At 33.7% G+C, this 72,089-nt stretch overlaps 4 protein-coding genes and 1 long non-coding RNA gene across 11 annotated transcripts; 1 reads left to right on the top strand and 4 right to left on the bottom strand.

Moving 5' to 3' along the window:
* Window positions 1–2,216: 2,216 nt before the first annotated feature.
* Window positions 2,217–6,341, bottom strand: LOC139861499 (uncharacterized). Of its 7 annotated transcripts, none has more exons than XR_011763781.1 (9): window positions 6,197–6,268; window positions 5,572–5,757; window positions 4,878–5,165; window positions 4,667–4,724; window positions 4,357–4,433; window positions 4,210–4,265; window positions 2,939–3,570; window positions 2,550–2,816; window positions 2,217–2,438 (listed from the first exon to the last, which is right to left on the bottom strand). It is a non-coding gene; the product is annotated as an uncharacterized lncRNA (long non-coding RNA). The 7 variants fall into 7 exon arrangements; XR_011763786.1 differs by lacking the exon at window positions 2,217–2,438 and adding an exon at window positions 3,836–3,912 and having other exon boundaries at window positions 2,445–2,816; XR_011763783.1 differs by lacking the exon at window positions 2,217–2,438 and having other exon boundaries at window positions 2,445–2,816; window positions 2,939–3,029; window positions 3,507–3,570.
* A 2,762-nt stretch (window positions 6,342–9,103) lies between these two features.
* Window positions 9,104–10,368, bottom strand: LOC139864722 (uncharacterized). Its single transcript, XM_071853294.1, has 3 exons — window positions 10,200–10,368; window positions 9,528–9,860; window positions 9,104–9,435 (listed from the first exon to the last, which is right to left on the bottom strand). The coding sequence occupies exons 1-3, from the start codon at window positions 10,366–10,368 to the stop codon at window positions 9,104–9,106; spliced, it is 834 nt and encodes a 277-aa protein (XP_071709395.1).
* An 8,776-nt stretch (window positions 10,369–19,144) lies between these two features.
* LOC139864721 (uncharacterized) lies at window positions 19,145–22,732 on the bottom strand. Its single transcript, XM_071853293.1, has 2 exons — window positions 19,801–22,732; window positions 19,145–19,600 (listed from the first exon to the last, which is right to left on the bottom strand). Exons 1-2 carry the CDS (start codon window positions 22,730–22,732, stop codon window positions 19,197–19,199), a joined length of 3,336 nt encoding a protein of 1,111 aa, XP_071709394.1. The 3' UTR covers window positions 19,145–19,196.
* A 10,838-nt stretch (window positions 22,733–33,570) lies between these two features.
* Window positions 33,571–42,024, top strand: LOC139864720 (uncharacterized). The gene is made up of 11 exons (XM_071853292.1): window positions 33,571–33,704; window positions 33,816–33,922; window positions 34,043–34,382; window positions 34,716–34,978; window positions 35,123–35,223; window positions 35,369–35,426; window positions 35,640–35,650; window positions 41,293–41,352; window positions 41,461–41,545; window positions 41,687–41,725; window positions 41,842–42,024. Exons 3-11 carry the CDS (start codon window positions 34,215–34,217, stop codon window positions 41,921–41,923), a joined length of 867 nt encoding a protein of 288 aa, XP_071709393.1. The 5' UTR covers window positions 33,571–33,704; window positions 33,816–33,922; window positions 34,043–34,214; the 3' UTR covers window positions 41,924–42,024.
* Window positions 42,025–54,490: 12,466 nt separating this feature from the next.
* Window positions 54,491–58,582, bottom strand: LOC139861525 (probable pectate lyase 8). Its single transcript, XM_071849948.1, has 7 exons — window positions 58,444–58,582; window positions 58,301–58,354; window positions 58,108–58,179; window positions 56,144–56,786; window positions 55,946–56,049; window positions 55,705–55,843; window positions 54,491–55,113 (listed from the first exon to the last, which is right to left on the bottom strand). Exons 1-7 carry the CDS (start codon window positions 58,545–58,547, stop codon window positions 54,892–54,894), a joined length of 1,338 nt encoding a protein of 445 aa, XP_071706049.1. The 5' UTR covers window positions 58,548–58,582; the 3' UTR covers window positions 54,491–54,891.
* Window positions 58,583–72,089: the final 13,507 nt, after the last annotated feature.

Here is a 72,089-nt window from a genome sequence, read left to right as displayed (position 1 = left end):
TGATGGTTTTCCAACTTGTAGCACATAGCAAGACAAAGTTCATACATATAAATTAAGTAACTACTTAGCAAATTAGCATTTAGCACATAGTCAAATAATACTCATGTATTAATAGCAAGTACTCAAGTAATAATCATGTAATGCCTAGTACGATATCACTAATTAATCTAGGATTAAACATATAGTGATAGCATTGAACCAAGGCTATGTAAGTTTTACTTGCAAAGTGACATTTGCAAAATTAATGTATAAGTATACATTAATGTCCAACACATGTACAATGAAGGAGCAACTCTTGATTGGGACTTGATGACCATCCTAAGTATGTCTAAATATATTTTAAGAGTACATGTTTTCCTGAAACAATTATGTGTTATCCTTAATCAATGTTAAATCGTCATTAATGTGTCATTAGGTGTGATTAACCATGATTAGCGTTCTAGTGACCAAAACTCTTTTGGATATGAATTAGGTAACTATTCTAAGCATGTTTAAACAAGTTTCATAAATTATAGAAGCCCCGAAGTGGTCAAACTAAATTTGTAGAAAATTCGGATAGAACCTTGTGCGGTCGACCCACGGTTGACCGTGGAGTCGACCGTGCACTCCTAGTTTCATAAACCAGGGTGCAGGGTTCCACGGTCTGACATGCGGTGGACCGTGGCCGTGAAGCTTATCTTTTCATTTTAAGTTTTATTTGGTTTTGCTCTTTTGCTAGAGTAAGTGTGGATTAGTGAACTTGTATATTTATGTCAAGATGTCTACCATCACCTCTAGTTATGATTAGTATGATCATTAAGCATAAACCCACATTCTCCTCCAACAATATATATATATATATATATATATATATATATATATATATATATATATATATATATATATATATATATATATATATATATATATATATAATACGCATACCTACGCGCATGGCGCTCGTGCGTATCACGTGCAACGCGCACGTCTTAAATAACTAAAATGTGTCTGATTATGAGGCGCGCGTATAGTCTTTGCTTGGCGCGCACGAAAGCAATATGATGCAATATTACGCTTAATTAAATATAATACTTTTCTAACTATAACTCCACTATTTATAGATGTTATTCGGAAGGATCTAGAAACGAATCAAGGGATAATCTAGGGTTATGGTTTCACTATAAATACAACCCTAACCTCCTTCACTCGACAACAACGTTTTTCTGTATTACTCGATTATTGATTGCATCCAGAAAACGGTCTTATGGTAATAGGTATGTTCTTTGAACAAAAACTCTATACAACCACTTTCAGCTAATAGGATGCCACAAAAGTTCATTATATTATGTTTGTAGGCCACTCGTATTTGAAAATGATTTTCGTATTTGTAGGCCATCCATATTTTAAAGTGATTCGTAGGCCATTCAAATTCGTATATTGTTACATATATACCAAATCCGACTAAAAACTCTTTGCACAGAAATACAAAAAATGCAAATACACGTGTATTTTTCATGAACTAATCGTCATTAAACAGTGTTAATTAAGAGACGCTTCATTATTTGTGTTATTTTATACTTATTTCTAATGAAATATTAGTCAGATTTAGTACGTATGAAAGAACACACGAACTTGAATTGTCTACAAAATCATTTTAAAATAAGAGCGGTCTGTAAACATGAAAAGATAAACTTAGGTGGCTTACAAAATCATTTTCAAATATGAGTGGCCTAAAACATAAAACAATAAATTTGAGTGACCTCCTGATATATAATCCCTTTTTCATACGTTAATAATAAGTATATTATATATATTAGTTGGATTTAATCAAAAAAAAAAAAATTTGCAAGTGAACATAGGTATTTTAGTGTTACCAGTATACCTTAATTTGTAATTTAATTAATAATGCAATATTTTGTGATTGGTGTTGTATCTTTCCTTTCATTTCCTTAACAAATCCCTTTAAATTTTAGAAATAATGTTAGGAATGCCTGTATATATGAAATACGTATAAAGGAACTAATATTTGTGGATTTACAATCTATCTATCTATCTATATCTATCTATACATCTATATAAATTAAAAAGATTTTTGTTTAGGTGTCATTTTCTTATTAAATTGAATTAATTGTTAATTATAATTTATTATATGCCTATAGATATTTACATATATAGATTATAGAAGATTAATTAAATAAATTATAATATTACTCTGTATATACAACTTACATACTACATACAATATTACTCCGTAAATTATTATATAACTAGGTTTGTGGTCCGCGCTTCGCAGCGGATTAGTATTATTTTAACGCTACTATATGGTTACACATTTTTCGGCCTGAAAGTCATCGAAATCACAATATAAACCTTCGATACAAAAGATTTGGCAACATTGTTTGTTGTGAGCATAATATGGTTCTACAAAATGTCGGTTATTGCTGCGCTAGTCTTTCATACTGAAAGCATTAGATAAATAAAAATTATAAGTTAAATAATCACTTTTAACCATAACAAACTGTATATAAAGTTAGTTATTAACATAAAAACACAAAGCGTACCACACTTACCATTCTCTTGGGGTCTCACAGACTGGTTAACAGGTGAATAAACCGATTTTCATCCATGTACTGTTGTTTGAAACAAAAGCAATCGTTGCACTCTTAAGCCTATTCCTGTTCCATCTTTCTCTCTTTAAAAAGACGGACCCTTTCATATATTGCATTGTTGTTGGTACATAATTGCTAATACATGTGTTAGTACAAATGTCACACGTATAAATTCGGTTATGATGTGCATCAAATTGGAATGACAGTCTACAATTTTCCTTCAATCAACTACAAAAAACCGTCAAAAGTATAAGTTAGTTCACAAAAGTTAGTTGGATAAGGTGTGCGTTAATAAAATTCAATTATTATGTACAAAAAACGAACACACAGTTTTCAATTAGTCAACATACCTTCAAGTGCCAAATTTTCTGCATAATTAGATGATGTAGACGCACAAAGCCTCCATGTTAAAATTCACGGCTTGTTCATTTCACACGGTAACTTGTACAACCGTGTCAGTTTATAAGATACAAAGTAAGAAGTAACATAAGGAAGAAAGACTTTGCACAATATGAAATGTAAAGAAAAAATAAACACATAGAGCAAGTACGAAAGCAAATAATATTTATATAACATATGAAGCAATCATTATAATCTATAACTGTTATTAATCAAGTTGCAATATTAGTGTTTGATGTTGACACGAATTACATAAAATTCATGATATATAGAGTTGTTTACTGCATATGTCCTTAAACGGGTTGTATGTGCTATAAAGTTTGAAATGTTTCAAGGAGTGTAAATGTCAAACATCTATCAAAAGAGAGGAAACCTTCAAATCCAGCTATTATATTTTCTAAGAAGTTGTTGACCATGAGATTCTTCATTATTTTAGGTGGGTCTACCGCTCTATAAGACCATACTCAACCATGTTTACAACATCCATGATAACGAATATAACGATCGTTTGAATAATACCGTAAAGAAGTGATTGCGGCTTTATCAATGTGTTTGTTTCTGTACACGGGTCAAAACTTAACACCTACACACAAAAAGCAAACCATTAAAGAAAACATTATGTAACAATACATTAAGCTAAAACGATAGTAATAACAGAAGGTTATGTTATTGGAATTTATTACTATTGTTTGTTTTTTTTAAAGTTTTTAGATGTTTCAATGTAAGCTTTAACACTTTGTTTAAATGTCTGAACTTTATGCTTGGACAAACTGTAAGAGTGTAAGACACTGCCTATAAATGTAGTGTTTAGAAAATAGTTAAATCAAGGTTATCTGGAAAAAACTTACGGTCTGTCATTAAAAAAAAATCCTATAATTCCATAAACTCGGTCTTCATATTGGTTAAAGCTTCATGGTCTGTAGTTCTGCGTTGACAAAGAAAACATCGACCAGATAGATAAATAGTATGTGTTCGTTGTACATATTTGCCAGTTTTGTTCCTCTAATGTATGTACTTGTATACGTAAAATGTTTATATCGAACTTCAGATGTCAAAAACATGTACATTATCACTTGTATTACACAAATTATCTGGAGAAACAACTGCTAGACCTATAAGTTGCGACTCAAAACTCTATGTGTATATCGATACATACATCACCATAATAAATTTAAATTATTAAGATAAATAAGAAAAATTATTTAGAAAATGATTATCTAACCTGCATCAACACTCGTTGGTTGTGAGCCATTGTAAGAGTATTCTTCATGTACTTATCTGAAAATTGGAGACACCAATTTATTGGCATACATTTGGACAATAAATAGTACATTAAAACTTTGTCAATAATTTATTTTTGAACACACACCAGATAACCGAAGCACATCCGCCAAATGAGTCGGAAGTCCCAAAGATATGTCTTTGGTCCCATGGGTATACGTAAACCTATAAGAAAAATATTAAGCCATAAATTGATTTCATGCCATCCTATTTTATAAGACCATAGCTTCGACATTTACATGTTTCATACTTTGAGATATATAAACGAAAAGTATCATGTATGTAATCATTAGCTACTATAGAGTATTATTCATTATTCTTTCATTGCTTATTTTAAACCCACAATCAACACATAAACCAAAAGAAAACCTTAATCAATAACAACAACAAATACTTACTCTTAGTAGAAGAATCCAGGACCGGATAAAATAGACAACATTTATCAAAAATATATACCTTCAATGTTCAAACTTCAAACTGTTAAAAAAACTCACAAAACGTACTACAATTACCACTTGTGCTCAAAGTGGATAAATAAATGTTATAAAGTCCAAATAAACAAACAAATTGATGTTACACAATCGAATTGAAACAAATAGGAAAACTCACCAGTTGCAATCACGCCTTGTTGGTGCACATATCCATTATAATTCTCATTGAAACTAACAACAATCATCAAAAGATCAGCTACAAAAACAACAAAATCATATGATGCACAAACCACACCATACTAAGATCATCACAAAAGCAAATCAATTTATATTGTAGTAATAAAATAAAACAACTTAACATATGCAAATATCCCTTCAAATGCATTCACCATCATCCACTTTCTTTAACAGTAGCATCATAAAATGAGTAAGTAATGGTTCTGTATGTCCATGAGTTTCCTTATGACTGAGATTAATCAAACATCATGAATTAGCAATGCAATCATTCTTTTGACCAAAGTGCACAATTATTAATTACGTCACATTTGTAGTTCTCATTCCACTACCTCTAAACTCCTTATTGCCTCACAATTTATAACTTTTGACCTCTTACAGGTCAAATGGGTAAACATTGAAAACTTGTTTATAAAAATAGAATGGGCCAAAATGGTTTAACACAGTTCGAGTAATCTTTGACTCACTTTTGTTTTGTGCTAAAGGTGACTTAAAAAGGATCTCACAAAAGATAGCATTTAGTGACTTCAGTTCCAAGACTATTGTATTCCAATGACTTAACAATTACATCAAGTTAGCTAAAAACTATACCATTATAACAACTATTAATAAATTTTAAGTGATTATAAAATACTCACCATCATTATCAGCATCAGTAAAGGAATAATGCAAATCTTTATCCAAAGTTTTGTTTGTAGATCCTGCACTTGCCCTGCTCTTTGTAAATTCAGTACCTGCATCTGCAAATAACTCTTCTTATGATCTACTATTACTTATCGTGATCCCACCACTACCAATACTTGTCTTCTTCTCAATAACAGGACCTTTATAAAACACAAAAAAAAACTTAATAAAGATAACAGATTTGTCTCATTTAAAAAAACAACATTAACAAACTATTTATGAAAATTGGGCCCTTTCTTTATTATCATCTGGATTATATTCATCATTCGAAATAACAAAAGAAGCTACAACCGCCAGCAATTATAATGCATTATAAACAGTCTAAGAGAATAACAACAACTAAATATGCTACCATAAAGAATACAGAATAACAGTCTCGAATTTGAATTGAAAATGTAAATTTGCACAACATGAAAAGTTACTAAAAAAAATTAATTAGTCAATATACTCTAATAATCAGCCATGAACTAAAAAAACGCAAAACTCTAAATTCACATTTTGACAAACCCTAAATTGACACTCAGAACGGAGGACCAGAAGCGGAAAAGAAAACATTAATACATCAATGAAAACCCTAACCTTTCAACCATACCGTTAAATCAAAGAATGCATATGTTATTCAATCAATAAATAGGGGAAAGAGACGACAGCTGTAACGACCCGTCAAAATCGCTATTGACGCGGCACGTTAATCATTGATTCCACAGTGAGGTTTTGACCTCTATATGATACGTTTTGATAAAATATTGCATTCATTAAAATAAGTGACTTTCTACATAGAAAGTTATAAACATGTGGGCGAGTGCTTAGGTATAAGCAAAACCCCGAAATACATAAGTCTTTAATTTACAGGTTGACATCACAGTCCAATTATTTATTACACAACGCAGTTTTATTTTGAATGCAATAAACTTTGTACAAAGCATGAGAGACTCCATGCAGGCAACAAGCACATCACAGCGGAAGCATTCTAAGGACCTGAGAATAAAACATGCTAAAAAGTCAACACGGGTGTTGGTGAGTTATAGGTTTAATTGCTCGAGTCATAAACATATATAAAGATAGACCACAAGATTTCATCAAAAGTTTATCAATAGATTCTACGTAACAGAGCACCCTGGTAACTAAACTTAACGCTATAGTGATAATTACCCCATTCGTTTTTAATACGCGCAAACCAACGTGTCTTAAACTCAAATAACATACGTCCGTTAAAAGGCTAGCGCTCTAGCTCGGACGGGGATGTCAAGCCATATGGATCCATATACAATTATTCGCGCCCACCAGTCCATATCCTATGTACTGGCAGCTACTAGTTACCAAAGCTAAGGGATTTTCGGTTTAACTCAGTGTAGAATTTTGTATGTACTTGTGTCTTATTGCGTTTAAAATAAATTGCATGTATTCTCAGCCCAAAAATATTTAAAGTATTTAAAAAGGGAGACTATAACTCACAGTTCAATATTGCGATTCAATATTGTAGGCAAATTGCGTAGACGTAATGATGGTAGACGACTGTATGGTTGGTCTTGGATTCAAGAACAATACCCCGAACAATACCCAATATTTCCTTATTTTAAAACGGTTTGAAACCCGAATTAAAAATACCCTCGAATATACTTTATTATTATTAAACTTAAAATTAAAATTATAATTATAATTATAAATATAAAATTTACGTACATAAATTATTATGAAAAATTCGTCGAGCAAAACTGACCTTTTATAGTACCTTTCGATTTACTGTAGCTCATGCGATCGCATGAGTTTTCAGTGTTTTAGCCATGCGATCGCATGGCCGCCTTTTCTGTTTTTGTTTGCTAGTTCGTCGACATCAAATAGTGTACTGTAGCAAATAGTGTTTACTGTAGCAAATAGTGTGTACTGTAGCAAATAGTGTTACTGTAGCAAATAGTGTTTCACTGTAGCACTGTAGCAAAATACGATTTCACTGTAGCAAATAGTGTTTTACTGTAGCAAATTGTGTTTTACTGTAGCAAAGTAATTTTTACTGTAGCAAATAGGGTTTTACTGTAGGAAAATCGTTTTTACTTGTACATATATATATATATATACATACATATAATTGTTCATGAATCGTCGAGAGTAGTCAAAGGTAATTGTATATATGAAACAGTTCTAAAATTTTGAGACTCAATCTAACAGACTTTGTTTAACGTGTTAAAATAATAAATCGTATAGAGAATTGGTTTAAATAAGTCAAAAATTTTCGGGTCATCACAACAGCGAAGACGATGACATTGATTGCGACTCTGATAGTTACAGGCGGGGAAGATGTTGTAGAGGATGTTGTTGTGGGAGAGTAGGGAGTCCTTTGATGGGACAACTGAGTTTGAAGAAAAGGGTAGGGAGTGAGGAAGAAGAAGAAGAAGGGTGTGGAATGTGAGAATTCGGTGGACAGAGACGACCAAATAAGGAAAATTAGGGTTTGTAAGAAAATGGGTCGGGTAGGAAATGAATTTGGGCACTAATAGAAGTTACTGTTAACGTGAGGTAAGGGCCAATCAGGCGTTGACACCCTTTACGGTAATTTATGTATATATAAATTACTCCCTATATACACTAAACTTACATACAGTACTATATATCAAAATTAAATCAAAAATTAGGTGTCAGATAAAAATTAAATATTAAGAATTCTTGCTGTACAACGGGAACAAAAAAAACGGGAACAAAAATATAATGATGATATGATTATAAGTTTCCGATTTAAACCCTGGACAATAATCATGTTTACAAACTTCAACTAGAATTAAAAATATATGTATATACTATTTCCTATGTACTTTAAAACAAAGAAACTAACATTTAATACATATATTAAATATTAAATTAAATATTAAGAATTCTTTTGTCAATATTGGATGATAAAATTTGTCAAACATCAAGGACACTCAAAAGAACCTTTAAAATTTCTCAACACCGCGGGCTCTTAACTCAAAAGAATAATTGTTTAAGACCACTCCCAACCATGACGTACTTCCTCCCCAAGACACACGGCCACATCAGCTTTCTCTCTCCATTTATTTTTCACTTCCTCTCCATCACACACCACTACCAACCATGACATCCTTCATCCCCATCACATGGCCACACATTATTATTATTATTATTATTATTATTATTATTATTATTATTATTATTATTATTATTATTATTTCGAATATAATTATTAAAATCTATTCTTTCGAATATATTTTTTTGAACAACACTTTTATTAAATAACATTAATACGGTTACATTTATTTTAAAAAAAGAAATAATCAAAAGTTACATTAACTAAAAACTATGAAACTATGCGTCATCTTCGTCCAAGTCCACGTCTTCATTTTCATTTTCATCCTCGCTTTCATCCTCGCTTTCGTCCTCGTTTTCTTCGACATCTTCGGCGGTGTTGGAAGTTCCAGCTTCTGGAGCGGCTCGGGCATGTGGAACGTGCCGAACACGGAAATTAGCCGAAAGATTTCAAATGTGTTCGATGAGCTTTTGTCGTAGTAGATGATGAATGGACGAATCTCGCAATTCTTTATTAATGCGCATGTGCGCTTGAACCCTTTCCTCGATTGAGCGATTTGGATGACGAGCTGGCTTGTAATTCTCTTCAAGTGAACACATTGCACGTCCATTGTCTTCGGTGATCATATTATGCAATATAACACTAGCGTGCATAATTCTTCGGATTCTTTCGACATAAAATTGTCGGCACGGGTTTTTTATTATTTGCCATCGACCTTGAAGCACACCGAATGCCCGTTCAATATCTTTCTGAGCAGCTTCTTGATACTTTTTAAATTTTGCTGATTTAGGGTCAGGCGGACTTTTGAAAGACTTAATGTCGCCCAATCCGGATATATCCCATCAGTTATGTAGTAACCTTTATTGAAGTTACATCCACTAACCGAAAAATTACACGGTGGAGCCGTGTCTTGAAGTAACTCGTTAAATAAATCAAATTGATTAAGGACATTGATGTCGTTGTTTGAACCATCAGGTCCAAAATAAGCGTGCCAAATCCATAAATCATAAGATGCCACAGCTTCTAACATGATTGTTGGATAACCATGATCGCCTCTAGTATAATGACCTTTATATTTATATGGGCAATTTTTCCATGCCCAATGCATACAATCTAGACTACCCAACATTCCCGGAAAACCATGTAATTCCGCATGTGCGGATACAAGGCGTGCTACGTCTTGTGGAGTCGGTTTTCTCATATACTCTGAACCGTACAAGTGAATCACGCTTTTAAAAAAATTATTCAAACAGTCGTATGATGTTTGTTGGCCCATATGTAAGTACTCATCAAAAGCATCAGGTGCAGTACCGTATGCTAATTGGCGTATCACGGATGTACATTTTTGGAAAATATTAAAACCCAACAACCCGGTAGCATCCCACTTTTGATGAAAATATAAAAAATAATCGGGAATAGGTTCTTGAGAGTAATTCATTATACCTTGGCATATGCGTATAAACAATGGTCGACTCATCCTATAATGGCGATGAAAATAATCTCCGGGGAAAGTGGGATTCTCGAAAAAATAATCATTCTATAAACGCATCGCGGTTCCCTCTCGGTCTCTATGAATAAATCTTCTAGGCGCCTTTGGAATTGGTTGAACGATTTCTTCCTCTTCATCTTTATCTATCTTATCAAGTAGATCGAGTGCGACGATATTGAAATTAGAACTTGCAATATCCAACGCATCTTTCGTAAGACTAACCATTTTTTTAGGCATTTTTAATGGAATAGAATAAATATTGTGATATAAAAGTAGATATTTATGAAGTGATAGTATAATGGTATAGAGGTATATATAGTGGGGGTTGGAAAAAAAAAGGTACCAACGGCTATAATGCCATTTGAAAAATAAATATAAATCATTAAATTGCATTTATTCCCGTCCTCAAAATCTCATACATACGACATACACAAGCACGGACCGAGGTGAGAGAATTGAGGGCGGCCGAGGGCGGAGGTGAATGCCATCGGCGCCCTCTAGGGCGGAGGTGTTGACAGGGTGAGGGCGAGGCCCGTTGGGAGTGGGCTGAAAAAAATCAATTAATTTGCACCACATGCTCTTAAACTCAAAATTTTTTAAAATTTGTTAACACCACGGGCTCTTAAACTCAAAATGAATTTTTAAAATTTGTCAATATCACGGGCTCTAAATAATTCTTATATCTTTTCTATTTAGTATCGCTATTTACATACCAATATGAATTGCAAATTACATTTTTTTGCACGGTTTTTTAGACACTCGTGCAACGCACGGGCTCAAGTGGTACTTGGTGGGATAAGGGGATAAGTGATTTTGTGATTTTTATATCTTTTTTTTCTACAGCTCCGATTTAAAAAAAAAATTCGTAATCTACTAACATTGTGTAGATTCAGAAAAAAATATTTTTTTTTCAACTGGAGCGTTAAGATGCATCTGATGCATGTTATTCACTGTTTGATGCATGTTAACTGTCTTTCATGCATCAGATGCATCTTAACGAAAAACAAAGAAAAATAACTTTTGATTAAAAAAAAACAGTGTTTAGGGTTTAGTAATTATGGTTTAGAAATTAGGGTTTAGAAACTAGGGTGTAGGGTTTATAAATTAGGGTTTTAGAACGAGTTTTAATACGAACGGTTTAGAGTTTAGGGTTTAGGGGTTAGGGTTTAGGGTTTACGGAGTAAACCCGAAAACCCTAAACCCTAAACTCTAAATCGGACTAAATCCTAAAAAAACTCAAAAGAAACCTCAAAACACGTTAACATGCATCACATGCATTTTAAGCTCATGTTGAAAAAAAAAAAAATTATGAATCTACACAATGTCAGTAGATTAAGGATTTTTTTTTTAAATTGGAGCTCTAATATAAAAGATATAAAAATCTCATTTTACTTATCTCTTTATCCCAAAAATACCACTTATCCCTTGATCTCCCCTATATATATATATATATATATATATATATATATATATATATATATATATATATATATATATATATATATATATAGGGGCAGGATCAATGGTGAAGTAACCAATCGGGGGGAAGCGGGGGGAAGCAAAAAAAAATTTTTCGTTTTTTTTGAATTTTTTTTTCCGGCATCAAGATCACACGAAAATATGAACATTTAGAAGAGACACTTCGTGATGAATGTTATTATTTAGGCGGAAAAACGATCGACAAAAATAACATTCAAGATAATATTGTTCGTGAAGAATATGAACGTTTTTTTTCCATGTTTTGTGAAGTAAAATTTAGCTCGATTTAAAGTTTAGGGTTTAGGGTTTAAGGTTTGGTGTTTTGGGTTTATTCCATAAACCCAAAACACCAAACCCTAAACCCTAAACTCTAAACCGTTCGTGTTAAAAACTCAATCTAAAACCTAAATCTAAACCCTAAATCTAAACCCTAAACCCTAAACCCTAAATTTCTAAACCCTAATATCTAAACCCTATAAACCCTAATATCTAAACCCTAATATCTAAACCCCAATAGCTAAAATCTTAAAATACGCTCGAAAAACACGATAATTGTTATATATTACTTCTTCGAGCGTTTTTCCGCTAAAATAAAAACATTTATCACAAAGTGTCTCTACTAAATGTTCATATTTTCATCTCATCTATAATGTTCGTGAACAAAGTTTTTTTCAAAAAACGAAAAAAAAAAATTTGCTTCCCCCGCTTCCCCCAATTGGTTACTTCCCTCTTGATCCTACCCCTATATATATATATATATATATGGGCAGGATCAATGGGGAAGTAACCAATCGGGGGGAAGCAAAATTTTTTATTTTTCGTTTTTTTTGAATTATTTTTTTCCCGGCATCAAGATCACATGAAAATATGAACATTTAGAATAGACACTTTGTGATGAATGTTATTATTTAGACGGGAAAACGATCGACAAAAATAACATTCAAGATAATATTGTTCGTGAAGAATATGAACGTTTTTTTTTTCATGTTTTGTGAAGTAAAATTTAGCCCGATTTAGAGTTTAGGGTTTAGAGTTTGGTGTTTTGGGTTTATTCCATAAACCCAAAACACCAAACCCTAAACCCTAAACTCTAAACTGTTCGTGTTAAAAACTCAATCTAAATCCTAAATCTAAACCCTAAACCCTAAATTTCTAAACCCTAATATCTAAACCTTATAAACCCTAATAGCTAAAACCTCAAAATACGCTCGAAAAACACGATAATTGTTATATATTACTTCTTCGAGCGTTTTCTCGTCAAAATAAAAACATTTATCACAAAGTGTCTCTACTAAATATTCATATTTTCATCTCATCTATAATGTTCGTGAACAAAGTTTTTTCAAAAAATGAAAAAAAAAGTTTTTGCTTCCCCCCCGAATGGTTACTTCCCTCTTGATCCTACCACTATATATATATATATATATATATATATATATATATATATATATATATATATATATATATATATATATAAAACTGTTTCTGTATTTTGAATAAAGATGAAAGTATTTTGATGAATTAGTATTAACAAACATAATAGCATGATATATTAAGATTATGGTGGAAAAGCAGTAACCTTTTTCGGATTTTAGTTTTCTTGGCAGACTATGCAATTTTAGCCCTTTTAATTATTAACTACATTGAAGTAAAAAATAATAATATAAAGTTAATTTATAATTTACACAATAACGTTTGAATAAAAAAACTCACATTAAGTTTAGTTAAATTTCCTTTTTCAGTTTCATCAATTCTCTCTTGTACTATATCTTCCAAATGAGATTCTTGACCGTTTAAAATACAATTAATGCTTTATTTTTGTTTACTCATGTTATCTGTTACCATTGTGTATACTTTTAACTATTTTTGTTTGATCTAATCTCCAATGCCTATTGTTTAAAGCTATGGAATAATTGAAAGTACAAAGAATAGTAAATACAAACATGATAGGATTTCGTATTTATGTAATCAATACAAACATCATAGAATTCATTATGAACATATACAATCGATTCCTTTAATTCTGAATTTCCATTAACAAATATTTTTCTAAAATAAAATTTGTAGTAAGTGAAATATTTGGTACAATGTTAGTGTCAATAAACTCAATATGAAAGTAATTGTATACATATTTTTTAATTTAGTAAAAAAAAATTTGACCAATATAACTACTTAATCAATTAAGACAACTTGAATGTTACACAGAGTTATGAATTACAGATTTTTCTATTATCATAAACATAATCAATATAGTGCTTCTATAGTTGCCTACGATTCTATCTTCTGCAACATATTAAAGTCAGATACACGATAAAGTAATATAGCAATTTTTTGATATTAGTATAGTGTTTACCTTGTAAGTGATGACGAATGTCGATCTTGATAACACAAACATATGAACTCGTCGAATATGATTGTTGATGTTTATATAACGTGATATTTAACAAAATACATCAAATGTATTATATGGTGCTGATATTAAATATGAAATATGATTAATACTTCAAACAAACTTTTAACTAATTTAGAGTAGATTATTCTATATATGGATACCTAGCAAATTGTTATCCGATTTATTAGCATGTAATCATAATTTTATTTGACTTTTCAAAATAGGTAACAATTACACATTTATTGGTTTTTTAATTTAATGTTAATAGCGGTTTTTATGGATTTAAAAATGGAATACATCTGAGTATATGTATTTTAAGCATATTAATTAGCGTATTTTAAACAAATTTGAAGTGTATTGAGTACATGACTTTATCTTTTGCAGTTTATTATTGGATTGCTTTTGAATTTCAATTATACTAACTCTATCCCAATTTTTTTCATTCTTATCTTATTAATTCATAATATCATCAATTATATATATGTACATTTTGGTCAAACATCTATTTAAGGAAATGCGATCATTTCATAATTATATCATTTATGGTTAGTTGATTTTCATACAATATGTAAATAAGGGTCATTCGGTTATCAAATAAATCATGTACTTGATTATGAGGTTATAATGAAGATTAGTGAAAATGGATGATATAGATTAGTGATCACTAATTTATTGGACGACTAGGATTGGTTGATGCTACTTAAGATGACCTTTAATCTTTGTTAAAAGGGAGTATATTATTATATTTCTTGTAAGTAGTAATCTAAGTCTTTTAACTTTATGTATCAATGAACCCTTGTACTTGTTATATTCTCGCGTGCACGAATCAGCTCGTTCTTCGAGCCCTGTTTCCCCTTTCCCTCTATTCTAGTTCTATCATTCAACACTAGTCATAAGGAGTATAGCCAGGTAAGGAATTAGTTTTTTGGTATCGGCATGTAAAGGTTCGAAACCTTTTACTCAAGATTGTGAACACTCGACTGGATATGTCAAAAACGAGTTAATGACTATACGGGAATTGTCAGAATATATATCGTTAATTCTTAACCCAAGGTTTTGTTTCCAAGTTTAGTTATAAATGAAATAAAGAGGACTGAACGAGATGGAAGGCGAGTTCTTCCAATTCGGGAGGAAAAATTGAAAAGAAAATACAGTATAATAATCTATCCACTCCATTTCCATTCCCCTCGATCAAAACTTGGAAACACAATTTATTTAATATCCTTTCACTTCACTTTCTTTCCGTTTATAATAAAACTCTGGAACAAAGTGTAATAGTTATTGTATTTCCGTAAAAATAATAGCATAACATATGCATACATAAGTAAATTAGAACTTTAAACACAATTTAAATTTACTATATTATATTTAAAACTTAAAATTTTAGAATTTTAATTTTAATTTTAATTTAAGCATCGCTACATTCAGTCTAAAACTTTACTTTTTGACCATGATTTCTTTTTTACCCAACCTTTTGGAAATGTACCATTTGATTTAGAAACATAGAATCCATCGGTCATTACCAACCAATAACAATCGTCATTACCAGCCAAGTGTTTTCTGCATTTGTTAATAAGCTCTCGATCAATCAAAGCTAAACTTTGTGTTTTTGATCCCCACCAAAAGTAGCCATGAAAATGTGAACAGAATATGTTTTGACAAAAACTCCAACTATAAATTGTATTAGACGGTATCGTAAGATTTCCTAGATCATCATCATTCGACTTAATCTGAACCACGATATCATCAACTGGGATCTCATTTGTAATGTAAATAGTCCATAGGTTGGAGTAACAAAATAACAAAATAAAATGAAGAAAATAAAGAAATAGAAATAGTTTTCTCTTTGATTCATGAGCTAATAGATGCGAATTCTTAAGATATGTCTACAATTGTGCCATATTTGGATGCAATATATAGGTAAGACAATTGTGATTATTTAATGCATAGCAACTACATTATTAAATTTACATACATCATGTTTACATATCGTAGGTGCCTAGATGGAATAAGATATTCATATTTGTTTAAATGCAATGACATATTCTTGTCTTGAATTTGGGTTTGGTTTAGTTAGCCTATAAATTGATACGGCCCAAGGTGGGTAATTTTGGTGATCACCTAAAATCCATAGAAAAAATAGCTTGTGATCACTTATAAAAACAGACTTGAGGTGATTATAATTGTTCTTAGTTTATTCATACTCACTTGTAGTTATAATAACAACTCGTTTAATAGATAAAAATAAAATTAAAGGTTAAGAAATATTAGGATGACAAAACTTTTATTAAAATATCGGTGCATAAATGAGTTGTATCAATTAAATGAATGAAGAGAAATATAAGAAATGTTTTGAAACTAATGTATTGTATAATAATCAACATTATTCATTTCAAGTTACTATTTTTAGTAGTGTATAACTATGAATCCAGTAAACTCAACCACACATTTTACACAAGTTTTAGGCTTGTTTAACTCGTTTTATAACAAGTGTGTTCGTTTCTCTCTATTCTGACTTTTAGTAATTTTCGGTTAAACATTCAAGTAATATGGTCTAAAAGTACTCATCTTCGTAAGGTAAGAACAGGGTTAACTTGATTAATCATGGCAAGGATTAATTTAACTAGTAAGGTACTGATTAAGGTTTGCGAGGGGGCTATCAATGAGGCTCCAACACCATTGTTCGTGCAAAGCGCTAGAGCGTTTGTCACGCCATCAAGATCCTTAAAGAAAGTAAGTATTTATTGCATCACTGCGATTAAAATCCCTTCGACATGCCTCTAAAAAATCTCTACATAAAAAATTGTTAAGAATTACATTGTTACAATGTCAAACATTGTAAGACTAATAAAAATTATTAAAAAAGAGGTTGAGTGTAATAAATAAAAGTAAATTTTAGAATCTAAAAATCTCTATGGTAATATTTTTATAAGTAGACAATCTTTTTTTGGAACGTATAAGATAGTAACCTAGACAATTAAATTGAAATAGAGAAAATATAAAAATGTGTAACTTGTCTCGCATATACGCCGTAACAAATGTGCCGATACCTCAACATATAGGTTTTATTTTTTCATATTTTGAAGATCAACAACATGATCTATCGTGTATTTTTCGACATCAAGTTATCTCAATTTGGTACGTTGAGAAAGAGTTTGTGACATTTAGGAGATTATTACTTAATTAATTACTGCATTTCTATGTTTATGGATATTTGAATTAAATAAGAAAGTTGGATATAGGCATTAGTGCCATTAAATCCAAATTGCACAATTGTTTATTTTGTTTATTTTTTATTTTTTGAAACAGCAAAGAAATTTTATAAATCAAAACTCTCTAGCAAGAAACTAGAGAGCAAAAAAACAACCATTACATGGGGATTACAAAGGCTTTACAAGAATTCCAATAAATATTAATTTTGTTAAACAACAATACTGGATATTTTGTGATCAAAAATTTATCCCTTCGAATAGTAGAGAATGACAATCTCTAACATTACAAACTACACACTTGTCTATTCGCTAATTAGTATATGTGGTAATGAAAGAATATTTTTGTTTCAACTTGCTAATGTTATGTTGTTATGGAGGATAATAAATCAGATGAAAAGGTTGAAGAAACATGTGATCAGGTATCGGAAGCAGCTGAAGCAGTTAAAAAAGGGGCAACACAGGTAAGTTTGAATTACCTTATTATAAATATAAATAATAAACTATTAATTAATATATTGTAATAAATAGTTTTTTTATATAGTTTTAATGAACTGAATATTGATATTAGGTTACAAACATGACGAAAGATGTTAGAGGAAAAGTGAACGAAGCTACGGATACCATAACAAAGAAAGCGAAAGATGATGTCGTTGATGTGGCAGGCAAAAAACTTAAACAAACAGTTGTCGATGATGATAAGTGATGAACAGTTATTCCATGTATATGAACACATTTATAGTTTGATTAATTTTGTTAGAGTTTATTTTAATTAACTAAGCTTTATCATTGATGATTGTCTATAATTGTTGCAATAAAAACGACTCCTATGTCATTTGTTGATATTTTAAATAGCATATGCTTATACATTATTTGTACCTCTGCCTTTGTATGTGTTCTATGTGAATTTGGTTTATAAGATCGTGCAATGGTCTAACTATAGTTTGCGATCATGCAATCGTCTAACTGTATACAACTCGCGTATAAGAAACTCAAGCTACTGCAATGAATCGATGAAACCGTTCCAAAAAAATTTGTCGATGAAAATATTAACTACTTCGGAATAAACATTATGGTATAGTAATATTCGAATAAAATGCGTTGGTGGTGACTTGACTTCCCATAAAGGAGGTTAGGAGTTGGATTCCTATGTGGTGCAAACAAATTTCTCATGTGATTACCCGTCCATTTCATGAATCTCGGAAGTTTCAGACGTCTATGAGTTTTACCACACGCGATGCCTGTTCGTCGTGAGGTATTCTCCTGAGAGGCGGTAGCACTGTTATGTTCGTTTTGAACATGATTGATTGGGTACGATCCTAGATTGCACGGACCCGTCAGTGACCGTCATTAAAAATAACTTTTAGGAAAATCATACCTAATAATCATATTACAGTAAAACCTCTATAAATCAATAATGTTGGGACCGGAATATTTTATTAATTTAACGAGATATTATTATATCGATAAATTAATAACTTATTAATTTAAAAAATTGGCTTATAGTTGTGAGCAAGTCTCAAATTAATACATCGACATTCGAAATTGCCATGTTTGTTCACTTTATATAATTGGCTAAAACGTAAACAATGACCTTCAAAATTCCCACGTATGTACATTTACACATTAATGAACTTGTCAAGTTCAATGTACATTAAGATTTCAATAAAAAAAAATTAGTAATTATTAAATTATAGTTTCGCTGGGACCAATATATTTACATTGGTATTTCAAAAAAATTATTATCTTATTATCTTATCGATTGGGGTTCAATTTTGTACTGATCCCAAGTTGAAACCGGACAAATTATTAATTTTATCTAGGTTATTAATTTATCGAGTATTAAATTACAGAGGTTCCACTGTATATATTATATTATATTAATATTATATTATAATTCATAATTTCATACTATTTCATATCATAATTCATAATCATAATTATTTAAAAACTGAGAAATATAACACATTTCTTCACAGCAAGTCATTACTGGATGTCGTCGGCGAAACTCCATTTTTTACGGCGATCTTCAACGAAGCATCAGGTTTTGCAAACTCTTGATCTCTTTCTCGCTTAATCTCTTTCAACATCGCCGCCACATCTTTCATCGTCGGTCTTTCTTCCGATGCAGAATTCACACACAATAACGCAATCCCTAAAGCCTGAACCATTTCTTCAATGTCTGACTCCGGCCTTGATAATAAACTCCGGTCCAAAACTTCCGGTCTGCCCTTTTTTTGTCTCACCCAGTCAACTATGTGTAGCCCATTTGGTATTGTTGGATCAATTGGCTGTTTACCTGTTAATACTTCTAGTATAACTACACCGTAGCTGTATACATCACTTTTTTCTGTTATCTTCATCATGTATCCATATTCTGAAATTAGCACATTAAAAGAAAAATTGTTTTTTTATTAGTGCCCACAACCTGTTTGTGAAAATGTCTAAAAGAAGTGTTTTTGGATTGTTTATATCTGCTCAATTTAGAATGAATAAATACTTATGAAAATGAATTTTAGTTACTATATCAGCAGATAAACAGTTGATAAATATTGAAAATTGTGATAAGTTGATTACCTGGTGCAATGTATCCGTATGAACCTGCTATGGTTTTAGAGGAACGAGCAAAATCATTGGCGTCAACAAGCTTTGCAAGGCCGAAATCTGCAATATATGGCTCGAATTGAAGGCCGATGAGGATGTTATTTGCTTTGATGTCTCTGTGAACAATTGGAGGAACACAATCATGGTGTAAATAAGCAACTCCTTGTGCTGCACCTAGCAAGATTTTGTACCTTAATTCCCATTCTAAAGATGTTCCTTTCCTTTCATGTAGGACGCTTCCTAAACTTCCGTTAGGCATGTAATCATACATAAGTAATTGCGTGTTTCGATTCCAACAACAACCCAAGAATCGAACAATGTTCTTGTGTCTAATGGTGCCTAGAGTTTTCACCTCTGCTGAAAACGAGTCTCGAGTGACTGCTTTCTCTTGGTTGCAGCCCCCATTAACTGTCAGCGACGGCCAAAGCTTCTTTACAGCAATTACGTCGCCATTGTCCATGTCAGCACGATATACGACCCCTGAGTAGCCTTTTCCAATTACATTAGAGTCTACTAAACATTTCAAAACTTGTTCTACAGAAATGTTTAGTTTCTGAAATGGAGTGAACTGCCATGGCCATGTCTCTCCTAATTCAGACTCATCATCACCTTTGATAACATTCCTCTTTCTCCTTAAAACTGCCATTATCCCCATTATCATCAATGCAACTGTGAATATAACAAGCATTGCAATCATTAGCCCTAATCTCTTACTATTCCTTGATTTATACTCATCTTCCCCGTTTCTTGTTTTCCCAACATCGTTCAAGAAACACGAGTCCTTCCCATAAGAACACAACGGTTGATTCCCGGCTAAATCCGCATCAGATAATTGCCTGAAAAGTTTTGTATCAGGTAGATAACCACTGAAATCGTTGTGTGATATGTTCAACGACACGAGATTTTCAAGATTTGCGAGTGAACTCAAGTTTCCATTAAGCTTATTGTATGAAATATCAATAAGAGAAAGCTTGTTGAGTGTGGATATTTGAGCCGGCAGGGGCCCGGTTAGTCCATTGCCGCTCAGGTTTAGGGCAATCTCAAGTGAATTAATGTTGCATAGCTCTTTAGGGATTTCACCTGTTAGTTTATTGTTACTCAAATCAAGCAACTGGAGACTTGAACATAGACCAAGTGAAGGCGGGATTATACCAGAAAACGCATTCGTGCTCAGTATTAACTTGTTTAACGAAACTAAACGCCCGATGCTAGCTGGGATTGGACCCGAAAATTGATTGCCAGAAACATCCAATACTTGAAGACTAGATAAAGATGATAAAGTATTCGGTAACGAGCCTTTTAACATATTATTGCTGAAATCTACCATTTGTAACTCGTTACAACCAGAAATTTCATCAGGTATCACCCCAGAAAGATGATTACTTGACAAATCAAGAAAGTTTATACTTTTTAAACCCTCTATTTCTTTCGGGATTTCACCAGTTAGTCGGTTATCGCCCAACCGTAGCCTCACTAAAGATACACAGCTCCCGATTTCTTTAGGTATTGAACCCGAAATATCATTCGAAATCAGAAGCAATTTGGTTAGGTTTTGTAATTGATACAACCCTGGTGGAATACTACCAGTTAATGAATTATGTGACAAGTCTAATGCTTGTAGATTACTACAATTACTCAAACTTACAGGCAAACTTTCTTCAAGCTGATTATCCCAAGCGAAAAACACTTCAAGATTAATCAACTTTCCAATATCAGGAGGAATCAGACCCGAAATTTGATTAGTATCAAGCTGCAACTGTCGAAGACTGATAGCATTTGAAATAGCTGTCGGTATCGAACCAGATACGTTGTTATTACTAATCATGAACTCTTCTAACTCAACAAGATTCCCTATAGACCATGGTATTGTACCAGACAATGAGTTCAAAGAAACATCAAACATTTTCAGTTTACTACAGTTTCCTATCTCTTCAGGTATTTTTCCAACAAAATTATTCTGCCAAAGCAGCAATTTTTCAAGCTTCTGGAGGTATCCAAACTCGGGTACTATCGGACCCGAAAGACTATTTTCGTACAGGTAAACTTCTAGAAGCTCTGAACAGTTACCAATCTCAGGTGGAATCTCACCTGATAACATGGTTGTGTATATGGATAATGTTTGGAGTTTTTTTAACTTACCTAAAGAACTAGGAATTGACCCAGATAACCTTGTATCCGCAAGGCCGATTATAGTCAGGTTACCGCAGTTTCCTATTTCGTCCGGGATTTTTCCGGTAAGGTCTTTGTTTCCACCGGCACGAATAACTTCAAGGTTTTGCAACTGTCCTAATTCAACTGGGATGTTTCCAGTTATTTGGTTGTCGAATATGACAAGATTCTTGAGGCTTTTACAGTTTCCGATTTCTTTTGGAATGTTTCCTGTGAGTTGGTTGGAGTTCAAGATCAAATCTTGAAGGTTTTCAAGGTTGCCAATGGATGCTGGGATGGGACCCACAAGACTATTAGAACTTAAATCAATGGAAATGAGTTTGCTTGCACCGGATATGTCATCCGGAAGAGTTCCTGTGATGTTTGCATCTGTTATTTTTAGTTTTTGGAGATTGGAAAGTGAAGAAAGATTGGTGGGTAAAGAAACTTGTAAAGGGATTGATTGGATATTGATTTGAGTTACAAAACCAAGTGAGTTGCATGTTATGTAAGTCCAGTTACATGGGCTATTATTATTATTGGTGGTGGTGGTGTCAAGTTTTAAATTTGAAAAAGAACTATGGAGCCAATTGAAGAGAAAGGTTGCTTCATGGTTGGAACCACTAGTAATGGTGGTGGCGGTGGCGGCTGCGGTTGAGAGAATCAAGAAAAGGGTGTAGATTAATGGTTTTGAGAAAGAATGAAGAAGTTTAAGATGGTTATGGTTACGGGGTGTTGAGCTAGATGTTATCGACATTTGCATCAAATTGCAAAGTTTTCTTGGGTTTGTAGCATTTGGGATTTGAGGGTTGTTTTTCTTAATCTTTGTGTTTGTTTTCCTCACTAAAATCTAGTCTTTTTTCAGGGTTTTTCTTGCTCGAGGTGGGTGATGAAGGACCAGCACATATTGCATAGGGTTTCGACACAAGTTTATTATAAAAATAGTACAAAAACAGAAAAGTGATTAAATAAATTGAATGAAGAAGTAAGGAATACATTGAAGTTTGTAAAATGGCATCACCATCACCACTTCTACCATCACCACCATGGTTTGCATCAATCTCAAGTCACTCTGTTTTATTTGCATTTTATATTCCTTCATTAGTGGTCAGTTAGTTTGTGACTGTATTGAAAATTTACCTTCTTTTTTACAGTAGATTTTAGTTTTATGCCTACAAAATTTATAAGGTTATTAAGAGAAACATAACATTACTGAAAAGTTACTAGAAGTGGTTAATTTTTTTTTTTTTTTTCCCATTTGCATTCTAGTGGAGTACTAGTTTAAAAGGGAATAAATGGAGTGGTTATATGTTGTAGGATTTAAGGAAGGTTTTGTTGAATAATTGGGTCTAAAAATCCTTGTTTCATGGGTCGTCTTTTTGGGAAGGTCTCCCACTTGAAAGAATCTTTACACGTTGTCAAGCATATATATTATGTTATATATTTTATTTTATAATATAATAATAGTACTCAAAATGCTTAAACTAGTAGTTGGTACCTTTTCTTTGTTTCTTTCCCTAAGACTTCAATTCGTATATATTGGAGTATGTAAATTAGTTTCTAGCTGTAGAAGGTTGGGTTACTTTGAAGGAACTATCATGTTTAAATTACCTGGTTTCAAACAATCTGTATGAAATCTAGAACCCCGACTGATCAATCATATATCAAGTTATTACTTAATCAAGGATTGAGTGCAATGATAAAGATGAAAGATGAGATGTTTGATGATTATTTTGGACCCTGATGATAATCTTTCACTTTTCAATCGAGTGATCAACCACCCTGACCCGGTCTTGATTGTCAATTAGCATGATTCACCTTAACTCAATGTAGAAATTCCTTGGGCGAAGTCACAAGTGAAAATCACAAAGGTCTAGGCAAATGGCAGAGAATCTACAACCTATAAATGAGAGGCCATGCTCTCTATTTATAGTTTTCGAAATATCTGCGGATTGCTTAACTATCCGCGAAAACTTAGCGGATTAAACCGCAGTCTTTTATTAAAGCGGAAACATAACCGTTATACTTATTTTCAGCGGATATTCCACACCTTTTTATTATAGTTCGCGTAACTTCTGCTTTTGGTCTTTAGCCAATAAAATATACATATACAATGCTATGTATATAATCAAGTCCCCCAGTTTATTATGATACATTTCGCGAAGCAGATGCATCATGATAAACTCTATAAATAAAACCGTGCTACCTTAAAATATATTCGCAATTGGTTTTTTAATAATTTTTTACCACCAAATTATTACCGTTGATTTTATTAATCTCAACGCATAACAACAATGGTAACTTTACAAAACTGTCAAATCAGGAACGCTGTAACGTCTAGAAAATTACCGTTTACACGTTGCGGTAATTTTATTAGCCGTTTAAGAGTAATCATTACTGCTACGACTTCCTCGCCTAAATTTCAGTTATAAATAGCAGGACAATTCGCATTAACAACTTTACGCTTTCTTCTTCAATTACTTATTCAATCAAACGTTCTTATCGAAATTCTCACGCACCCTTTGCAATTGAGCGATTCAACCTTTAATATTCTTCAATTCATCAGTAGATCTACTTATATTTTTACAAATGGCATCTTCTTCATCAGCTAATACACCCAGCACCTTCGTTTCATATATGACGAAGACGAAAATCCAAACCCTACAACAGCATTATCCACTGCTTACATAGTTTTCACCCACCGCTCCATCAGCGGAAGATAGGGCTAATGCCCCTCCCAAGGCATGATTACCATTTACGAGGCCGCCATATCACATGGCAATTTACGGCTTCCGCTTACTCCCTTTTTTCGCAGCGTATGCGAATACTACAAAGTTGCAGTTGCACAACTGCATCCAAACGCGATTAATAAAATTGTGCTATTTGAGATGTACTGCAAAGCACTTAATGAGCAACCACTACTCAACACCTTTCGCTCTTTTAATAGTCTTACACCTTACGATAAGGGGTGGTATTCCTTCCGCGGTCGTCTTGGCGTGATGACTTCTCCCAAGGATTCCATCGGGAACTGGCGCAGCTCCTTCTTTTTTATTAATAATACCGCCCACGTTGATAGAAACATATCCAAAACTTGGTGCACCGAAATGGACTCAACGGTGAATGACAAGGTCACCCCGGATGACCTTGAACAAGATTTATTGAAAACAATCAAGAATGCGGGCTTGATAATGCGGGCGTACTCCAACGTACCACTTTATATTGGCGGAGTATCCATGTACTGGCCATGGGGCGATTGCGACGCGCTTTTAGTCGACACCACCAACAACGGTATAATGCTTATACTTTTTGTGTTAAACACGAATTATATTTTATTCTTATAAGTGCATAACTTTTTGCGGTACTATGTTGCAGAGATTGACCTTGAGCTGGTGATGAGGTCAGCGAACATCAGTAGGGTTAGGCCAGCGCGTCGCCTAAAAGCCGGCAACGGCGAGATCATATCTATTGATGAACCGATTCTCAACACCTTCTCCATCCCTGGGGGCGAAGACCGCGGAAAGCGAAAGGCAGCAGAGGGGGCTACCACACCTCGTAAAAGACGCCTTCGCTCGTTATCCGAACAAGAAACAAGTAAATAGATTTCATTCCGCATTATTGTTTATATTGCACTAATTATGCTTGTCACATTAAGTTGCTGCATTTGCTAATTTCTTTTTAGTTGTACTTTCAGATTCTACAGGGGAGCCGGAACCTCTATACAACATTACCGGGGATATTCCCGAAAATTTGGAAGATCCTGGCAAAGAAACCTTGAGCCTTCCTTCTGATGCGAAAACATCAAACCGCGAAGAAGAAGATGCAGAGGAGGCTGCAGAGGAGAGACAAGCCAACAAACTCTACCGCAAACTTTGCAAGTTTGTACCTCAAAATGTTCAGCAACAATACCGCCAATTGTCTTATGCTCAAGCTGAAAGACAGCGAATTCAGAATTGCTTTAACTCTATTTGCTTAACCATCGACAATGTTGAGCGTTACAACGAAATGTCCGACGAGTATGAAAAGCAAGTGAAGATTGCAAACGCTCAGCAAAGGAGAGCGCAGAAGTTTGAGGCGAAATTTAAAAATGTCGCGTATGAGAACGCTATGCTCAAGAAGAGGGCAGAATACGCTGAACATCAATTTTCTCAGCTTGTTAAATATTTGTCGGAGTTCGGCGATAAAGTTATGGACTCGAAGCCAGTAACTGAGAAGTTCCAAGCGTGTGCCCAAGCTGCCAAACTCGCTACGCGCTGCGAGTGGCATGATTTGCTTTGCAAGCTTGGCGATCTTACTCAACCACTTCCCGCGGACATTGCCAGTGAAATTTGTCCAACCGGCGATGCACAAGAAGCACTGGAGATTGCGAAAAAAGAAGTTGAAAAGATCGCCATCCCGGCGCTAGAAGAGCTTAGCCAGCGCGAAGGTGTTACGTTTGAAGATATTAAAGCGCTTAAGCTTTAAAATATCTTAAGTGAACCGTATATTTATATTTCGCAATTATAAATTGTGTGTTTTGTAAATCTACACGTTTTCATAACGCGTTTATTAATGAAATGTTTACGTTCCGCAGTTGCAACTTGTCTTATTTATATAGCGCTTTATTTTATATATGTATTCATAATTCAGACTTGCCCTTTGCAATTTCCACATTCGCTATTGTGCACATAACAAACGCGTACTTATGTGAAACAATCTGTTGTGCATTACGAATCTTCTAAGTCCGACAAATCGATCCTTAGGCAATTTTTAGCATTGCGAAGCATCTAAGTATTGGCAAGATCAAACACTTAGGAAATTTTATCCTTTCGCAACATTCATTTTTTAACACAAGTGTGCAATCTCATCACTTGGTTTTAAACGTATTATTTCACAATGCATACTCACATTATTGTTATAACATTAAGCAGACCATGTTTAGCGAAAACCATGCCATATTGTTAAAAATTAAGCAATTGTATTCTGCAAAATAATCACTATGCATGGCCACACGCAGTGTTTTTGCTTTGTATAGAAACAACCACTAACACTGAAACTAACTTTACTTTATTCATTACTTTTCCGCAATACAAATTTCAGAAAATAAAAATAGCATATCAATCATTGATCAAACTTGACTAAGCATTCTATCACAAGCCTTCTATTACAAATATTCGCACTATTCAAGGTGGACTGAATGTCCCTCAATACTCACACTTTCTCTTGCCATAATCATAGCACAAAATGGCTCTACCACCGCAGAAGTTAACGTGCCAATTCCTTTATTAGCAAAAAATTTAACCATGTCATGTATAGTAGAAGGGATTGCCCCAAACATGCGCAAAGCAGTGCGCCCGAGAATCATATTGAATCGCGACTGATTTCGCATTATATAAAGATTCAACAATGCTTGGCGCCTTAGCGATTCAGCGCGATCATCAACTAACTCAATTTGCAACTCCAACTGACCAACGGGCCAAGTTGACTCTCCTGAAAATCCAGCAAGTGAAACCGCAGTAGGTTTCATCAAAGCTTGAATATTTGCGGGTAATTTGCTAAAACATTGCTCATACATGACATCTACACTGCTACCAGTGTCAATATGTACCTTCATAATCACAATGCCAGTATTCGCAATGTGGCATGAAACCACTACCGGTTTGTCAACATCCGCGGTCAGGCTTGCAGGAGGAAAAGCAATAGAGGGACATTGTCAGCTTGCAATTTGTTCAGATATTTGGAATACTGACATTTCGCCCTGTATCTCTACCACATTAATGACCTGAATTTCGCGCTGATTTTCTTTCTTAGTCACCATTTTTACCCCAAGATTTTTCACCGCGGGAGCTTTTCGCTCAGCCACATTTGGCACTTGCGGAACATTGGTTTCTGCAGGCAATATAATCGCATTCGCAGTACTTGCAGCACCCTGCGCGATTAAATGGTCCAGCTTGCCTTGCTCATACGCCTCCGCGATTACTTCCTCCAAATCTCTACAACGATTGGTGTCATGACCATAATCATCATGGAAGACACAAAACTTTGACCTATCTCGCCTACTATTCTCCCCTAAAGGTTGCGGGTCAGGAAAAAACTTAGCAACTCTTTCTTGTAGCAAAATTTTCTTAGGCGTTTTTGTTAGCATCTGAATGATATTGAAAGACTCGTTGTTCCATTTTCGCGTAGAATAGCGATCCCGACTGCCATATCCATGGTTATCATTTTGACCTTGAAATCTATCATTGCGCGGGTAACCACCGCCGCCATTTCGCCGTGGATATCTGGAACCGTGGTAATTATCGCCATTGCCATCGCGAAAAGAATCATTGTCATCCCGCCAACTTTTGTCCTTACCCCACCCACATGCAGGGGTTATAGTACTATCTTCTCCACCTATGAGATAATCATATGTTTCTTGTTGGACCTTAGCGAAAGTTGGCGGGACATCTCTTCGCAGTCTTCGCACAAGCGTTGGATGTCATTGTGGATTAATAGCGTGCAAGAATCCAGAGATTTTTTGATCTTCGTTCAAACTTGGTATCTTTTGGCACTCATAAATGTACCGCGTAAGTAATGCGCTCAAAGTTTCCTTGTTGCCTTGTTTGATATCATGACATTCTATATGTGTCTTCTTCTGCGGTAAGAGATTCTGAAAGTGCAGCAAAAATTTATCGCGAAGATCAATGAAGCCAATAATACTGCGAGCTTGCAAGCTATGGAACCACTCCCTGGCGGATCCTTGCAAAACCATAGGAAATACCCTACACGCAACTGGTTCATCCCAATTATAGGTGCTTACCACACCTTCAAATCGCTGCAAAAAATCCAAGGGATCAGTTAACCTTGAGTAAACTCCCAATGTTGCTGGCACAATGGGTGGTGTAACAATTGGATAATCAGAGATATGTTGGACAAACTTGTCTGCAGCCGTGGTAATCTCAGTCGCCTTTGTGCGAATATCAGTATTTTCCGCACAAAATTTGGCGATCATATCTTGCAAGAAATTCGGTTGTACAAACTTATGTTGCATTGACTTAGGCGCAATGCTTCTAAAAGCATCCGCTAAAAAATGTTGAGCATTTTCTCTGCGAACAGCATCAGATGCCTCACCTTCGTCCCCATGACGAGGGAAAGGTGTTGGTGGTCGTCTTCGCTTAACATGTGGAATTTTTACAAATTCCTCTGTATTGTCCGAATCATCAGAAAATTCACTTTCTTCTCTTGGCGCTTTCGCAGTCTTTGAATTATAAACAGAATTTAAATTAACACGTTCATCCGCGCCATCGCTATCACTATCGCGATGGTCAACAACTAAGCGATCAACTTGTGATCCAAGAATCATTCAACGGCCATAGGTAAGTTCGCGGTATGCGAGATTCACGACCATCCTTTCTAGCTTGTTCAATAGCAGTGCTAAGGACTTTATCTGCTTTTCCAGCCAAAATTCTTAATCGCTTGCCATCAGCGATAGTTTCTTCACGGCGTTGTTGTAAATTCCTACGCGCAACCATTTTTTCAGCAGCAACCTTTAGTTGCGAATCAGTATTAGCAGGATTGCCACTAGGCGCTTTAGCTAGCGGTTCTTGCCCTGAATTTCCAACGATAGTATTAACATTTGCCTGCATACTACTTGACAAGACATTTTGCGAATCATTAACTAACGCATCAGCATTGATGGAACTTCCTGCTTGTTTCGTATTAGCTGCCATATTCAACGATCAAATCAGCTAATACGCCTCAGCGACTTCCTGTAAATCATCGTAACAATACACGATTTAAATTAAACAAGGCAATTGATTGTTTGACATCACAAAACAAAAAAATTCGAGTTTAATTTGTAAAAAGTGTCCCACGGATGGCGCCAATTGATCAATTATATATCAAGTTATTACTTAATCAAGGATTGAGTGCAATGATAAAGATGGAGGATGGGATGTTTGATGATTATTTTTGGGCCCTGATGATCGTCTTTCACTTTTCAATCGAGTGATCAACCACCCCGACCCGGTCTTGATTGTCAATTAGCATGATTCACCTTAACTTAATGTAGAAATTCCTTGGGCGAAGTCACAAGTGAAAATCACAAAGGTTTAGGCAAATGGCAGAGAATCAACAACCTATAAATGAGAGGTCATGCTCTCTATTTATAGTATTCGAAATATCCGCGATATGCGAATTGCTTAACTATCCGCGAAAACTTAGCGGATTAAACCGCAATCTTTTATTAAAGCGGAAACATAACTGTTATACTTATTTTCAGCGGATATTCCACACCTTTTTATTATAGTTCGCGTAACTACTGCTTTTGGCCTTTAGCCAATAAAATATACATATACAATGCTATGTATATGATCACCTGCTACTATTGGATTAGAAACTTGAGTTCTTGGATAAAAATAGTCAGAGTGATTGAAATTAAATTACGGTTAGCATTATTTAGAGAATAGTCGCTCATCAAAACAAAGAAGAGTGCAAGTGAATCAATTGGTCTGATCATTTTTTAAAAAGAAAAAAATAGATGTAAGCGATTAGGGGTGGACATGGTTCGGTTTGGTTCTACTCGTTTTAATCTCAACCAAACCTACAACCACCTTTTCCCACACATTGATGGAGGAAGAATATGTGGTTAGTTTATAATGTTTGGATTGTGTGCAATTAATAACTTCTAACACAGATTAAGGTCGAGATATAAGACAACAACTTTGGGCTTTAGGCGTTACAGATGATATCATAATGTTAGTCCCTCAACGTGTGATGAGTGTGAGACTATACTTCAACTCTGAGTATTTGATCGTTTGATTGACGGAAAAAGATTTGATAATAACCCGTCTCATATTCTCTGTGTCGTGGACTACTAATGACTTATACCTGGTGTTACTTAGTATCCAATGTACTTGGACCGCACTACAACATTACGCTTTAAGGTATGACAAAACCGGCTCGAGCGTCTCATTCTGCTGATCATGACAAATGGTCAACAACATGTTATACACTATTAGTAGCCCACAACTTAACGCTCACAGCCAAATACTTTTAGATCAGTTCTATCATCCACTTTCATGGTTGCTTATAAGCAACTATCAAAATTGCAAATCTTGCTACTCGGGGAGTACTTGACCGGGACTTTTTAAAGAGTACTCGAATATCGACCAAGTTTGATTTTTTTTTCTGGACAACAGTTAGTTGGGGATCACCAGGGGGACTTAACCACCCACGCGATCATCTCCCGCAGTTGCTATACCGCCCCCCAACTGCGTGCCCAGGAGGAAACCCACACCAATCCCATGGGCATGGACGGTAAAACCCCCTCCCCCTTACCCCCAACGCGATATGGGAAAGGTGCCATGGGTGGTACTTCATGGCATGGATGAAATTTTGTGGTTAATATGTAGCCAACGAGGGTCGAATTCCTGACCTCCCCTAAAGGATGTTGACCTATTTGATCGAGTTATGACCTATTTTCTGAGTTTTGACAAGTTTTGATCGATCTTCCGAGTTATCCTGAGTTTTGGCTGAGTTTGATTACTCAGCTCGGAACTCTCAAAAACCAAGTACTCGACAAGTAATTCGGATTTTTGCAACCTTGACAATGATAATGGTTTGTGGCAATGAGAATCGAGAGATGACGAGCAAGGGTAATGAAACCATGGTGATGAGAACCAAGAAAGCAATGATCAACTGAGAAAATGTGTACCATGGTGTAATGCTGGCTAATCTAATAGGTAAAAGAGGGCCGTTCGTGGTCTATTTAATCACGTTTTAATGTTAAACCAACCTATAAGTGTACAAGAAACCTATAAGTGTACCATTTTCAAATGGATAGTAGAAGAAAACGTGAAAGGGTGGACAATGAGGAAGGATGAAAGAGCAATTACCTGAGTTTAATTATATGATAGTTTCTGACTTATAAGTTTTCTAAATTGTCATTACTGTTGTGTCTTGTAACTTAGCCATATTTGACAACACTATATCATTAAAACCAAAATATAAACATGAACATAACAGAGTTTGTCATCCAAACTAAACTAATCAGATATGCTTGTAAGCATCGAGCTATCACTCTCTTTTTCATGCTACTTTTAATAGTTTGTTCTATAATTTTAACTTTTAAGCTTTAAAACGGGTTTATCTATTATACGACGGAGTAGTAAAAGTTAATTTTTAATGTTTATGCTTAAATCGTTGGGCTTCGGGACGAAATGGCGGTCTTGGATTTTGGGTTGTTTGCAATCTGCGAGGATTTCAATTATTATAAATGGTTCTCCAACACGCGAATTCACGATCGAAAGAGGGTTGCGACAGGAGATCCTCTTAGTCCTCTTTTTTATTCATAATCCTTATGGAAGGCTCACATTTAGCTTTTCAACATGCTATAGAGGCTAATATGCTCAGCGGCATCAAGATAGGTTCGGATAATTTAAGTTTGTCCCATTTTATTTATGCTGACGATGTGTTGATTTTTTCAGAATGGATAAGAGAGGAGTTGGACACTATAGCAACCAAGAAAGATTTGGTTTATAAAGGTGACGAATGTGTATGACGAATTGCAGTAATCATATGTCAAGTTTGGTTGGAAACTCGACAGAATAAATGAAAACTACATCAAAAAGTATCTTTATCGCCTAGAATAGTGACAATTTCTAGTGCTTGTTCACGATGGTACACAGTTGTAAACATGTGGTACAAATATTTTATGCACAAAATGAGTTACTATTCTTCACTTTGCCTTTTAGATAAAGGATGACGATATACATTTGTACACATGTGGTACAAATGTTTTATGCACCAAATGAGTTAGTGTTCGTCACTTTGCCTTTTAGATAAAGGATGAATGAATACACCAAACTTTTATCAGGAATGAGCAAGTCAATGCTTATTGCTACTTTTAACTTTTAGTACATTAGATTTTTCAACAAAATAAATATATTTATATTTTTACACAATTCAACTAACATACTAACTTTTATCAGGAATGAAAATAAATTATTGTGTTATCAAAAATGAAAATGGTCTTAGTATAATTGTTTGACATAATAAACTTTGCGAATTCACGGGTATTCAATTCAATTCAATTCAATCGACTAGTAAAAGAATAAATAAATGAAATTGTTCACAATGGACTTAGGATGCGTTTGATAAAACTGAATGATTTAGCGCTGAATGGTTCAGAATCTGAATGATTCAAAGCTTCTGAATAAAGTTTTCTCTGAATGAAAATAAGCTGTTTGATAATTATTTAAAATGAATGATATAAACTGAGTAAAATTACCTTATCAAAGTGTAACATGAATAAAATATTCAATATACTTGTTAGTTAAGTGTTCAAGATATAATTTGAGGAGGAAGTTACAGAAAATTAGGCTCTTAATGGTTAAGAGAGTGTTTAATCTCTGAATGATTCAGCACTAAATTCTGAACCATTCAGCACTGAATCATTCCATTAAAAGTCAAACAAACGCAATTCAATTAACGATCAACAAATTCTAGGTCGAGACAACCAATTTATCTCAATTACTTGGTTAACCCAATAAATAGCTGATTAAAAAAGTTTACAAGCCATCATCCCATCCTTCAGTTAACATTGATCCCTCTATTATTAAACCCTTGCGGAGGAGTCTTTCAACGATTCCTGTCGCAATCTTAGCCTTCTTATATTGCGTGCGTATATAATTCACCAACCCTAACCCTAACCCTAACCCTAAATCGTTCGTTCCAGACTCTTCACAGATGGAAATCGCGACGACAAGTTACAGGTACGTTTCTTCAAATTAATTCGTTCTAAGCTAAGAAACGCATTATTTGATTGGAGGTTCAATTTTGTTATTTTCGTATCAACAAATTGATTGATGATTGATTGATTGTAGCAGAGAAGAAAAAATGGGGGATGGAGCAAAGAGTAAACGAATTGCAGCGATTGATGATGTTGATGATGATTCAAAGGAACCAATCCATAACGAAATCCCTAGAAAAGGTACGTACATTATTATTAATTATTACGGGCAACCCAAGATTAAGCATGTTATAGAGATCTAATAATCATATCATCAATGTCTTCTCCGTTTATAACAACTTGATTGATTTATTGTTGCAGAATACATTATCACGAAATTTTCGGGTTATTCCTTTTTTTTTAGAGAAACGTGAGAAGGGAGTGATGATGCCTATAATAAGTTTGGAAGGGAGGTCCTTTGACCCCAAGCCCTTTATGAGTGAGTGTGACGCGGTCCGAAGATCTTACATGTTCAAATGTTTGTTTTTTTAGGATGGATAGCCCTAGCCACATCATTGAAAAGGTTGAATTTTTCTGTAAAAAACGTGCGGAGATCCAGGAAATTCATGCCAATGATGAGTTTCTCCTCAAAAAGAAATTAGATGACTTCAATTCTGAATTTCGCCGACTATATAAGAGGGATGCTCATAAACTAATGATTGTACGCCTCCCTTATTTATTTGTTTATTTATTTATTTATTTATTAATTAATTGGTGCCTGTTAGAAGAGTTTTTGTTGTTTGATTTATTTTAAAGTTGGGAATCAGTCATAATTACTTTAAAAGAAGAAGAAGAAGAAGAAGCTTGTTTCGAATCTGGAGTCTTTTTTCTTCTCATACACCTTATAACCTAGGATATTATTTATTGATTGTTAATTAATAATTAAACACAAGCTTATGAACACAGAACTTTACCGGTTTTATGTTCTATTGTATTCATGTTTATTTGTCATTATTTAATCAAATTGTTTCATAAATTTCTGTTTTCATTTTAGGCTGCTTTCATTTTCGAGTTAAAAAGCCTCGTGCACTTGATGATAGATGACGCTGCTGACTATTTCGCCCAAGTGACTACTACTGAAGAGGATCTCAACTACTTTGACGTCAATTTGGAAAGGCTTGAATTTGATTCTTTTACCCAGGAAATGATGGTACAGTATATCCATTGTTTCGGCCGTTGGGCTTTTCATTCACCAACCCTAACCCTAACCCTAAATCGTTCGTTCCAGACTATGGAAATCGCGACGACAAGTTACAGGTACGTTTCTTCAAATTAATTCGTTCTAAGCTAAGAAACGCATCGTAAGCGTTTCCACAAAATCCCAGTTATTTGATTGGAGGTTCAATTTTGTTATTTTCATATGAACAAATTGATTGATGATTAATTGATTGATTGTAGCAGAGAAGAAAAGACGGGGGATGGAGCAAAGTGTAAACGAATAGCAGCAATTGATGATGATGATGATTCAAAGGAACCAATCCATAACGAAATCCCTAGAAAAGGTACATACATTATTATCATCCTATCCACTCCTCGTGTTCTTCTACAATTAAGTATATACTACTACTATTAAGTATATATATATATACTACTACTACTATTACTTACTTTGCTGTTATTAACAACTTGATTGATTTATTGTTGCAGAAAACATGAAGGATAAACAAATTGTAACAGAGACTGATTCTGATTCTGATTCTGATTCTGATTCATACTCCTCAGGTACGGACTTGCATACTTATTTTTCTCAGAGGTTTGAATATATATATATATATATACATACATACATACATATATATATATATATATATATATATATATATATATATACACTTTGCTGTTATTAACAACTTGATTGATTTATTGTTGCAGAAAACATGACGGATAAACAAATTGATTCTGATTCTGATTCTGATTCATACTCCTCAGGTACGGACTTGCATACTTATTTTTCTCTCTTATTCTTTAATTAATAAATTAATCCCAATTATTAAGTATTTTCTTGTTAATAACAACTTGAATGTTGTAATTGAAGCATTTCCTAAGTAGTTTAAACTTAATTTGTATTTGTATTCATTGGCAACCCAGGATTAAGCACGTTATAGAGATTTATATCATAAGTGGTATATAGGGGCAGGATCAATGGGGAAGTAACCAAGCGGGGGGAAGCAAATTTTTTTGTTTTTTTGTTTTTTCAGGCATCAAGATCACACGAAAATATGAACATTTAGAAAAGACACTTCGTGATAAATGTTATTATTTAGTCGGGAAAACGATCGACAAAAATAACATTCAAGATAATATTGTTCGTGAAGAATGTTAACGTTTTTTTTTTCAATGTTTTGTGAAGTAAAATTTAGCCCGATTTAGAGTTTAGGGTTTAGGGTTTGGTGTTTTGGGTTTATGGAATAAACCCAAAACACCAAACCCTAAACCCTAAACTCTAAACCGTTCGTGTTAAAAACTCAATCTAAATCCTAAATCTAAACCCTAAATCTAAACCCTAAATCTAAACCCTAAATTTCTAAACCCTAATATCTAAACCCTAATATTTAAAACCTACATACGCTCGAAAAACACGATAATTGTTATATACTAGTTCTTCGAGCGTTTTCCAGCCAAAATAAAAACATTTATCACAAAGTGTCTTTATTAAATGTTCATATTTTCATCCAATCTATAATGTTTGTGGACAAAGTTTTTTCAAAAAACGGAAAAAAAATTTTTTTTGCTTCCCCTCGCTTCCCCCCGATTGGTTACTTCCCTCCTCTTGATCCTACCACTATATATGTATGTATGTATGTATGTATGTATGTATATATATATATATATATATATATATATATATATATATATATATATATATATCTATAACCTATTATAATACAGATCAATTTGCCACGTGTATCCCTACTAGCTATTGCCTACACCCTATCCCACTACAGCATGAGAGCCTGCCATCTGTCCACAAACTATTGGCCAAAATATATTCAATTAAAAAAAAAAATGGGATACATCGTCCCATAACTCTTCCCCATTCATCCAATCCTTCCATACACTCCAAACCCTAAAAATCAATTACGGTTTTCAATCAAATACAAATCTCAATACGTCCGAGATCCAGATTCAATTCACTAACGGGTTTAAGATCTGAGCAAGATGTTTCGTACTACGCTGTTGAGATTAGAGGTATTTCAAATTTTATTTTGTTCTTGAGTTGTAGGTAACCTACATGTGCAATTGAAATTTTTTAATTGTATTGAGTGATTTAATTAATTTTCAAATTCATTAGTGGAGATTGAATTGCTGTATGTTATCCCACTGTTCGTATATTGAATCTTGTATAGATTAATTAATATTATGCAGATCAATATTTAAAAAAAATAGGAGAGTCTGATTGGAATGATATTACAAAAATGATTTACAAATTTATGCGAATATGTATGCAAATTTGTAGATAATTCTGGAACACAGGCGGTTATTTTTTAGTAATTGATATCAATAAATAATTTTTCAAAATTATGATCCCACAATTACGATTTCTTTGGTAACTGTTACCCATGATTTCTGGACGTGCTATCTATCCCAAAAATAACTGATCCTTTGGGTGAGCCATCTATAACCTATAATAATTCTTATAGACATGCCAGGTATATAAAACGGAACTACATATTCAAAGTGGAATGATTTCAAAAGCTCTTAGCTTACTGAATGCTTCATGTATACATTTTTTTTACATCAAGCCCTTTTCTAATCTTTTTAAACGGGATTAAAGTCTTCATTTACGTAAGAGGGCATGGAATGCGGACGTTAAGGACATCTTGCAGCGCTCTTCAAGGATATAAAAAGCTTTATACCAGATTTTCTAAAAGATGCAGATTGAAAAGGTATATCTTCTATATGTGAATTTAACTACATCTTTGTTTGTCAAGTTGATGACAATATACCTGCTTTCGTGAAGCTTATAGAAACATAAATACCATATTCCTAACCGTTAATTAAAAGTCGTAAGTCTCTATGTTATTTGAATTAATGTAACTTAAACATTTCCTATGTATGTTTCCCAGTTATATACAAAAGTCGTAAGTCTCTGTTGTTCGTGCTTGGTGTTTGAGTCAAGAATTGTTCTATGTGTTACTGTTATGTTATTGTTTTGATTGTTAGTTGTCATAATTTCAACAAGGTTATAAATCTGATACAATCGCAATGAGTTTGTTCAATATTATGTGAAACAAGTGAGTTTGAAGATTTTTTTAGTTTTATATATGCTTATGTCTTGGGCTTATTGGAAACTTTTGATTAAGTTGAGATACGTAACTTTTGTTTTGTAGAGATGAATAAATTGATAGTTGAGGTTTATGGAGTTAAGAGTTTTGAGATGCAAGAGTAATGGTGTTAGATCAAGAAAAGGAATACAACTCCGAAAGTTGAATCCAGAGTGTTATGTGTTATCGGACTATATGAAAGAAAGACTGTTCAAACATGAAACTATTGCAACCAATTGCACCCTGAGGTATGATTTTCGTCCAGATTTATATTTGAGAATTTAAACATGTTTTAAATGTAGTTGTTGTTGTAGTTGCTAGACGATAAATGGAATACAACTCGGTTATATATTTAACACAAATATGTAATACAGAGGGTTCTACACATGGATGATGAAATACAAATTGGAATTTTCATTGCCATATAAGCTGCTGTCTTTCTGAGTCTGAATGAGATTTTTAAATTTGAAAGATAGGACATGGGACGATTATTGAAGCAATGCCATTTTTGGCTTTGGTGGACCAAAAAAAGTAAGCTACCACAAACTCTATCTCCTTCCCATTTTTTTAAAGTAAAAATAAGTCATTTCTATGATTTATTTGAATCAAAACTATTGTGATTGCCTCAAATTACAAATATGTGTTATCATTATGCATTTCTTTTAAGTTGTTTAAATTTGATGCAATTGGATGGGCCAATTCCTGATGCAGTGGTCTGTTGTGTTCAAATTTTGATTATAATGAGTATATTTTTATGAATCCATGCTTCATTTTGGTTCAATTTGGTTTACTGTTTATATGATTTGTTTTCTGATTTATATCAAATATATAAATGTTGATAGATTTATAATTTTGGATATATTTTGAATTCATGTATTTGATTAGGGTTTGACACTTATATCCACATTGTGACACTTATATTACTGTATGTTTTTAACAATATATGTTAACACTTTTATTCATTTGTGTTAAGTCCAGTTGACAAAATATATGGGTCAACACTATACTAAGATATTAGTTTTCATCTTTGAATTAGGAGTGGTTGTATAACCATCGGTATGGTAGAGCTCTGAAAATAATCAAGCATAAAGGAGCTTCAAAATCGCACACACAAGGTTTGTTTCATTTTTATGTATCTCTCAACTACGCAATTCTATATGTGTATGAATTGATATGTTAACTATTTTGGACAATGATATATCATAGACTCTCAGGTAAGCATTATTAGAAATTAAGCTATGGTGGTTCTATTTTTGCTTTTGTATATGTGAATTGTGAATGTTTGAGTAATTTGTGTAACATTGTTTTTGAAAATAATTGTTGCAGATCAAAGGGTGGATGTGTAAATTATTGGTTTTGAAATATGAATCGGTGTAAAATATGTTTGACTTTAAAAGTCAACTAGCAAGATCAAACTTGGTGAGCTTTGTTGGTCAAAAGTGGATAATGGATTATGCTGGTGAAAAGTGGATTATGGATTGAAGTTAAACAAAGGACTATCGTAGGATTGTTCCTGGGAAAATTTAATATTTTGGTTTGTGTTGTATTAGAAGTTATAATAATCGAGTTGTAGTTTACATGAGGCTGACTTGTGGGTTATGTTTAAAAAGAAGATGGATTGATGAGATTATCAAATAAAAGTAATTTAGAATGATTGTTGTGGTAATGAGTCAGGTTTAAATGAATAATCAGTCTTAATACTAATGTTTTTAAATGCTGTGGAGTACTTTTTAAGCTGTCGTGCAACACACGAGCTTATAAATCTATGTTACAAATATAACAAAAGACGTTCAATGGCGTATTTAATGTATAACACATACAATATGTACCATCATTAACGTATTAATATACTAATTTTTTAAGCCACAGTGCAACGCACGGGCTATTAAAGCTAGTATATATATATATTGGATCTAACAGGAACACACATACCGGATGGTCCGAGATCTGCAGTAAGTTTAGAACAATGCAGTCAACTGGTCAAACTAAATCAAACAATCCTGAAGCATCTAACTCTAACCACAAAATAGCAAGTCATCAGTGTCTTACTATATAAATATTGTGTGTTTTTCATTGTTAAATTTATAACTTTTTAATATTGTAGGAAATAACAGTTTTTATTTGCGCAAAAACAATATAAACTGAAAATTAACATATTAAGATAAAAGTACACTGATAGCCACTCTTGACCCGCTTGACAAGTGTAACCTATTTGACTTTTTAACTACATTATTTGACATGTTGTAGTTTAAAGGGGCTAAAGTGGTATAGAAAGGTCCGAACTTCCACTGTTCTTTGTCTTCCACAACTATGCCAATAACCACAAACGAAAACTGCATTATTTTACACAAGTTATAAATTGAAATTTGACCATCAGATAAGTTTCAAATTTGGTTATTCTAAAGAACTGATATTACTCAGTCAGCCAACTACTTAAATATCAAAAGAGCAAGCAAGCATATTTAACTCGGTAAATGTACAAACATTCAAAGTAGGTTATAGAAAACATTTTCTAAATCCATGAATGCATTTGTAAATATTAAACACGATCTAAAAGAGATAAAAATACGCATATAAAATTATAAATGTGCTCATGGGTCACAAGAAATTACAAATATTTCAAAGTTTTCAATAAGGATGAAAACAACCCCATAACATCTATGCAACCAATTACAAGTTTTTAACGCCTGTAGGTTAATAGCCCAACGGCGTTATGTCAATGTTGCATTAATAAAAAAATGCATGAAGAATAAACGTAGCAATTCAGTATTTGTAAAATTGACAAAAAATAAAAAATTAAAAAAATTAAACTTTCGTAACACTGTGTAGAAGCATCAGTGACATCATCAACTCTATCTAGAATGATAGGTATCTGATTAGAAAGCTGTTTGAATTAAGTAGCGATCGCCAAACGATTATTATATATTTATAAATTAATTCTGAGTAATTCCGAGAAACAAGTGATGTGATAAGTGAAACACAAATGATTGAGTAACTTGTTGAAAAATTATCCGATTCAACAGAATTATATATTGAAGACTAGTAAACACCTAAATTTAATGATTGAATCTTCAAAACGAATCGATTTTGCACTCTTTAATTGTTCGAAAAGCTTAGGAAATGTGTATGGATTGTGGAAGTTTTATTTATTTATTTATTTATTAATGTATTAGGGTCAAAAAGGGTAATATATTCGTCATTGTCGTTACTATACTTATTGTTGTTGTTGTGGTCATGGTGGTTGTCGTCGTTATTTTTTCATTTTTTTTCTCTCCCGTTTTTCTTTAATTAATTTTGTTGTTGTAGAAAACATGCTGGATAAACAAATAACAAGGACTGATGATGATTCATCTAATTCAGAAAGAGGTACAGACTTGCATACTTATTTTTCTCTCTTCTTCTTCTTTAATTAATAAATATATAAATCCCATTTATCAACTACTATTCTGTTGCTAACACTTTGATTGATTGTAGGCGAAGAAATAAATTTTGATTATTGGGAGCATTCGTTATTACAAGTGCCCTTCAGTCAGTATAAAACCCTATCTAGTAAACAACAGTGAGTTTACTATACTATTACTGTACTCTTTTGGTACTCCTTTTTTATGGTTACTGTTTTGATTTTTCAATTACATTACACATACATAAAAATCCCCCCTGCCTAATTGTGTTATCCTTACGAGTTGATATATTATTGTAGACGAGAATGGTTAACAGCACATTATCTTTTAAAAATAGGGTGAGTATTCTTTCTTTCTTTCTATATCTATCATTTTTATTTAATTCTACTTTTTCTTATATATATTCCCGATCGTACTTGCTTGTTTATTGACGACGGCATTGATATTATTGTAGTGGTGGTGCCTATTTATTTCATGAGAAAATGGTTAAAACTCCTGAGGATGAGGATGAGGATGACAAATGGATGTTTGATTAAATTATTATAAACATGAAGTTGACCAGAAGAAGTAAACCTGTTTTTGTTTTTAGTTTTTTATTTTGTATTTGATAGATAAATTTGATGAATGCTAGAAATAAAATGGTTTGGTTTTGTTTGATGAATGTTCAAAATAAAATGGTTTTGTGTTGTGTCTCATATTTATACACCTCTGCCCTGCCTCCTGCAGCAGGGATGACATCGGGTCGGGTTTGAGTCGGGTTTAGGTAATCCCGGACCCGAACCCGATTAAGAAACCCCGCCCCAAACTCGGCCCGAAACCCGTCGGGTCCCAATTTACTTACATACTATCGGGTTTCGGGTTTCCCCACTGGTAAACGGGTATACCCGATTAGTCATTCTGTATTTATTTTTCAATAAGTTACCAAATCAAAATATTGAAAAATAACTTAACTACTTCATGTTTAAAGTATTATAAAATATTACATACAAAAAGTTAATTGAAAAGTTTTTTAAATACTCAAATACACAAAGTATATAAAATATCACATCTTGAAAACTTGTTGTATAGGATTATATTGAATAAAATTATTATCGTTTTCAAAACAAATAATAAAAATCTTTCATACATTAACAATATAATACTAATACTAAAATTTTGTATCCCGACACAAACCACTTATAATCCATCATCATCACATTCTAAACATTAGGTTCGAAAAGAGCCCTTGCAATATGATAAAGAGCGCTCCATCTCCTTCCTGTTCCAGCCCAAGTCTAATCAACCTAAGCCCACTAATTGGAAGGTCTATCAAAGAAGTAATCTATGCAAACGTCCAGCATGATAATATTATTTTGTTATTTTTGTTCTGCAAAAAGGAATAAAAATGCATGTACTGGTGTCTAGTGAGAGGGGATTCATTTTTCATTTTACTTTATGTTTTGGAATTCGACTTATGCTTGGGCAGTTAGATAGAGAGATCTTCACTGATTTTGTATTCACATTTTATCTTTCATTCGATAAAATCAATCTTCCATTGTTTCATAAATTTCCAATCCTTATCACAACTTTTATTTACATATCAGATATAGGGTATGTTTGGCAAAACTAGCTGGAAGCTGCAAGCGTTTAGCTGCAGGCGTTTAGCTGCAAGCGTTTAGCTGAAAGCGTTTAGCTGAAGCTTTTTAAATGTATTTAATTGTTTGGCAAAGTAGCTGAAGCTGTTATAAAATAAGTAAAATGACAAAAATGGACACTAGAAAAAATACTTAAGTATCATTATTTTAAATATCATTATAGAAACTTTGTAATAGCATACCATAAATCAAAATAGATACAAGGTGTCCATAATCCATAAAACGTGGGACGATGGGCTATTTAGGTAATTTAGAAACAAAAAGCTCTTTCAAATCCACAAACGCTTGTGGTATTAGCGTTCAAACACCTAAATATTTAGGTGTTTGCCAAAGTAGCTGAAACTGTAAAAAAATAATAAAATGACAAAAATGAATACGAGTAGAAAAACACTTAATGCTAAATTAACATATCAATGTAAATTTATACATCAATATTGATATGTACGTAGTATCTAAAACTTATATATCTCCACATTTGAAAATTTGATGAGCCAAATTCTATTAGATTTACGTGCATGAATTTCTATATTAATATATTTAATATCAAGGGTATTAGAGTAAAGTAAATACCAAAAGCTCTTGTTCATTCTTAAACGTTGCTCAAGGAAGCGTTCCATCTTTACAGCTTCTAGGAGCTTTTCAACTTCAATAAAAGCTACCACTTATGTTAAACAAACGAAGCTATTTATTAAATAGGAGCTTTTTCTTAAAATCTAAAAGCTAAAAGCTCCTAAAAGCTCATTGACAAACATACCCATATTCTACATCCATCATTGGTTCCATTGCCAACTTTCCCATCATATCCTACAATGGTGAATCCAGATCCACCTGCAACTAACACTCGATTACAATCACGTGTTGATGCTCACGATGAGAATTACAGCTTCTTTCAAACCAAATGAAGGAATTAAAAGCAATGCTTACTGATTTACCCAAAGCCCTAGATCAAATGATTGATAATCGGATCCAAAAGCAAAGCATAACCACAGAACACAACACATCTTCTCACCACCACCTCCACACTATGTGCCTCCTCAGTTCGAAAATCCTTCTAGTTCCACCTCAAATAATAATCGAAACACTCACCTGACTCGAGAAAATCCAATGGATATTTCCCTATTTTCTCTACCAAAAGTTAAACTACCTGTGTTTGAAGGAGTCGATCCACGTGGTTGGATAACTAACGCTCAACTCTATTTCCAAATACACAACACTCCAATGAATCACAAAATTCACCTCTCACAAATGTGTATGGAAGGTACGGCACTCAGCTGGTTCGCCAATCTATTAATCAAACAACCGACCATCAATTGGATGGAATTTCGGAGCAACCTCATGATTCGTTTCAGTGGAACTAAATTCCGGAATGCTCACGAAGCCCTAGGATCATTGTATCACACATGGTGATATTGAAGATTACATCCAGGAATTTGAAGCTCTTTCAGCCCTGATTCCGAATCAATCTGAAGAACAATCAATTGGAATGTTCTTACGTGGACTTAAAAAGAAGTCAAAAACTGGGTACGCGCTATGAATCCATCGTCCTCACAACAAGCGATTGAGCTTTCTCGTCAAAATCGCCGTCGCTATTTCACCTCCGGTCACCACCGATCGTTCATACTCCAAAAGTAAGTCCACGACATCTTATGCAACCTAATTTAAACCCAATTACTCTGCTTATTCACGCTATGATACATGCATGACATCTGGGCCTAATTCTCCAAAGCCCATTTTCCCTCAGGCCCACACACAGTCCAATACCCAAAACGAACCCTACACCTCTGCTTCACCACCGATCAAACACTTGACAAAACAGGAATGGGAGGACTATCGACGTATGGGGTTGTGATTCCGTTGTGGTTCCTTATACTTTCCACAACACAAATGTGCATCAGGTTCTCTCTGTGTTCTTCTACTAGGGGTTGACGAAATAAATTTTTCGGATATTGACGATTACCCAACTCCTACAACCGATTCTCATGAGTTATCGGTCGACGGAGAATGTACTTCACTGGAACAACATGGTACTAATAATGATTCTGCTCCTAACCCACACACTATGAAAGTCGTTGGTCGCTTAAACAATTTTCCAGCAGTGATTCTTATTGACAGTGGGGAAAGCTATAACTTTATATCACACAAACCCGTTGATGCTTTGGGCTTGACCACCACCCCTATTCCGAAATTGAATATACGGTTGGGAGAGGAAGGATTGTCTACGTCTCACCTCCCCCATACCCTACACATGTAGGATTGGGTTTGTTGTTGGTGTTGGTGTTAGATTGTGCAAATTATGCTTTTTTAGGTAAAGGTTGTAAAAACCCTTGTCATATTTGTTAACACTTGTGATTGTGCAAATTATGCTTTTGGAGGTAAAGGTTGTAAAAACCTTTGTCATAACCGAAGGGTCATCAACTTGAATATATCGAGTTTAACTTTCAACTATGAGTTTAAACTATTTTATATTTATTCTTACTCTCCATCAACATTTATGGGTGATTCAATCTAGTTACACGTGAAAATCCTTATAAATCCAAAGTTCTTGTAGTTCTCGCCTTTTTGTGGTTCTCGTTTGAACTTTTGACTATATATATATATATATATATATATATATATATATATATATATATATATATATATATATATATATATATATATATATATATATGGCGAGGATCCAGAGAGAACTCTGAGAACTCATAAACTAAATTGAATATGTGTGCACAGATTGAATCAATCTATGTGCAGAGTGACTTAATCTGTGTGCTGATTGACTCAATCTATGTGCATATTGAGCTCAACCTATGTGCAGATTCAGCTCAATCTGTGAGTTCTATGATTTCTTTCCCACACTCAGTTCTCTCTAGATCCATTCACTATATATATATATATATATATATATATATATATATATATATATATATATATATATATATATATATATATATATATATATATATAACCGTGTGACTGTTGTATGTGTGTTAAATAGATATTTGTTTTACAATATATATAACGAAACAAAGAAGAAATAATGTCAATAATTAATCTTGTTGTTAAAGTTATTAGAGGATGGTATCTTTGAGATAATCTTTAGATTTGTTATAGATTAATTATTTAGTAATTATCTTTGTTAATTTGATTTAGTTCCAACTACAATTAGGTTACTTATTCATCTAACTTTGATTTAGTATGAAGATAGGAGCATATGTAATTTCTTCACAAACAAACATATTTATTAATCCAGAAAATTATCCTGAAGTTGGATATAAAAGTTCCATATATAATGAAGGGAATTATATGTGAACATTATTGACCCATTAGCATAGTTAGTTCACAAGACTACATCAGACAAGATCAAACATAGACAAATATAATGGGCCTTTTTCTGCAGAATATACAAAGAACCAAACTTTGATTATAATGGGTAAAGGTTGTACAAGTACTTGTGCCCAAAATAGAACAAAATCCAACCATAGACATTGCATACAGAGAAAGATACTCACCCTATACACACAAGTCTGCCAAGCCCTAAGCCCCTATATCTTTGACTGTCCTTGTTACACATTTTGTGAACATTATTGGTTAAATGCAATCCTATGTACAATAACTGAATGATGATACAAATTATGATGTTTAGATTTGAGAGTACATAGGACTTGACACAGAGAATCTAGTTTACAACAACTGAATCACATTTTTTCAATTTAATTATCAAATGTTATATCATATGATACCCACTATTTAATTGAACCTCATTTTGCACATTTTTGAACCAACCCTAAATTTGATAATATGATAAAAATTACATATTACATATATAATATAATTAGGTAATCATAAAGATTATAACATGATAAATGGATAATGATAACTTTAAAATTTTACGTTATTACATTGTATCTTATAATTTTATCATATACTTCTATATTGAACGTTTTGGGGTCTAGGGGGCAGCATCCCGACCCAAATTACCATACCCATATGATCGAAAGCCACATCCAAACAATTTTTCCTATCAAATTATCAACCAGTATTTTCTCGTCAATCTGAAGGGTTGCATCTTTTCACAATTAAATGCTATAATAAATATATTTATAAAATCATTGTGGCAGTCTTACTTACATATCACACATATTGAAAATTAAAAATTCTCTATAATATTTTTCACAAAATGTGTAGATCGGCAAGGACATACTGACCTTGTTTAGCCTTTGGCAGCCCACCAGCCCGCTCGAGAAAGAATGATGTTAGGCTATTACCTCAACTGAAAATCTAACCATTTGACAGACCTGAGATTCGAACCTGCGACTATCTTCACAGAGTCTTACACATGACAGTCTCCAAGTATCAAAGAGACAATGACTGGTACCACTATTGTTATGACAATTTGCCTGACGCACCCACCCCAGCGGAAGCGAGGATATAATTTGTTTGAGACAAACGTGCGAGAAATAATAGAAAGCAAATAAAGTAACTGATAACACGGCGATTTAACGTGGTTCGGCAAACCGTGCCTACGTCCACCCCAAGAGTCTCCTTTATTCTTATAATATAAAAGAATCTGGTACAAGAAAAAGTACACAATGAGTTAAACCCAAACCCAAGCCCCTTAGATTTTAGTATAAAATCTAAGCTTCCCGTACACTCTTTTACACTCCTTACAAGAATAAAACTCTCGACCTCACAAAGAAACACACTCTGTTGATATTATCGATCAACTATGTTTACTACATTCGTGATACTTTGATCCTCCCTTGGATCACTTGATCCCTTTCTCTGGATGATCTTCTGCGTACTACATAACTATCTATTTATATTGTTTTCTCCAAGTGTGAATACTATGTATGAAAGCAGCTTATAAATAATACCATATAATTCACCATTTGTATGCATGCCTAATAAATCTTGGCCATATGCACGATGCCTTTTAGGCTACCTTTAATTTTGACTTTGCTTCCTTGAATTTGAGCCAACAATATTTTTCAATAGTTCACATGCAACAAACCATATTCCATTTAATATTTGTCAACTTGATAAATGTGAGACATCAAATTTGAACAACTGTTCAACAATCTCCACCTTGACGAACATTTATCATCTTCGTCTCCGAAAATACTATCACCCAGTACTTCCACCATTGGCCTCCTTATCCCCGCTACACACACCTTGAACCACCTCGGTCCTGAACCCTGATTCAAATAAAACGGCCAATAATCATGTGCAGCTAACCCTGTCAACTTACCTAGTTGACACCGGAGAGGAGTCTCGAATCACCTCTCTTACCACAGTAGGATTTTCCTTCTCACCATCGTCTACCATGGTCTAACATGTCCCAACATGTTCCCGACCTGTTTCTCGCGTGCACGCTTTCAAAACCTTCGAGACACGAGTACATTTTGTACTCGCCACCAGACGATATAAACCCTCATACTTCTATCTCTTCAGGACCTTCACGCCACGTGTGATTTTCATAACTCCACCTACGGCCTAATAAGCGTATCCTTGAGAATCCCACACGCATGAGAAAATTAGATTCTTGCACATCCTTGGTGTGTACGTCACACCACCAAGAGCGTAAGCAGCTCCGTGAAACAATTTTATTTTCACCATGCAAACACCCTCAACACATGTTGAATCATCACCTAAAGTCAGCATCCCGCGTCCTTTCACATTTGCTTATCAAAATAAGCTTACTTGGAACACACATGCCTCGTACAATCAGAATCTAAAATCCATTCATCTTGAGCAGAAGTAGAACTTTTGGAAATTGTGAGAACATCTCCCACCTGTACAATAACTGCTACCGCAGCCGATGAACCCCCCAGATTTACCTTCACCATTCCTCCAGAGTGGACAGTCCGTCTGTAGTCACCCCACTCATGACATTTGAAGCACTGGATACCCTTCACGCCGTCTTCTGATCTAGACCTACTGTTATCGCTAGATCTCTTCTCGGCAAACCTTACCCTTCCATGACCAACCATAGCAAACCCATGCTCAAAACGGTCATTGAATCTTCGTCTCTTATCCTGCGAACTGGGAAGAGAGGCAAGAAGAATAAGGGTCTTATCTTCTTCCTCCTTTAAACCTCAACTTATTCAAGTTGATTAACCAGACCATTAAACACATCCATGTGTTCAATAATATACCAATCGTCATCCGCCTCCACCTTAAATTGCATACCGCCGTTTCTCGCCATCTCCAAACAAAAAACTATCCGATAAACACCTGGATACGCTCTGATACCACTTGTTATGACAATTTTCCTGACGCACCCACCCCAGCGGAAGCGAGGATATAATTTGTTTGAGACAAACTTGCGAGAAATAATAGAAAGCAAATAAAGTAACTGATAACACGACGATTTAACGTGGTTCGGCAAACCCTGTCTACGTCCAACCCAAGAGTCTCCTTTATTCTTATAATATAAAAGAATCCGGTACAAGAAAAAGTACACTATGAGTTAAACCCAAACTCAAGCCCCTTAGATTTTAGTATAAAATCTAAGTTTCCCGTACACTCTTTTACACTCCTTACAAGAATAAAACTCTCGACCTCACAAAGAAATACACTCCGTTGATATTATCGATCAACTATGTTTACTACATTCGTGATACTTTGATCCTCCCTTGGATCACTTGATCCCTTTCTCTGGATGATCTTCTGCGTACTACATAACTATCTATTTATATTGTTTTCTCCAAGTGTGAATACTATGTATGAAAGCAGCTTATAAATAATACCATATAATTCACCATTTGTATGCATGCCTAATAAATCTTGGCCATATGCACGATGCCTTTTAGCCTGCCTTTAATTTTGACTTTGCTTCCTTGAATTTGAGCCAACAATATTTTCCAATAGTTCAAATGCAACAAACCATATTCCATTTAATATTTGTCAACTTGATAAATGTGATGAACAACTGTTCAACAACTATGTTACAAGCTCATTGGTGTTATATACTACTATATTGTGACTTGGTTTCTTCTTACCTATAAAGGGAACTGATCCTGCCACACTAGTTCTCAATCCATCCACACCAATTTATCAGAAGTACCTATATTACCCTTAATTAAACTATAATTTAAAATACTAAAAATACCACATCCTCTAATGACGTTATATAAACATTATTGATCCAGATTTATTAAACTTTCTTTCTCTCTTCTCTTCTTCCATTTCCTCCTTCTCCACAACCCTTCTTTTTCTTCAATCTAGGTCACAAATTCCAACGCACCACCACCTCCAAAATATTCTGATCAAGATTTCGATCAACCCATATAAAAAAATGGCGGCCATTTTTTGGGCATCCACGCACCACCCTTGTTCCACCGCTAGCGTGTTTGTAAGTTCGCAAGTTAGAAATTGTTGCGACTTCGTAACTTTATGTTCGTAAGGTCGTAAGATGGTCATTCTGAAGATGATTGCTTAATACCAATTGATGTAGAAGGTAAAATGGTCAAACAACATTTGTACTTATTCACTTAATGTAAAAAGATAGATACTTCCAAAGAGATGCAATATCAAAACAACACTTAATACAACAATTTGGTAAACACTCCCTTAGACATCGACGGTGTAGGTTCGTTCACTGGTATGTGTCCAAGAAAATATAGGAGGTGGCCGGAAACCAATTTCCGGCATGATGGGTTTTAGCGTCGGTAGTCATACGCTGTTGAAGTTAGGCCAGTTAGGTTCGTACAGAGATAACGAGTTAAATGGTGGTGGTCATGTCTTGTAATTTACAGGTACTGGAAGTAATCGATGATTTAGTATTTTTGGGGGTGTTAGTTTTGGAATCTTGGGAGAGGTGAAGAAGAAGAATAAGAAGTGAGAGGGAGATATTTTAGGTAACAGTCTAGTACGGGAATAGGAGTAAAATTCATGGTTGGTTTTAATTCAAGGGTATTATTGGAAATTCATATAAAGTGGTGTGGATGGATTGAAATGTTATGTGGCAGGATCACCTCCCAACAAATTAAGTTCTTTTCTTATCACATTTAAGATTTCGTGATATTAAGACTATTTAGGATTGAAATACTTAAATGAGAAAGAGTAATACGATTCAGAAACCAATTCAAATTATGTGTTTCGTACCCTATTTCTAACGGTTACCATATGAGCTCAATGTAGTTTTTTTTTTAAAAAAGACCAAATAAAAATCGAATTATGCAATGAGATGATTGAAAAGTTGAACTTTTCTCATCCCAACTATTTCTTGTTCAGTTAACGTTGACTCTCAAAAACGAATAACAAGACGTAAAATTTTCAGTAGGCGGATTTTGATGAAATCTAATTATTATTCTAGACAGAGATCGTTATAAATTATAATTATTATCCCTTGCTGGACGATATTTAAAATTTAAAAGCTGAAATATTTGTGTGAAGTTATAAAATTAAATGTGTAGATATTAGGAATTAGGCATTAAAATGCGTTTGCTTCACTAAATCTATGAAAATGTGGAAATAAAAAGTTTGGAGCCAAAAGGATAGGCCCCTACCATATTATTACGTGGGAATGAGGACCTACATACAAATAGAGTCACATGTGTGTGGGTCCACACCTCACATGACTACCAATTAATCTGACCACTCGACCACACCACTCCTTAACCTCCACCTTAAATTGACTTGTTAATCGAATTAAATGGTATCTTTTGGAATTTGGATTTTGTGAATCAACATGATTAAACGTAGGAATAATTCTGATAACAAAAAGAAGTGTTAATGGGAGCATTTGTACTATATGTACAAATCAAAATCGGGCGGATCTTTACCCGGAGTAGAGCATAAACCTAAAAAGATTAAAGAGGCCCATTTAAGAAAAAGGCTGTATTTGCCAGAGAATTGGGAGTGTTCTATCCTTGATCAGAGATTTTTCTATGAAAATGACGAATCGGAGTTTGAAGAGGGGGAAGGAGAAGGAGCCCTCGACCGGCAACAGATAGAGGAGGATTTATTCAATCACATAGTTTGGGCTCCTAGAATATGGCGCCCTTGGGGCTTTCTATTTGATTGTATCGAAAGACCCAATGAATTGGGATTTCCCTATTGGTCCAGAATGGGATCACTCCTTATGGACTCGTTGAGAATGATTCTGGTCTAGTTCGTGGCCTATTGAGAACTAGGGAGGCTCATTACTTCAATTGTGATAATGAAATTTTTTATTTTTTAGTTTGAATTTTCGGCAGTTCTCTAAAAAAGATAGCGAAAAATATTATCCCTAGATTCTGAAAGTAATTTATGAATGAGTATGAGTATCACTTGATACATGTTTATCTCATTCATACTTTGCTTTCGACATAATCGAGTAATGTTGCTATGTTATTGTTGTATTTTTCGATTTACGAATATATAGGCATCATGCGTACTAGGAGGCTTAAACTCCCAACTTTTTTTTGAACTGCGATTTTTAGACATCAGTACATCATTTATTTAACGACTCTCATCATTTGCACGTAACACACATGTTCGGGCAAACCCGAACCCGATCGACGGTATCCGGAAACACATCCATTCGGGCAGTGTTCCTGGGTAGAGGTCCGTGAACGAATCCGGTAAAACCTCCCTATATGGTCAATATATACCACCATTATTGATGTTCAATTGTTTTTAAAGAAAATCATGTCATCTCTAAGGATCGAACTCATGACCTCTCCTTATCTCATGACTCAAATGACATGAGGGGAATCGTTGTATCTGTTTTCAATAAAATCATGTAGTTGTATAAAACTGCGATAAATGATTCACTTTTTTGCTTTTACAACATTTTTTTACTAACAATCAGTAAAATAAAATCAAATTTGTGTTTGATTTTCCAAAGGTCTTAGAGCAAAAAGTTTTTAGTGCACTACAGAAAATACCCTTTTTATGGCTAGATAAATCGTCGCAAAAGCCAATTATATCGCCGCAAAAACCTTTTGCGACGGGATTACGTCGCAAATACTGGTTCGCCATTTTTAAGTCTTTTGCGACGCACGAAGGCTAGGTCTAAATTTTTTCAACGTTCGACAAAAGGTAATTGAAGAGAAAATAAAAAGGAAAATAAATTTATTTATTTGCGGCAATATCCTGACAAAAATCTCACCACAATTGCTCGGTAGACCCAATTGTTGGTGAAAAGGAAAAATTTTTGTCGTTTAGTGCCACTTTTTGCGGCGATATCTGAGCGCCACAAAAGGTTCGTCCTCTGTTCTCATATTTCTAGTAGTGGTGAAACCTTCAATTACAAAAAATTTATAGTAATACATAGTTAATTGTTTATAAAAACCTTCAATTACAAAAAATTTATAATAATACGTAGTTAATTGTTTATAAAGTCAACTCAATTTTTCTTTACGATCGAACCACCTTTTAAATTTAGGCTTATTTTATATATTTTTTAAATTAACAATCAAATCAAATTGCTTATCAAATTATGAATGTATTTTCATGCGAGGCTCATCTTAATATGAGGCTCTGGCTGTTCAACCACTTCACTCACCCTCAAAGACTGCTATCGTTAAAATATTGGTATATCATAGATAGTTAAAATACTGTATCACCTACTTAAATGGTGAATGCGTCACCAAAGAGCCATTGAAGTAAACTTAGTTGTGTTTGCCTTTAAAAATATGTTCAATTAGTCGTTATAAATCTTTGGCCATTGGCACTATTTCAATATAACGTGTTGTGAAATGGATTTTGATTATAACGACGAGCACGTTAAGGTGATTGAAATTGTTTGCCGTCCTTTTGAACATTATCTTTAGCAGAGGCGTCTTCGGGCATAGGCAACGTAGGCAACCGCCTAGGGCCCAAAATTTTTAATATTTATTTGATAATAAAACAATTGTCGAATAGTCAAGTAAATTAAATAAAATATTGTCGAATAAATATTTGATAATAACAATTTTGTTACGAGTTTCTTGAATACTTCTTTCGTATTGATAAATTTTAGTATAATCATTTTATCTGTAATAAAAAAAATTCAAGTGTATAAGGGCCCCTTTTTTTCCCGCCCAGGGCTCCTAAATTGTTTAGACGGCCCTGATCTTTAGGCGTAATTTTGTTATTCTTTACTCCAAATGGAGACGCAATAAAATCTTCCTTGTATCAATTATACAAAGATTCTAAATTATTTTTGTACGAAGAATTCTTTGAGTTTGATCATGTTTAAGGAACCACATCATTGCAAAGGTTTGACACACAAAATTATCTCTCTGTCTTGTAAATCTAATATCACAATACTAACTTTTGATGGCACCACACCTATCATCATCATCATCATCATAAAAAACCCCATAATTTGTATTTTTAATAAACAAATCCCAAAATTATGAGCTTCTTCCTTCACTTTTATCTTTTTTCTAATTCAACACATGTCACCAATTCACAACACAATAAAAAGAAAAAAGAGCAACAAAAAGATTCTTGCTTCCATTGGCAAGAAAGTAAACAAAAGTGTAAAAGATTTGACTGTAGTACTTGTAACTTGCAACCAATGTTTATAACAAATAGCTTTCCCCTTTTCATTTGACATTCATTCACACTATAACTTGTATGAGAAAAACTAACATTACAAAGATAAATATTTAAAAAGATAGTAAAACGGGTTGGATTGGGTCAGGAAAAGGGGATAATGGGTCGATAGAATGAGGATGAACAACGCTACGCACCTGCTCCTTGGCAACAGCAGTTTCAAATTTGTTACAGCTTGGCCGAGGTTGCACAAAAAAAGCGGATAGAAAAACCAAATAGGTATTTTTTTTTTAAAATAAGTAGTGTATAAAAATGAAATGATTTATATATAGGTGATTTGATTTTTTTTTTTTTTTTTTTTTTAAAAAGTAACAAAATAATGACTGTTTACGAGTGACGAATGGCTAGCATTGGCGGCCCCTACGACAACCAAGAACACCAGCACCTGAAGTAATGGTACCAACCATTGAAGATGACTTTGCACCTAAACTTGAAGCCCTTGCATAACTTGTTGATGCACCAGCACCAGATGATGTGAAATATGCACCATTTAGTAGCAGATCACCTTCTGATCTCCAATTCCATCCTTCCCACCGTCCTGGTGCTGTATCCACCCTCTTTGTTACCTGTCATTTTCCATTTAAATTTCATTTTAATTACTACTCTTTCCATAAAAAAAATATAATAATAATAATAATAAAAACTGACTTTTTTAGTCAGTTTGTACATGCATATATACTATTCTCTATGTACCTTATTTTCTTTTAATAAATTTCCTCATCTTGCTTTTCCAAAAAAAATAAAAATAAATAATAATAATAATTCTTATAATTATAAATATATCATTAGAAAACATGCTTTTACTGTTCATCATATTTTTTAATATCTAAGGGTATTTTCGTCTTTTTATTCCCATACATTAAAAGAAAATCATAATAGAACAATTATTTTTTAGAAAACAATCTCCCAAAATAATAATAATCCCAAAATAATTATTCAATTGCAAATACTAACTACTAAATATCATAATTCCAAATTTATCCTAATTTATTACTCCCAATCATTTATTTCTTAAATAAATTCAGTCAGACTTACCCAAAATATAAGGCCATAAGTGACGTTTATTAAAATTATCTTGTATCCAACAGAGATTCCTAGATAATACTTATTTTGAAACGGATGAAGTATTAATAATAAACTCGAGAGTGTTATTATACCTCCTTCAAAAAACGATCGTCAGGAGCAAGGTATCTGTTTCCTTGGCTGTTGATGGTAGGGTCTGCACTTCCACCAATTGCATACATCTCCCAATGTGTGTAGTCATTGTTCACCACATGAAAATATCCATGTCTACATCTGCACATATTTGTTTTCCATATATTTAAGTTATTAAAACAGATATAAGCACATTTTAACCCCTAAAAAGTGTATTGAAGTCAAAAATTGGTGAATTGATACCTTGGCATTCTTTGCATAAGACCTTCTCCAAAATGATTATATGCAATAGTCACTTGCATTTGCTTGTCCTTCGTGTACGAGTCACTATGGCCTAACAACATCACCTGTTTCATTGCAAGATTTTGTTAGTTAACTTACTCGCGTTGTTTAATTTAACTAATTGTGCAAGAAAAAAAGGATATTGATGTATTTACAGACCTCGTTGTGGTGAGTGAAGTAGTTATTTGAGATGGTGATTGCAGTCGAGCCCATAATAGCATCAACGAGTCCATCCGCACAGTTAGAAAGAGAATTATGATCAACCCAAACATGACTCGACCCGAATAAAGAAATAGCATCGCCATCTGCCATTGTCCTAAAACCATAATGTGAAGGCGAGCTTCTAACTAACGCATTCCCAGTGGGCTTACAATCATGAACATGTAACCCATGAATGATAATATTAGTAACAAATTGCATTGTTATGCAAGCTCCATTAGCAATGTGGACATTAACTCCACGACCATCGATTGTTTTAAAACTGTTCATCAATAGTTCTTGTTTCAATTGAATGACCATATCACGTTTGAACACGATCCAAAGAGGTTCATCTTGGATAACAGCATGACGTAGTGTCCCTGGTTTTGGGTTAACCGGATCATCGTCACCAGGATCAGTAACAACATAAAATCGTCCATCACGCCCTCCAATAGCATTTCGGCCAAAACCGATACCACAATCAGCAAGACGTTTACGGTTTTTTTGCCAGTTTGGGTCACACCTCCAACAATCATCAATTGGATTACCAGTTCCACATGAAAAGTATCCCAGTTTCCTTCTTTCTGTGCTGTTTCTCATGCTCCTGTTCATTGTCAGAATTATCAATGATTAATTTAACAATATTGATGTTTAGAAGGTAGTTAGTTCTGTTAGGTTAGTTAATTAATGTTTCCTTTTGTGTATGTTAACTATAGTTAAGAAGATCCAAAAAGTACAGTTTGTTGTGTCATTGTATCAAGTTGATTGTGAAAAGGACCAACTTGGCAAATAACTGTTTATAACTATTCTTGATGTTAAGTGCATGTGCAGTTGTGTGCCTAATCTAAATGGATATAAAATATCTAAATTGGTTAGCAATAGTATTATAGGGTGGTTAAAAGTTAGTTGCCATAAGTTGTTAAATACCATACTTTCCATGTATCCTTAGAAATGGTCTAATTGGTTCTCATTAGTCATGATTCATTCATGTTAATTATACTAATAAAAGTAAAAGACTTAAAAAAAAAAAAAAAAAAATCTTTTTGGTAAAAAATAAGAGAAAAACTGAATTGGTAAAAAATAAAAAAAAATCTTTTTGGTAAAAAACCTTGAATAATTTCTCTAACTAGATTCATAATGAGCAAGGAAAATGCCATAATCTAGGTTAACACATATAGTTTTCTCTGTTTGACTTATGCGAGGAACACGAGTATTTTATTACTCAAAATGTATTTAATATAATCGGATTACCCCTTAACCATTGCTGACTCTTTTTCTAGTAAACTAGTGAAGTTTGAACTTAAGAACTTTAGTAAGGATATCAGAATGTCAATCACTAAACCATCTTGTGATGGTTGCTTAGTAATGAAAATCTTATAAATGGGTCAAGTTTCATAATCTTTAAGGCAATATTTTTTTTTCTGAAAAGAAATGCAATAAAATAAAATAATGGATGCATTTCCTAGACAAAGTTGGGCCATCCAGTAATTTAGGATAGTGTGATATTGCATGTATGCCACTTAGTGGCATAACAATGTGATTCGTACCCAACATATCCAAGGCGGTTCTATATTGGGGCAACTGGGTCAACCGCCCTTTTTAGGCGAATTTTATCTAAACTTTTTAAATACTACGGAGTAGTACTTTTTACTTGTCTTTTCGTATGATGTAACTTTTTTTTTTTTTTTTTTGGGGCAAGCGAGAATATCCTTTTATCAACTAGCACATTGATTTCTCATCAAATGTAAAATCTTAGTTAATCAAGCACCCCGAACACGACCTAGTATCGGGTGAATTGCTCATTTTTTCGTATGATGTAACTTAAAAGCGTCAAATGTATGAATAACGTATTATTATCACTCATAATTTAACGGTTTTATGTATTATGTATGTGTATGTGTATATACATAGAGATAGATTATTACATTTCAACCATGGAAACCACCTCCTCAGGATCTTGAACTGCCTTTTCATTCAAAGCTTCGGCCTTTTTTGCTCTGCATAAAAAAAGTACAAAAATAAAACTTAAAACGGTGGTTGTCAGAAATGAATGCACACTTTTATAAAAATATAAAAGTAACTTTATCAGTGAATTATGAAAAATACTAAAATATTTACCTGTCTGCCACTGATGAGATGTTCAACATTTGAAACTGCTCGGGTTCAACAGCCCTGTTTCATACCTTATTTTGTTAAACTTCAATTACATAATTAACAATGTGACTAATGTGTAATATATAGAATTGAGAACTAAATCAAACCTAGAATTCGAGTTATTGTCGTTCTGATAAGCTCCGACGACAATTAACAACGAAATTAACAAAAATAACGAACACTGAAACACTAATGGCTTAAAAAAAGCCATTGTTTAACACACACAACTTCAAATGTGACTGAGTGTGTGTGAAATGAGGTTTAAAGTGTGTGATTAGATCTGAATTTTTAGAGCAAGGTGAGCAACGATATATATGTGTACAAAGAGAGAGGGTGAAGACGAAGTGGGTGTCAATTCACCAGCCCCAACGTAACGGCCTAATTTATTTATAGATTTTATTTTTTTTAACCCCCCCAAAAAAATAAAACTTAACGGCCGTTTGATTTGGACGTGTTAAAATACAACGTTAACCATGGTTAAGTTTATATTCAGTCACCGACGCTTGCTTAATACTGCATTGGAATTGTATATTGTTTTAAAAACATGTTAACGCTCATTAGCAAGAAGTTAACGGTTCTGTTTATGTGCCTTGTCAGTATTAACAACTAACTAACCATTTTACGGTTCGGGTCGGATCTAGATCTGCTTCTAACTGGTGCGTACCAACATTCGAGTGGAATTGTTATTTTTCATTATTGTTTTAGGATAATAACTTTTTTATAGTTATTTTAAATTTAAAATTTAAATATAAAATATAAATATATAATCAATTAAGTATTATATATTATTTTTATTTGCGTAGGATTTAATTTGCAATTGCGTTCCGAGATTTTCGGCAGGCATTATTGCGGGGGAGTTGCGAATTTTTTTTTTTATGTTCTTTCTTTTTAATTCAATCAATATATAATATAAATATAAATATAAATCAATATAAAAATAAATAATAAATAAATTCTGAGATAAATATAGTTAATGGTAATGAGATGACTCGTGGAACAACGAGTTTGTTTAAACGAAACATTTTTATAATATGTTTTAGGTATTAAGTGAATGTAAATGTTAAAGTCATTTAGTTTTATGGCTCGTGCAATCAGGAAATCTGACTAAAAAACGTGTCTTGTTTTTACAAACATATTGATATTGATGTATTTGACTTGCTCAGAATAAATGAACTACATTCATTCTACTACTACTATCTTTCAATTTTTATCATAATTACTAGTTTCCTTGTCATAAAAGCATACATTATAATCTTTTATTTAAACATGTATTTTGCATAAATATGTAAGGTAAATAATCTCGTAAAAAAAACTCATATTTGAATCATAATACTATAATAACAATAATTATAATTATAATTATAATTGTAATAATAATAATAATAATGATAATGATAAAGTTTGTTTAAAAATTAAATATTATATTTTTAATAATAATTACTACGTATTAGTAATAACAAATGTCTATTGAAATTTTTTTAAAAATTAAAATACAATTATTATATGAAGTTTGTACAATATGCTTTAAAGTTTGTACATGTGTTCATGTGCAGTTTTGTAAAAGATTGTACAATTTGTTTTAAAGTTTATACATATGGTTATGGGGTGTTTTATCATAAGTTGTAAATAATGTTTCAAATATTATACATATGGTTAGAGTACCATATAATTGTACATAATGCTTCAAATATTGTATATAAGGTCATGGGGGGTATTTATCATAAGGTTCTACATAAAGCTTCATATATTATCTAATTAACATATTAATATTTTATTAAAAATTAATTAATTATTTTAATGATATCGTCATGGAGGCATATAATTTTTCTCTTTATTTTCGATTTTTTAAGCTTAGATAATCCTTTTTTATGACATCATCATTATAAATTGTGAGACCCTGAATTTTATACATCACATTCAGTTTCAGAGTGACACGCCACACCAAAAAAGTGGCACGCCATAACAAAGCTTCAGCAAAACCAGTTTCAGAGTGGCACGCCGTGTCAAGACCTGATTCAACATTTTTTAAAGGGGTTAAATGAGGGGCAAAATGGTAATTTCACTCGTGGACGGTTTTGAGGCCATAAATCTGGCCAAACCTCATCCACATCTTCATTTCATCTTATCCTCTTTATCTCAAACTCTCTCATCTATCTAGAGAGAGGAAACCCATTTAGAGATAGAGCTTTGATTGGAGAAGAAGAAGCTCGAATCGGGTGAAGGTGCAAGAGTTAAAGTTGTTCCTTTCATCTCTAGCTACATTTTGATTGTAGTGGTAAGTCTCGATCCGAATTTTAGTGTTTGATTCTTGTTTTGTGTTAGGGTTTGAGTTAGTGTTGGGTTATAAACCCCATTTCTTATGAAATTGGGTGTTTTGTTGTATTGTTAGTGTAAGTGAACCCGATTATTGTGGGTTTAGGGTTTGATGACGAATTTAGAAGTATTTGTCATGGTTTGGGTGTTAAAACACTAGGTTGTAAGTGTATTGGTGATTTTTGATGTTCTTAAGAACAAGTTTGCTAGTCAAAATGGTTGTTGACTTTGATTTGGTGTCAAAATAAGTTTTGAGTCAAGTTCTGGTTAATCAAGTATGTAAATACTTGATTTAGGTGTTACTTGGTGTTTTGGAAATATAATCACTAGTCGTTAGTGATTTTGGACGTTTTTGGGACTTATGTCAAAATAGGTAAGTTGTTTGGGTCGAATTTGGTAATGACACTAGTTTTGGTCAAATGGATGTTTAAAAACTTATGTTAAGTGTTAAATGGCATTTTTGGAAGTAGTCGCTCATGAGAAGTGATTTTGAGTCAAAGTGATATTTTAACTGTGACGACCCGACCAAAACCGTTATTGACGGCGTCGTTAACTTAGGTCCCGTTGCGTGGTCGTAGTCCCTATATGAGACTCGTTTGACCAAAATTATGTCGCGTTCATTTGAAAGGTACAAAGTTATAAAGTATGAATGAAATAACTTGCGACATAATTAGTTTAAAAACACAGTTGCTATAAATAGCGTAAGTATGTAAACAAAAGTTTGAATCCAAAAGTGCTATCCCTAGCGTATGCATGCATGGTTGACTCCAATCAAGTAATCAAAGAGTGCGGAAGCATGTATCAAGTAGCCAAGTATGAACCTGAGAAAACATGTAGAAAACTGTCAACGAAAAACGTTGGTGAGATCATAAATGTATTTGTAAAAGTATATTTTGAACCACAATAGTTTGTATAGATGATTATCCAAATCGTATTTATTCCGAAGAATGTAGTTTGTATTGCGAGCACCCAATTACCAAAGCTTAACTGAATCTTCCCTCTGAATTTTGAATATAGTGTTAGAACATACACTATGCACGTTGAGATTATATTTCATCCACTAACGGTAGCGAACCGTCTGAATGAGGGTTCGTTAAACCCGTATGTCCACACAACATAATCACTCGCTTACACTTACACCCTGCAAGTGGAACTAATGATAATTGGATTGAGGACTTTTGTTCTAACTCGTCTGTATCTTTGTATTCGTATTTGTGTTCAAAGTATAAAAGTATGAAAAGTATATATACATGTGAAATGTATATAAGTATGTAATGTATATGTTTCTCAGCCCACGATTTAAAAGAATAAAAGTTGTTGAAAAGGTGGGACTATGATCTCACCTCGAGTGCACGAGTATAAAAGTACTTCACAAAGTAACGTATGCATGAAAGTTGCTTAGCCTTGACCTAAACAAGTAAGTTATGTCAATTAACCGGTTACGACACAAGATCGGGTGAAATGTGTTCAATTAGTCCTATGGCTCGTTACGACTCGATTATGTAGCATGTGAATCAATTAGTCAAGTTTCATGCACGATACAAGTATTTAAGCATGTTAGAACGATCGTATAATTGTTTGGTTAAGTTTGACTAAAAGTCAAACTTGGTCAAAGTCAAGGTCAACGGGGTCGGGTCGGGTGTCCGACAATTTTCTCATGATGAGAAGTCATATACGAGCATAATAGTCAAGTTTCATGGTAAACGGGGTTATAGTAAAGCGGGAAACATTTTTGTGACATGAAAAACAAAGACAAAATGAGCTGGGCAGTATGCGCGGCGCGCAATGGGTTGCGCGGCGCGCACCCAAGTGTAAATCCTGGTCAGAACTTAACCACGAAGGCAAACATCTGGGATTTCTAATTCTGCGCGGCGCGCGGGTATATGCGCGGCGCGCAATACCTGGGAAACATGCAGTTTGCAGAAAAATAGACCAAGTCACGAACCAAAACTCAAATTAACATATTTTATGAACCGAAAACATCCAAGATGCATACTATATATCGTTGGAAAGGTAATTTGACAAGGAAAACAACTAAACACGTTTCATCAAACAAAAACATCAATTTCAATAACCAATTTTCCGTCAAGTGATCATTAAGAATCCATTTTCAAAGTTTCAAGTTCATCAAATGCATTTTAAGTTTCGGGAATCCGATTCACACATGTGATATGCCGTTTTGAAGGTAATTAAGCATACATTGCATCTAAACACTTACTAACAACATTAACAAGCATTCAACGCATCAAAAGTTCATTTCAAAGTCTATCAAACCCTAGTCAACATCACAAAATCATTAATCGGGTTTTTGAAGTTTTCTTAATCAACCTACACATCAAATTGAAGCTAATGATGCTAGTAACACATTTAATACATGAACTTTAACAATTAAACAACATTTAATCATCCAAAATCAAAAATTAAGCACACCCATTTCAAAGTTCATACTAGTTACTCTAAATCAACAAATCGAGCAAACAAAACATATATTCATATTATACACGAGCCATAGACACTAACTAACACAATTTCAAGTCAAAAACACGAATTTAGAGAAATCTAGAGTTTTAGAATTGTTACCCAAAATCGATGAAGTTAGTATCAAATCGTAGAGAATGACGAGAGGATTAAGAATATGTAGTCGGATTTGTTGTGAGCTTCCAAGATTGAATTTAGATGATGAATGAATGGAATGGGTTTGTGTGTGTGTTCTTGAGATGGAGAGAAAAGAGATGAGGGAGATGATGGAATGAATGAATGGTGGAAAAATGGGTTGACTAGTTGACCTAGTCATCTCTTTGCCCTCTTGGCAAGTTTAGTCCCTCAAGTTTCAAAGCGGGTGCGGGAATTAACCAAACGAATATTTTAAAAACGCTCGAGTAAACGAGTGATGTTATAATTAAATAACGAGAATATTATGAACGTTTGTTAACGGAATCTACGAATATAAATAACGAAAGATATTATTTAAAAAAAAAAAGACAGTGTTAAAAATAATTTTAACGGAAAAACGCGGGATGTTACATTACCTACACCTTAAAAGAAATTTCGTCCCGAAATTTAGTTGGAAGTAGTAGTTGTTGTTTCTTCCTCGAGATCTTGCGTTGCCAATTCTACGAGTGAGGGAGAAGTACGTCCTAGGGTATTTCAACGAACTTTGACGGTCGGGGTTTCACGTCGTCTTAGAGTTTGGGTTCACGATTCATGGTTTCAACCGGTCCTCCTAGGAATGAAGTTTATTGTCGATAGTAAGCTCATCGAAAAGAAATGACAAGTTCCTGTTTCACAATACACGTCCTTAAGTTGACACATCGAATGTAGGATAAACGGAGACCCAAAATGAGTCGGAAAAGTCTAAACGGCTAGCGACGGGTCCAAAACGCCCCAAGAATTTAAAGGATCGAAATATCGCGGATTTAGCTTCCTACGTTTCCCGAAAAGGATTGCACCTTTTCAAGGTGCGACTCTTAACGTTACGTGATTTTCCACATGGAATTTGAAAAGTTTACGTCTAACAGTGGCATAGCTCCTTTGGCGACTACGGTCATCTCGAGCCTTTCTGAGTTTAAAGAAGTTTCTTGGTTGTTCCATGAATTAGCTCGGGTTCGGTGGTTTGATTATCATCTACTTCGGTTCAACAATTTAAGAAAATGACATTCACGGCTATACGGGTCCTCGAAAAGGGTGACGTTAATACTCGAATGAAATTTTATTGTAGTAAGAGAATTTGACTAAAGGCAAGTACTTTTCTCAAGTAAATTTGAAGTTGGTAATACAAACTTGTATTATGGTTTCCAAGGTTTGAATCGTATGTTTGTTCGGTCCGTCGGGTTGTGGATGGTACGCGGTACTCATGTCTAAACGCGGTCCCGAGGCTTTTTGTAAGGTACTCCAAAATCTAGAAGTGAAACGAGGATCTCGATCCAAAACGGGGTACATTTCCCTAAGGCATATTGAACAAGTTTGCTAGGAATTGAAAACGTTAGCTAGGACAAGTTTCTCAAGAAAATTCGCGTCGCGGAAGATTTATCGGTTTCCAAAAACGTTCGTCGGGGCAAGTTCTCCTCGGTTTCTGAAAGAAAAACGTTCGTCGGAACTATTCACCCTCGAGGTGAATACTAGTATAACGTGGAGAGTCCCTCCCTCCATTGAGAGTTTAGAATAAGGACCTCCTGAATCGAAAGTACGAGGGTGATGCAAGAGAAGTTTCCGCCCCGATGTGAGCATAACGAGTAAATTGTAGTTAGTCAATAAGACTGCGCGAGGACGAGCTAGTATACCCGTGTGACAATACGGTTGAAGTCGAATGGAATCGGTAATTCATTCGGAAGCATAAATATAATTTGACAATAATTGAAGGTGTGTCCCCGGTATGGTTGTTATAAATATTCTCGGAGTTTTCGGATGTCCAAACAGGAAAGGATGAAGTCATGTACATGGCACATGGTGGTGTTTAGGTTGATCGAGTCTAACCACCATCACGTGTCACTAGAACTTTGGTATGTCTTACCGTAATATAACTACGTTGATCGAGTGTAGTTATATTACGCTAACTCATACCTCCATTCCCACATCACTCCATAGATTCAAGTCCGTGTCATCGCGAAAAATCTAAAATAAACAAAATGTAACGACATCTCAAACGTGACTCGTATTAAATCGAAAGAATTGGTGCAACTCTGAAGATGCGTTCCCCGAGGGAAGTGTATAGTTGATTGTTCACGTCAATGTGGTTCGAGTCAGACAATATTGTATTTAGGTATGAAAAGAGTAACGAGTCATGATAACAAGTAATACGCAATCGTAGCGATAAATGGTGATGACGATACTCATCTAGAGTAGTGACAGTGACTTTACAATATTCATGGATAGTAAGATGAGACGGGGGGAATAACAACCAAGGAGTCAGAGTTCCCGAACTAAAGTGGCAGGATACGAGTTCGTATAACGAAGGTTGGGTACCATTAAAAAGTTTTCCTAAGAATGATTCAAGTATAATGCACAAGTAGTCAAGTAAGTGCTATCTATAGCAAATGTATGTCAGAATGCAATGATTAACTATCCGGTTGTAGTCTAGACTTACTAATGCGTCCTAACGACCCTGTTAGACACACTAATGCATCCTAGTTCTCTACAACCAACGCTCTGATACCACTTGTGACGACCCGACCAAAACCGTTATTGACGGCGTCGTTAACTTAGGTCCCGTTGCGTGGTCGTAGTCCCTATATGAGACTCGTTTGACCAAAATTATGTCGCGTTCATTTAAAAGGTACAAAGTTATAAAGTATGAATGAAATAACTTGCGACATAATTAGTTTAAAAACACAGTTGCTATAAATAGCGTAAGTATGTAAACAAAAGTTTGAATCCAAAAGTGCTATCCCTAGCGTATGCATGCATGGTTGACTCCAATCAAGTAATCAAAGAGTGTAGAAGCATGTATCAAGTAGCCAAGTATGAACCTGAGAAAACATGTAGAAAACTGTCAACGAAAAACGTTGGTGAGATCATAAATGTATTTGTAAAAGTATATTTTGAACCACAATAGTTTGTATAGATGATTATCCAAATCGTATTTATTCCGAAGAATGTAGTTTGTATTGCGAGCACCCAATTACCAAAGCTTAACTGAATCTTCCCTCTGAATTTTGAATATAGTGTTAGAACATACACTATGCACGTTGAGATTATATTTCATCCACTAACGATAGCGAACCGTCTGAATGAGGGTTCGTTAAACCCGTATGTCCACACAACATAATCACTCGCTTACACTTACACCCTGCAAGTGGAACTAATGATAATTGGATTGAGGACTTTTGTTCTAACTCGTCTGTATCTTTGTATTCGTATTTGTGTTCAAAGTATAAAAGTATGAAAAGTATATATACATGTGAAATGTATATAAGTATGTAATGTATATGTTTCTCAGCCCACGATTTAAAAGAATAAAAGTTGTTGAAAAGGTGGGACTATGATCTCACCTCGAGTGCACGAGTATAAAAGTACTTCACAAAGTAACGTATGCATGAAAGTTGCTTAGCCTTGACCTAAACAAGTAAGTTATGTCAATTAACCGGTTACGACACAAGGTCGGGTGAAATGTGTTCAATTAGTCCTATGGCTCGTTACGACTCGATTATGTAGCATGTAAATCAATTAGTCAAGTTTCATGCACGATACAAGTATTTAAGCATGTTAGAACGATCGTATAATTGTTTGGTTAAGTTTGACTAAAAGTCAAACTTGGTCAAAGTCAAGGTCAACGGGGTCGGGTCGGGTGTCCGACAATTTTCTCATGATGATAAGTCATATACGAGCATAATAGTCAAGTTTCATGGTAAACGGGGTTATAGTAAAGCGGGAAACATTTTTGTGACATGAAAAACAAAGACAAAATGAGCTGGGCAGTATGCGCGGCGCGCACCCAAGTGTAAATCCTGGTCAGAACTTAACCACGAAGGCAAACATCTGGGATTTCTAATTCTGCGCGGCGCGCGGGTATATGCGCGGCGCGCAATACCTGGGAAACATGCAGTTTGCAGAAAAATAGACCAAGTCACGAACCAAAACTCAAATTAACATATTTTATGAACCGAAAACATCCAAGATGCATACTATATATCGTTGGAAAGGTAATTTGACAAGGAAAACAACTAAACACGTTTCATCAAACAAAAACATCAATTTCAATAACCGATTTTCCGTCAAGTGATCATTAAGAATCCATTTTCAAAGTTTCAAGTTCATCAAATGCATTTTAAGTTTCGGGAATCCGATTCACACATGTGATATGCCGTTTTGAAGGTAATTAAGCATACATTGCATCTAAACACTTACTAACAACATTAACAAGCATTCAACGCATCAAAAGTTCATTTCAAAGTCTATCAAACCCTAATCAACATCACAAAATCATTAATCGGGTTTTTGAAGTTTTCTTAATCAACCTACACATCAAATTGAAGCTAATGATGCTAGTAACACATTTAATACATGAACTTTAACAATTAAACAACATTTAATCATCCAAAATCAAAGATTAAGCACACCCATTTCAAAGTTCATACTAGTTACTCTAAATCAACAAATCGAGCAAACAAAACATATATTCATATTATACACGAGCCATAGACACTAACTAACACAATTTCAAGTCAAAAACACGAATTTAGAGAAATTTAGAGTTTTAGAATTGTTACCCAAAATCGATGAAGTTAGTATCAAATCGTAGAGAATGACGAGAGGATTAAGAATATGTAGTCGGATTTGTTGTGAGCTTCCAAGATTGAATTTAGATGATGAATGAATGGAATGGGTTTGTGTGTGTGTTCTTGAGATGGAGAGAAAAGAGATGAGGGAGATGATGGAATGAATGAATGGTGGAAAAATGGGTTGACTAGTTGACCTAGTCATCTCTTTGCCCTCTTGGCAAGTTTAGTCCCTCAAGTTTCAAAGCGGGTGCGGGAATTAACCAAACGAATATTTTAAAAATGCTCGAGTAAACGAGTGATGTTATAATTAAATAACGAGAATATTATGAACGTTTGTTAACGGAATCTACGAATATAAATAACGAAAGATATTATTTAAAAAAAAGACAGTGTTAAAAATAATTTTAACGGAAAAACGCGGGATGTTACATTAACACAAGTCAAACTTGATCAAACGCAATATGGGTCAATATTGCACGTGTTGTGGTTTTGGGTGTAAATTGACAAGTCGAAGTGAGTTAAACCTAATTTGGTCAATTGGAAGTTAACTTTTGTGTTAAGTGTTAAATTGGTGAATTTATGACGTAATCACTAGTAATGATGATATTGGGTCAAACTTGACTTGTTTTGGTGGTTAAGTACAATTTGGGTCAAGTTGCACTTATGTGTTGGTTTTGTAAGGTCAAGTGCAATAAGTGTTAGTTTGTACCTTTTTGAATGGGTCGGAATTACCACCCGTAGTGGTAATTGGTGAAGTTCACTTTAGGTGTTTAAATTGTGACGACCCGAAAATTTCCGACCAAATTTAAACTTAAACAATATATGTGATCCCGACACGATAAGCAAAGCCTGTATGTTGAGTCTCAAAAACTTTGGAACTATGTTCATATATTCAATTGACCTTCGACTATCCCCGACGATTCATGAACAGATAATTGTAAATAGATTTGTGTGTATTTAAATATATATGTATATATAAATATAATAAACTTTAAATATTATATGTTGTTGTATTAAAATTTATTATGTAAAAAAAAATAGAATATTATAATAAGAATTATTTACAACATAACTATATATAAATAAGGTATAGTAAAAATAAATATTTAATGATTGTAATACTCGTTTGATGTACCGACTTATATTAAACAAACTAAATTTAAACTTATATGATTTTAAAATAAACGGTGATCCGAAATTGACCTATATCAATTATAGACTAGTTAGAAATATACTAAGGAGCTATTTGTTAAATTTAACACTTCGCATATTTTACCTGGAATTGAGAACTAATAATTAATGTGATTTCTAATTCTAAATAATTAATTGATTACTATGCTTAATTGATAGATATTTCTTCCTTATTACAGATTAGATTTAGTGTTCTTTTCAATTCACATTAACAAGTGATTTATTACGTTATGTTATTATATATCTATATCTATTATCTATATACCTATATGCTCTTATACATGTGAGATCGGGAGATTTTATAACATACATACAGGAAGACATTTGAAAACATATCAAACCCCACTAGTTACATTCTTTCCTTTCTGTTACACGTTTCGATCACTAATAACATCCAATGTCACAAATGGCAATACATCACTATCACTTTTCCTCTTTCTATTCCTTTCCCGTGATTAAATTTTAGTTATTGATTGAAGATTACTGTGTGATCACTGTGCGCTTTTGCTCTTTTCAAATCATTCACTGACTCCATACAAAGTATGATTTTCTATATATTATTATTAATTCTTACCTATATCTAATATTCTATATACAATGAGTAAACTGTATATATTGAAAATCACTTGTGCCATCTTCAATCATTTTTTTTTTGTGACAAGTATTACAACCCACTTCCTGCATAGATCACCAATCCTACACCATCACCACCACAACTCTCACCACCCTACAACCATCCTTGTCCTCGTATTGTAATAATAAAAATACTCCACCGTATGCATAAGTTTATAGCAATCATCCAACACATGCTATCTCTCTCATCTCCCTATATGATTATCACTACAAACACATACACCATCTCTAGTTCAAGACACCATCTTCAATCTTCGGAGGACACCCACTTCACCGCCCATCACCAACTTCAACCATCATTCACCACCATGGTGATCTCCACCACCCTCAACCATATCAACAATCATCGCCACCTCCGGTCACAGCCACTATCCACCATCCCACAATCGTAAGCCATCTCTCTCCCTCTCTTCTAATTTTCTTAAACTTGCCATAACCATTAACCATCTTGCTTTTCTATTACGATACAAACTACCACATAATGCTACATAATTCTGTTCTAAATTGAACCCCAACAGAATTCCTGCTCACCTTCTTGCTCATTGTTTGATTACATCTCAATCACCCTCACATCTATATTGATGCTTCACTGCTCGACTTCTGTAACCACTCCTTTCACCATTGAAACCCCACCCTATTTGATCACCGTAAGTCCATCGTACCATCACTTAACCCTTAACGAAAACTCACTTGTAATTCACTATCGTTGTTGCTACATCCTTTTTGTTCATGAACGATTGCTACCGTTTGGCAGTGAAAAACCACTATAAACCCCTTCTTCAATCACCATAAATCACTATCACCATAACAACCCAAAACCCACTTATGTTGTTCGAAAATCTTCACTTGAAAATCGTTAAACGTTGCTGTTCCTCTTCTATTTCTGTTCCGCTATAGTAACGAGAATGATGATGATTAGAAGACGAGATGACGATGAAGGTATTATGAATTTATTGCTATGTTCTTTTCCTGTTCCTGTTTACGGATCACAAACAAAACCCTATATTTTTTTCTCTCCTGCGATGCAAGCTACTGCTCTGTTCCGTTATATATTTTTGTTTCAATCAAAAACCACCAACACAACCGTAGATTGTTCAATACTACCGCTATTCCTATCTGTTTTCGTTTTCAATTATAACGAAAAGAATGATCAGAAGGATGATATAATCATAACGACAAAGATGGTGATAGGCGATATTAAATTATTGAGGATGAATATATCACGCAACTGCTTTTCTCATTTGTCGGCCATTACTGTATTGTAATTGCAATTGTGTACATTTCTTTTTATCTAGTGATGATATCGGGTAGAGATTATGGTGTCGAGAAAGATAGTTTAAGTTATGATGATGATTATGGCGTGAAATGATGATTGTTTAGGATTAAGGTATGAATAAGATATTGATGATGATGATACATAATGATGGTGATGACGGTTTATATGGATATGATCATGGTTCGATGACTCGTAATTGATTAGAAAAATAATGATGATGAAATGTTAAGTGTTTGACGAATATGAACTAGTTAACCTTGCGGGTTAATACCAAAACGAATCATTGGTACGATGGTTTAGGTTGTTATCGGGTTAGCGGGACGTCGCGGGTTCAAACCCGGACTTGGGCATTTTTTTGGGATACTTCTTTGCGGTAGTTATTACAAAAACTCTTATTATTATTATTATTATTATTATTATTATTATTATTATTATTATTATTATTATTATTATTATTATTATTATTATTATTATTATTATTATTTCATCATTATTATTATTGTTATTATTATTATTATTATTATTTATTATTGATTGTTATTAAGTAATTACTATTATTACCAATATTAGAAATAAGATTACTAGTATAATTAATATTATTATCATTATTATTATTATTAAAATATATAGTATTACTATTAATATGACTATTAAAATTTCTATTAGAATCATCACTTTTATTAAAAGTATCATTATTATTTAAAATATTATTTTTATGAAAACTAACATTTTTATCTTATCATTATTATCTTTTCATTAAAATTATTATTATTACTAACATTACTTTTATTACTAGTATTATTATCAAAACTATTAATAGCAGTATCATTACTAGATCTAATTAGTTTTAGTATTATTATTATTAACATTAAAAGATACAAATTTTTATTTATTATTATTGATATTATTTTACCAAATAAATAGCTATATAAGAATATATTTAAAACATATCGCATAACAACATTAATATTTTCATAATAAATACTAATTATTTATCTAAAGTATATAAAATAAATATAGTTAATATAGTTACCAATGAAACATACAAGTTACTGAAATAACAATTAATAATAATATCTAAACTTGTTCGATTACAAGCATAAGTTTTAATAAATATATGAAT

The sequence above is a fragment of the Rutidosis leptorrhynchoides genome, chromosome 8 (genome assembly GCF_046630445.1).
Source record: "Rutidosis leptorrhynchoides isolate AG116_Rl617_1_P2 chromosome 8, CSIRO_AGI_Rlap_v1, whole genome shotgun sequence".
Lineage (NCBI taxonomy): Eukaryota > Viridiplantae > Streptophyta > Magnoliopsida > Asterales > Asteraceae > Rutidosis > Rutidosis leptorrhynchoides.
This window is presented reverse-complemented; position numbering and strand designations above follow the sequence as displayed.

Excerpts from the sequence above, each read along its gene's own strand:
- LOC139864721 (XM_071853293.1), bottom strand. The coding sequence starts at position 22,732 with ATGTCGATAACATCTAGCTCAACACCCCGTAACCATAACCATCTTAAA. Across the intron at positions 19,601-19,800 it reads ATACGGATACATTGCACCAG|AATATGGATACATGATGAAG; the intron begins GTAATCAACTTA and ends TGCTAATTTCAG.
- LOC139864720 (XM_071853292.1), top strand. The coding sequence starts at position 34,215 with ATGGATAGCCCTAGCCACATCATTGAAAAGGTTGAATTTTTCTGTAAA. Across the intron at positions 34,383-34,715 it reads ATGCTCATAAACTAATGATT|GCTGCTTTCATTTTCGAGTT; the intron begins GTACGCCTCCCT and ends TTTTCATTTTAG. Across the intron at positions 41,353-41,460 it reads TTCATCTAATTCAGAAAGAG|GCGAAGAAATAAATTTTGAT; the intron begins GTACAGACTTGC and ends GATTGATTGTAG.
- LOC139864722 (XM_071853294.1), bottom strand. The coding sequence starts at position 10,368 with ATGGTTAGTCTTACGAAAGATGCGTTGGATATTGCAAGTTCTAATTTC. Across the intron at positions 9,861-10,199 it reads CCGAGAGGGAACCGCGATGC|AGTATATGAGAAAACCGACT; the intron begins GTTTATAGAATG and ends TGTACGGTTCAG. Across the intron at positions 9,436-9,527 it reads TAATTTTTCGGTTAGTGGAT|CAAAATTTAAAAAGTATCAA; the intron begins GTAACTTCAATA and ends ACCCTAAATCAG.
- LOC139861525 (XM_071849948.1), bottom strand. The coding sequence starts at position 58,547 with ATGGCTTTTTTTAAGCCATTAGTGTTTCAGTGTTCGTTATTTTTGTTA. Across the intron at positions 58,180-58,300 it reads ATCTCATCAGTGGCAGACAG|AGCAAAAAAGGCCGAAGCTT; the intron begins GTAAATATTTTA and ends TTTTTTATGCAG. Across the intron at positions 55,114-55,704 it reads ACGATCGTTTTTTGAAGGAG|GTAACAAAGAGGGTGGATAC; the intron begins GTATAATAACAC and ends GGAAAATGACAG.